The sequence below is a fragment of the Sorex araneus genome, chromosome 6 (assembly GCF_027595985.1).
Source record: "Sorex araneus isolate mSorAra2 chromosome 6, mSorAra2.pri, whole genome shotgun sequence".
In the NCBI taxonomy this organism is placed as follows: Eukaryota; Metazoa; Chordata; class Mammalia; order Eulipotyphla; family Soricidae; genus Sorex; species Sorex araneus.
In genome coordinates this window covers 78,847,014-78,915,805 of record NC_073307.1, presented here as the reverse complement: position 1 = coordinate 78,915,805, position 68,792 = coordinate 78,847,014, and the positions used below count along the sequence as shown (strand labels likewise).

Sequence of the window (68,792 nt, the reverse complement as noted above, 5' to 3'; positions counted from 1 at the left end):
TGGTAGATGGCTTAACTATATTGAGGAAAGTTTGCCTAATTCTCATTTTGCTGATCTAAGACACTTTAGAATTCTTTTACATGCTCATATCCATAAAGAAAACCCCTCTCCCCAAGGTTTACTTCATACTATGATCTTTGGATTTTCAGTGGGCAGAGTAGTATTGGTAAGGGTATTTGGTTGTACCACAAAAAAATGGAGCCAGCAGAATAACTCTAAAATTTTAAAAAATGAGGTTTTAAGTTTTTGATACGAAGAACCAATTATTTTTTAAAATATCTGCTATCCTCATTTCTTAAAAATAATAATCAATAAAGATTGTCCCCAGAGATTGGAGGGTATATGGGAAGGTTTGATTTTTCGCTTTTTCAGGGGGCGGCGGTCACACCCAGCGATGCTCAGGGGTTACTCCTGGCTCATGCACTCACTCAGGAATTACTCCTGTGTGGTGCTTGGGGGACTATATGGGATGCCGGGGATCGAACCCGGGTCGACCGCATGCAAGGCAAACGCCCTACCTGCTGTGCTATCGCTCCGGCCCCTAGAAGGGTTGATTTTTCTGGTTCAATAATGGTATGCCACAGCAGAGCCTGGAAAGCTACCCATGGCACATTCAATATGCCAAAAACAGTAACAACAAGTCTCACAATTGAGACGTTACTGGTGCCCGCTAGAGCAAATTGATGAACAATGGGATGATAGCACTGCAGTGGTACAATAATAGTCTGCAATATACTAGTTGTCAATTGCAGTCATCAATAACATACTTGAGATATGTGATTATACTATAAGTTCATATTACATTAAAAGTTGAACATATGCTAAGATTTATTTTGTAACTTTTATGGCAAATCATTTAAGAGTTAGTTTGCTTTGATATATGAACTTTCTTTGGAATTGAGAAAAAATATATGGGAAGATGGAGAGATATTTGATAAAACATAAAAGGCAACAATTATAAAAACTGGTAGATGTTTGCGGATTCATTGTGCAATTTGTTCAACTTTTCTGTATTTTTTTTCTCATAACAAACTTTTGAGAAAAATAACAATATCTGTTTTACGATTACAAATTCAGTACTTAGCACAATATCTGGGACATAACAAAACGGCAGTGATTGTTATTATTGATAACTATGTAGTAACAAAATGGAGGTGGAAAGAGCACTTTATCTTTTGAAATCATTCAGGCAGTTATAATCAAGGCCTAACATGAAATATTTGTAGAAGGAACAAATGTAGAGAAAATATTTCAGAGATAGAGCTACACTTAATGACCAGGGAAAACTGATATTGCAAGAAGGATGTCCAGTATTATGTCCCAAATTCCAGTTTGGGTAGTGGCTGGAAGGGTGATTCTGAGTGAAGAAAAATAGGCTTTAGAATGTTCTAGGATCCAAAACAGCTTTACTGCAAAGGAACTCTAGCAGCCCTGCCTCTTTGATAGATCAGCTGCTCTTCCCAGTTTTCCCCTTCTATAAAGCATTGCAAAATATGTAACATTTTGCTCTGGTCAGAGAGAAGAAACCATTAATACTATAAGACACTCCCTAGGAAGATGCTCCAGAGGACACTCCTTAAAGCACTCCAGATTTTTACAGAAATGATACACTTTATTGTAGGATATCATTGGGTTTGTCCTTTCAGCCTTGCCACAGTGAACTTAGTTTACCTTAAAGCAATGTCCTTTCTGTATGGACACAGGAAGACAGTTAATATTATGCTTTATAACTTGGGAGCTGATTGACTCCAATAATATTTACTCCTGGGCATCTGCTTTCTCAACTCAGTTGCCCTTAGTTCCTAGCACCCCCAAAGCAGGGTCCCAAGAGGGACGGAATGGACCCAGGGCAAGCTATGAGCTATGAGCTGGCCTCGAAATGGGCCAGGCCAAAGTGCCACAATACTCAACTATAAGTTGAGAGTATGGTCATAGACAAATGCTGTCATGATCCAAAAGTAACGAGAAGACTAGGATCCTGCTGGGGTTAGGAGGACTAAGCTAATCTGAGGACTGTGTCTAGAGTATATAGTGAGATGTCTTTAGGAAGAACCAAACTTTAAATTTGATATATCTCTTACTGGGGCTGGAGTGATAGCACAGTGGTAGGGCGTTTGCCTTGCATGCAGCCGACCCGGGTTCAATTCCTCTGCCCCTCTCGGAGAGCCAGGCAAGCTACCAAGAGTATCTCACCTGCACAGCAGAGCCTGGCAATCTACCCGTGGTGTATTCAATATGCCAAAAACAGTAACAACAAGTCTCACAATGGAGACATTACTGGTGCCTGCTCGAACAAATCTACGAGCAATGGGATGATAGTGATAGTGAAATCTCTTACTGTGCTCATACAGAATGACATTGCTAGAAATATTAGAAGTAGATTTACTACTACAAATTAAGTGAATTACAAGCTGAGGAAGGAAGAAAGCGACACATCCTTGTTTGGATCCCACCCTTGAGCGGATCTCCTAGTAATCTGGAGTAATCTCCTTAGACTAGATTTTGTTAATCTCCTGGAGAAGTGGTCTTACCCCTCTTTGTTGATTTGTTAATGTTCAACCCCACTTTGTGTTACTGCTCTATGTGATTGCTATATAAACTAAGACTGTAACAGAAGTAGAGAGAAGACACAGAAGAGGGAGAAGACACACAAGAAGGGAGAAGACACAGAACTGGGAGAAGACGCACAAGAAGAAAGAAGACACAAAAGCAAGAGAGAAGACACAGAAGCAAGGAGAAGACTCAGAAGCAAAGAGAAGACACAGAAGCAAAGGAGAAGGCACAGAAGCAAAGAGAAGGCACAGAAGCAGAGCACAGAGCAAAAGAGAATCATCGGAGTCAGAAGTAGGGGAAAGAAAGAGCACAAATCGAGTGAGAATCAGAGTCAGAGTCAGAAATGAGAGCAAGTGGGGCTCCAGAGACTGAAGCAGAAGGACTCCAGAGAGAGATTGGAAGAAGAGAGATCGGAAGAGACCAGAGGAGAGACGATGGAGACAGAGAGAGTTTGGAAGAGACCAGAGGAGAGACCACAGGCATAGAGACAGAGATAGACAGATAAAAGAGAGCACAGTGGCACACACAGAAGTGGACCACAAAGGAGGAGCCATTCCTATCCGGTCCATACACAGCAGCTGGAGAGCACCGAATGCGAAGAGAGAGAGAGAGAGAGAGAGAGAGAAAGAGAGAGAGAGAGAGAGAGCACCACCCCAAGAGCCCTCGAACAACAACACACATCACATTACCTCCTCTCCACGTCCGCACGCGTTTTTATATTTTTTACACATTATGTTCTTGGTATTTGCATTCTGTTACTTAACTGATGGTTCAATAGAGGGAAAGAGCTTCATAGTGTAGGGTACATTGTTCTGCTGGTCGGAGTGCTGTTCCTGGATTCCACCTTCCACACTCAGCAGACTATCACCAGATATTCTTGCACCAGTGTTTAAAGTAGGGCTGGCACTCAGATAAGGTTACTCTCAAGGCTGTGGTCCACAGATAGTCCTAAAGCAATATTTTCTAGGACATTTCTTTTGCTTAGACAATACATTGTTAAATGTTGAGAGTTAATATTTTTGTTTTCATCACCCTTCCCTTCTCAAGTTAGAAATGTGTCCAGCATAAAGTTTTCTCATTATTTGATTTTTTTCAGAGGTCTTTAATTGGAAACTGAAGAAAGGACATTGAATTAATCGTCAAGGAAAAATTTTAGTAGTTAGACTCATATCACGGATGAGAGTTGATGGACTTAGGCCAGAGGCTATGTGAATCATAGCTAAAGCCTTTATCCTCTTTGCAGCAATGTTACTCAGAGGTTGGTCTACACCTGGTACCAGTACCAGCTCATAAGCTGTTACAAAGATCCATGATATAAGTGTAGAATTATAGTAGAGTTTATATACACTTAAGCAATTTTATGTTGCATGAGAGGCTGGAGCGATAGCAAAGGGGGTAGGGCATTTGCCTTGCACACGGCCAAACTGGGTTCGATTCCTCCATTCCTCTCGGAGAGCCTGGTAAGCTACCAAGAGTATCTCGCCCACATGGCAGAGCCTGGCAAACTACCCATGGCGTATTCAATATTCCAAAAAAAAGTAACAATATATCTCATAATGGAGATGTTACTGGTGCCTGCTCGAGGAAATTGATGAGCAACGGGATGACAGTGATACAGTGATGTTGCATGATATCCAATCTCATGATCAATCTACTGATATCTCCATCAGTCTAGCATATTTCTCTAGTAGGATCATATGCTGAATTAGATTAAAGACTATGATGGTTGAGAAATTAAGAAAAGAAATAATCAGGGTTCTTTAGTGCGCCAGTGCACTCCAGAATTTCACAGAACTCTTTAAAGAACCATAGATCTCTCCACAGAAACATGAAACTCAGATTTCTGGGAGTCTCCTTAGAGACAATATACCCTGAGAATCTTGTCAGTCTCTCTGTCTTATTATTCCCCTCTCTCAAAGAATCAGCCAAGTCCACTCTTAAGGTAAATTTTTCAGACCTCAGAAAACCAGAGTAAAGTCAATTTTCCTCTGCAGACTCCATTACCACTGACCTCATATGAAGTCCTACCTCTAAATAGAATGTATTTTGTATTTAACCCCAACTTAAGGATTGTTACTATATCATTTAACATTTGTGTGTAACAATCATCCCCCACCAAACACTCTTAGGAAACACAGAGTATTCCATTGTGATAGTCATTGGTTTTATAATTCTGACCCTTGTGTCTAGGACTGTAGCTGTGGAGATTTGGAATGACTGGAGTCATTCTCCATGTCATCTCTCAATATCCACTAGACTTTCCTGGGCTTGTCAGATGAAACACAGCAGTAAGAGGACAAACCACAGTGAGCAACAGCTCTTTAAGCTTTTTTTAAAGCACATGCCTTTACTGCTAAAGTCTTATTGGCTGAAGTGGGTCACATGACCAGGAACAGATTTAACTTTTTGTTGGAAGGAATAGAAAGACCACACTGCAAAGAAGCATGCAGGTAGATTACTGCTGTTTTTACATTGCAGTGAAGATTGAAGAGACTATGTGCTGTTTGCTACTAACCCACAGCAGCTGTTCAATAAATTAAGTGAATATTGCTTTAAGAGGCCTTTGGTTTTCCTCCCTCATGTGCTTTTCCAGGAATCTGGTTCTGATGGTGGACAGTCTTAGATGCCACAAACATTTAGTCATCTTCTGTTTACTTTCTCCTCATGGAAGAGGCCTAGTGAGATCAGTAAATGGAATTCAAAGTCTTTGTTTCCTTTCAATAAGCCAAAACTGATGTAGACCTAGAAATAATACATTTTTTGTTCAATTGTTATATTATTCCAGTCAGTTTAAGCTCTGCTCAGATATTGACACATGACTTTGTTTGTATAAGGATCAAGGACTAATGATCAGCCACTCAAACTGTTAGGTGCAAACGATTCTGTCTGTTCCCTGAGGAGTTAACCCTGTGGCACACTGAATGGGCTCTCAGAGGCTGTCGGCAGGGTCTTGTGCAGATTCATACACCACGTTGCTATCTTCCTGTGCTCCATTGTTAAGCAATACTTGTATTCAGACTTATAGCACATCTTCAACTTGATAGTGTGTTCATATTCGGAAGTTCTTCCAACCAGGAGTCTGTAACTGACTACTCGTGCTACTACTCCCCCCTGGATTCTCTGTAGCAAACTCTTCAGCTGGGTTATTTGAGGAATCTCCGAGGGCTCTTGTGATGATACCACCAGGATGTCACCAGGATGCGTCTGTTTCTCTGGAGGACATCCTGCCCTTCTTTGTATGCATAAATCCCAGGGGCGTGGATGGGTTTCTGTGTACCAGAGCTAGTATTAATCTAAGTCTCACCTCTCTCCATTTGTATGTAGGCTTAATTTGAGAGTCTTTGGCGATGGATCTAGGGGAATGATAGGAACACAAAAGGCAATAACAAATAACAAACTTTATTAGGTGGTGCTTGTACAGGGTTGCATGAGAAGGGATGTTCCTCATAGCATGAACTTGTCTAGGTACTACAGACTATGGTGGGCACAAGTAATACCAACCAGATATGAAGGGGAGAAAGAATTCCAGGGAGAATTCTGAAAGGGAAAACTTCAATGCCTAGTTGATGTTGCTCAGTTGTGTAGAGGACAGGGTCTGAGTCTAAGAACCCTGAAGGGCAGTAGCAGCTGCATATCATAAGCATCAGTTTTACCTTATCAGTCATCAGCAAGTGTCTTTGGATATGTAAAGCAGACCAATAGAATATGCTTGTTTGGACTATTTTAAAAACAAATTAATATGCAAATATTAACTTACATATTAATATACTAGATGTCAAATATTAGATATTAGATGTTAAATAAGATTTATATTAGATATCTGTTGGCTTTAGCATTAGCAGATTTCTGTCTACAGTGAAGGAAGTAGATATTAAATAAGAAGTACAGCATAGTGCCTAATAAGTGCACAATGAATTATAGATACAGTATTTTATCATTTCCTCACAAAAATTGCTAATTTTCTTCATGTCTTTCTTATTTTTTGGGGGGTTGCTTTTTAATTTTGGGGTCACACAAACTCAGAACTTACTCCTAGCTCTACTTTCATGACCACTCCTGGCTGGCTTCCGGGACAATATAGAGTGTTGGGGATGGAACCCGGGCCAGCTGCACACCAGAAAAGTGCCTGCCTGCTGTGCTATCATTTCAGCTCAGCCCCCTCCTCATTATTTTTAGTGCTTACAGACCATTTCATTTTGTTTATTTATTTATTTATTTTAAATATCTATTAAGACACCATTATTTAAAAGTTGTACATAATAGAGTTGCTTCAGGAATACAATGTTCCAACATCAATCCCACCTCTAATGCACCCCTTTTTTCACAAATGTCCCCAGATTCCCTCCCATATCCTGGCCTGCCCCCTTAGCAATTATATGACAAATTAATGTCATATTACCTGCTCTAACAATACTTAAGGAATGCTAAATGGAATTATCAGATAATAAATCAATAAAAGTCAAATGTGTAATGATTTATTATTCAGTGATTATTAACCAATATAAATAAGACATACATCCATTATTGAAAAGTATAAAATCCCTTAGCAAGCTAGAGTAAACATATCTTTATTAATATCATAAGGGGAAACCATATACACTGTTAGTATCAATCTCAGTACTACATGTTGGAAAGTTTCTCCTGTCCTTGTTTTTGTTGACTACCTGTGCTATCATTTTTAAACTTGTTGGACATCCTCATCATGGCATCATTAAAGACATTGTCTAAGGATTTACTAGTGTTATTTATGTCTTTGATCATATTGTTTTTGTTTTTACTTATTGAACGTGGTGGGTTTCTAAGTGTTTTTCCCATTGGTTTCCTAGTGCTCTTACCGTGCTGGGGTGAGTCATCACAGTAAAACCTCCTGGAAGATGCTGATGGATTAGGACGGGGTTTCTCTATTCCTTCTCTGTCCACTTTCACCAAATGGTAAGAAAAATAAGTGTAATGGTGAAGTAGCAAACAGAAGGTCAGGAGCTGTTGTGTAGGCCCATTTATATGGCACAGGTGGTGTAGAGAGAGCAGGGAGCTCCCAAGAAAGAAGGGTTCTGCTCCCAGTTCCAGATAAGCCTGGTGATGCCAGCTGAGGTGAGCCTCTCCTGGTATGGAGCAGGAAGCAGAAGAACATTTCATTTTATGAGTGTACCAAATTTACACACTCATTGTCCAATTCTTTGAAGTTTAGGATGTTCAGTCCCTCCCATTACATTTTTATACTTAAATGTTTGTCTATTCATGACTATTTGAAGTTATATTTCTATAATATTAATTTTTGAATCAAACTACTAGGACCACATTAAGACCCAGAGACCACTGAAGTCCCCATAATTATATATCTCCTGTCCTTAACACTGAACAGTAAAATGCTTGAAGTCTTTCACAGTGTTCCACTGAACTCACCAAATGATCTACCTCTTTTTCTATAAACTTCACTGACTTGCACTGAGGTTTCACACTTGATAGGTGGTTCAAGGACTCTGGGATGAAGAAGATATCTGCTCTCTAGTTCATTTAAGTGTGACTATGATTCCTCCAGCTCAGATATTTGCACAGACAATGCACATAGACAAAGTGCATTATGAAGATTGATCCCCAAGGTTGTATGTTCCTCACTCTTCTTTCTAGAGACAATAGAATGGCCTCAGTTCCCTGAATCGAGCATGCCCTAAATGTAGTGTTGCTTTGCAAAACTCCTCCCTTAGTAAAAACAGCCTCAGACTTCAATGCCAGTCTTCTTTTAATGGCGTTATTGGGTCTGGCTTGTAGGGGGTCTAATTCATCCATTCTTGACCCATTCTATCCAATGTTGTGTCGAAAACGCTCCCTCCCCCCATACACCTATGATCAGAGCAAAAATTTCATTTGGGAGGAGTCTTAGAAAAGTTTCTGAGTTTTAAATCTCAAATACAAACCATTTCTGGACCCTCTCTTGCTTCACTGCTCCTGACTCTATTCTCTAGCAGCTCATGATATTTTAGAGGGAGACAATTTTTCTCTTACCATTTGTATCAATGAATTATGGCTTTCGTAAGCAACAGTGCATTTGGGAACAAAGAATACTTTGTACTTTCTGTCATTCCAATGGCGCAATATATTTATTCCATTTGGTTCTCTCCCTCTTTCTCTTTCTCACACACACATACATACACACATGCACACATACAAAGAAACTAAAGATACAATTTATACAAAGATAAGTTCATAAATTTAAAGATGTAATAAAGATCCTGTGCCATCTTGAGTTTGTATGTCTTTAGTCTGCTTTCTAAAGGCTTCTGTGTTGTTCATAGAGAACACTTAAAGTTTACCAGATAAAAGAATTTTAAATTCCTATTTCAGGCAGAATCTACTCACAAAAATCAAGCTGGCTCCTTCAACATTCCTTTCCTCTTCTCTCCTCTACCTTCATCCCTTCTGTTCTCTTTTCCTCCCCTAATTTCCTCTCCTTTCACTTTTTCTCTCCTTCATCCCCTTATCTCCTTCCTCCCTCCCTCCCTCTCTCCTTCCTTCCTTCCTTCCTTCCTTCCTTCCTTCCTTCCTTCCTTCCTTCCTTCCTTCCTTCCTTCCTTCCTTCCTCCCTCCCTCCCTCCCTCCCTCCCTCCCTCCCTCCCTCCCTCCCTCCCTCTCTCCTTCCTTCCTTCCTTCCTTCCTTCCTTCCTTCCTTCCTTCCTTCCTTCCTTCCTTCCTTCCTTCCTTCCTTCCTTCCTTCCTTCCTTCCTCCCTCCCTCCCTCCCTCCCTCCCTCCCTCCCTCCCTCCCTCCCTCCCTCCCTTCCTTCCTTCCTTCCTTCCTTCCTTCCTTCCTTCCTTCCTTCCTTCCTTCCTTCCTTCCTTCCTTCCTTCCTTGTCTTCCTTCCTTCTTTACCTCCCTCCCTCGTTCCCTCCCTCCCTCCTTCCTTCCTTCCTTCCTTCCTTCCTTCCTTCCTTCCTTCCTTCCTTCCTTCCTTCCTTCCTTCCTTCCTTCCTTCCTTCCTTCCTTCCATCCTTCTTTTTTCTCCCCTCCTTCTCTCCTTCCTTTCTTCCTCATTTCCCCCTGCTTCCTCTTTCAATAGTAAGTTACCCTCACCAGAGGTCAGAAGGTTCTAAATGAGTCTAAATGTAGCAGGAACCTAACTTTTGCAAACCCTTTTAGACCATCTGTGTGTGCTGATCTTGCCAAGAACACCCACGCTGGCTGTTGACTGCAATTAAAAGGAAAGGTTCCATTTGTATTGAAAACACTTTTCAGATATTCACCAAATGCCAGCTGAGACAGAAGCTCTAATGACAGCCTTATTGAATGGATGAGCCCAGTGGAGTCTCACCTCAGCTTTTTCTTTGGGCAGTCTGTGTAATGGAAAAAATGCAGGTTTGGAAATAGGGGGCTGGTTTCAAGTCCCAGTCCTGGCGTTTTCTCACTAGTTCTTCAAGGGAACATTGCCACTTCTCCAAGCCTCAATTTCTTCACATGAAAAATGGTCACAATGTCTTCCTTTCAAATAAAGATACTGATGAAATGATATTTTAGTGGCAACGGTGAGGAAAGAAAGAACTGCCTCCTGCTTCCAAAGGCTGCTTGGATTCCGTGCCTTGAGGACAGCAGCAGCAAGGGCGCCATGGAACCTAACTGCTAGTTCTGTGCAGTTTCTGTGTGGGTGAGGACGCAGCCCTCTCTGGCAGAACACTAGAAAGAACTCATATGACTCACACAATTAGTATCGATTGTTAGACATTTTATTTCTTCCCATTTTAATGAAACAATGAATGTGGGTGAGTAAATGGGTATAACATGTCAGTATCTTCGATGAGATAAAGAAACATACAGTCTGTGGAGCACCATAACAAAGAGGTGTCATAATCAAGGTCCTGGCAGGATGTCCATGAGCAGAGGGAACAAAGTGTGAATGCTTTGGCTAGAATATCGAATGCAAATCCATCTCCTCTCATTTCTTTGTTTCTTATTGTGCCTTAGTTTTCCCTTCTATAGAAGAGGATGACAGCGATACTTAGTTCATAAAATTCTTGTATATACAAAATGTTCACAATGGTGTCTAGCACATGATTACCACCAAGTAAATATTTTTACTGTTAATTTTTTTTGCTTTTTGGATTTTGAGCCACACCCAGGAGTACTCAGGGATTTTTTCCTGGCTCTGTGCTCAGGGAGCACTTCTGACAGGATCTTGGAAACCATATGTGGTGCTGGAGATCAAATCCATGTCAAACGCATGCAAGGCACATGCCCTGGCCATTATGCTAGCACTTCAGCCCCATACTGTTAATATGGTGAGTTGTGAGTTTTTACCAAGGGGCTGTGGTTGAATGGAGCAGCATGAAAACATGGGTGTTGAAATCAGTCTGATGTGATTTAACCATTGTCTTTGGAATTCTGCCTTACTCTTTTTGCCTGTCTATAAAATGAGGGGATGTAAAATGTGATTTGGCTAATATTCTGTACATGACTATGGCAAGTGGCTCAATGAGATGTTCCCTGTTTCTCTAAGGATACACTTTCCAACACAAATGCATGGAGAAGGAGTCTCATTTGGCTGAGAAGTGGCCTAAAATGTGGACATAAAAGGTCAGGATGCTATTTTCCTCCTTCACTGTGCGAAGGCTGAGGGAGTGGAAATAAGTGTAGAAGAACCTGCTGGATAGAGCCAGTAGGTGCATCAGTGACCTACTCAGAACATTAGAGTTTCATGGCTCACAGTCATAGTCAAAGCTAGTAGCTCCTCAGGACTTGGTTGCATGGGATTAGGGGTATGTGAGTAAAAGGGGACACATGGCCAGGAGAGCAGGTCCCAAACATGGAGCCTATGGAGCCCCTAAGGGCAAAATAAGAAAGATTGATATCCTTTCCACACCCATTCTGCCCCACTCATTAAAGATAATCTCAGATGTCTGCAGGTTTCTGGGCTGAGGAAGAGCAGCCTCTGCAATACAGCCTTCAGAGTCTGAGCATGGTGGATGTCAAGAACGCAATAAGGCATTTTCTGTCTGGGACAATAGAAAACCATGCTCATAGCAGCCCCGTTCCATGCCATGGGAAGACTGAGGGATTGCCCACCCACCCTCCCCATCTGCTCTGTGTCTCTGCTGCACCGTACCCCACACTCTCTTACACATACACCTGCTTTGTCTGGCCAATTGAAGCATAAATTTGATAACCATATATCCTGTACATGGCATCACCTGGATTGGAGAATGCAGCTGAAAGGAAACCAACTACCATACCTGAGCACTATCCAGGACGATTGCACCCAACCTGGCCCCTTGCCAGAAAGCTAGGATGATTTTTTTTTCTGGAAAAAAATTAAATAATCTCAACAAAGAAAGACTAAATTGCTTCATTGGGACTGTAAAGATACTGTCTTGGAGCAGTAGAGGGAAAGGAACATTGAATACCTTTTGGAATGGGGATTCCCACGAAAGTGTCTGGCAGAGAGGACTACCGATTGGGACACAGATATAAAGGAATTTCCAGAACCCCAAACCCCTGCTTTGGGAGCTTCCTTCCTTCCAGGAGAACTAGCTAGGAATAGAAGTCTCTTTTTGAGAGCATGAAGAGAGCCTAAAGAATGTCATGCTTGTATTAGTCTACCTCTCCATACCTCTGATTGTTCTTCTCCTATCTGACATGTTTGAATTTCTAAAAACAACTTTTTTTTTTGCCTGAACTGAGTCAACTTGTAAATGTCAATGTTTAGTAAGAATTAATTAAAGGCACTTAAAAAAGGTGGAGAGCCAGTTCCCGGGATTTTATTCTAATATCTTAATCTGTATGGGCTGGAGAGATAGTACAGCAGGTAGGGCATTTGCCTTGCACGTGACGGATCCAGGTTCGATTCTTCCGCCCCTCTTGGAGAGCCTCGCAAGCTACCGAGAGTATCTCACCCGCACGGCAGAGTCTGGCAAGCTACCCGTGGTGTATTCGATATGACAAAAACAGTAACAGATGTCTCACATGGGGATGTTACTGGTACCCGCTCAAGCAAATCGATGAGCAATGGGATGACAGTGATACAGTGATTCTAATCTGTAAAGAGGTCAAGACAGAGCGCAGGGAGCAGAGACCCTTCCCAGATACAAATTAGAGCAAAGTCATTTTAGTTTGGTGACTGAAAGACATGTTGGTCTACGAGGGTGATCCTGTAAATGATGCTCTCTGCCATGTTTGAGCTTCTTAGAATGATGTTCTTCAGCCTAGGGATGTGACTCAGCAGCCTGCCTTGCAGCCTGCCTTGCATGTATGAGTCCTGAGAATGATTTCCACAGAAGTGCAAAAAATGCTGTTGCTGATTACAAATGAAACCTATATGTACACATAAATTACTGTCCCATAAGTCTGTAACACAGTATACTTCATTTTTGTAGGATACACTGGGTGTGGGGTGGGCAAGGGGACTGTGGACCAGAAAACTACTATTCCTCAGGAGAGCATTTGTAATGCAAACAGCACCTGAGTCCAGCATCAGAGGATTTGGGAATTAGGGCAATAGGGAAGACGCAAAGATTCTCTCCCTATGGAACAAAAAAATCCAGGTTCTCTATGTTATAAAAGTCTTCTTGGAATTACTGTGTTCTGGAAAAGGCATAAAGCTGAGTGCTATCACTTTAAATAATGGAGGCTGAGAAGCTCTCAGGCCACCATGACATATCCCAGCATTGGACCAGCCCCTGAATAAACTGGAAGGATGCCTGGTCTGGTTTCAGTTGCCCGGAGCACCACCAGGGAACATCTTGAGGAGCCCGATTGGAAATAGCAGCACTTTGAGACAGCCAGACACTGGGCTCACTGTTGCCCTCTGGAAAGAGCTTTCCCTTTGCATCCCTTGCATTTGATTGCAGAGAACGCTGCTTGGAAGAAGGGGTTACACTGTTTGGCCTGGTGAGTTTTCTGGGAAACTGTGCCTCTGGGTGGTATATTCTTATGCCTTAATGAGAACTGCCCAATTCCCCACCTCCTGCAAACCACAAATGGAAAGCATTGCGATGGAGACTATATTTATGTTGGGAATGACCAGAGAATGAGGGGCTTGTTAAAATCCTCTTTAAAAGCTGGATGTATGTTCCCTTCTGAGAGCATCTAGAAACCCCGGGATATCCAGTATATCCAGACCAGAAGGGAATGAATCCAAGATTATCTTTGCTTCTTGGAGTGAAGTTAGATCGGTTAGGAGTATCTTCCACCTGTAGAGGAGCCAAAGCTGCCTTGGGTGTGGTCAGTCTTTTGTTTTTCACCACTGGGTGTCAGCAGAAAGGAAATAGGCAGAGCAGCCAGAGGCGGAGGGTTCATATGCTCACAGTGTAATCTGTGCATCGATTAAAGTATTAGATTCCAAAGACAGGAAGAAATAAGTTGTGCTTCACTGCATATTCTATCTATCTATCTATCTATCTATCTATCTATCTATCTATCTATCTACCATTTATCTATCTATTCTTTGAAAGTTTATTTGGGTAAACTTTTGCTGTTAAATATATCGATATTTGTGAATTGCTTACATTACTACCAGGTATATAGTGACCACATAAATACTGGCTGAATAAATCAAAGGAAAGTCTGAAAGGCTTTAAGTAAGACAGTTCCTAGGGCAAACCTAACCTACAAAATGACCATGGCAGGAGATAATATACCTCTCTTCTTTGTGTTAGTTATTATACCTACATATACATTTTTAACCTATGAGAATTTTAGGTTTTAGAATTTAGCTATTCTAGATTAGAGTGGTCAGGGTTGAAGGATTGTTGTGAGGACTAAAGGTGGTATAACAATAACTAGTATAGGCACTGCTCCCCTTCTTATTATGTTACAGATATGATTTAATGTTTCACATTCTCACTTTCTCTCACTTTCTCACTTTCTCTCACTTTCTCACTTTCTCTCTCCCCTTTTTCTTTCTTGGCCATACCCAGCAGTGTTCAGGGTGTACTCCTGGGCTCTGCGTTCAGGAATCACTCCTGACCAAGCTCTTGGGGTCATATAGGATTAGAAAGTGGGACAATCTGGGTTTAAACTCTGGTACCTATGGGGACCTCTGACCCCCCCAGGAGTAATCCCTGAGCACAGAGCTTGGAGTAAGACCTGAGCATCTGAGCATCCAAAATGTAGCTCCCCTCCCCCTAAAAGAATCCACGTTGGTATCATGCAGGGTTGTCTCTCCAGCCCCATTTTGCCTCCTTTAATAATTACAACCATTTAAAATAGGCTTTCCACTTTTAAAATTTTCAAATAAGAAATTCAGAGTTCAGTGGACTTGAGCTAGTTTTCCGAATTCACATCCCAGAATCATAAGGTAATCAGATTTACGTAGCCAAAAGGCCCAGTGCTAAGCATTTACACATACAATCTCTCACAGACCAGCAGTAACAAGTATTCTTTTAAGTTTTGATAATAAGGTTTTAAAAACTATTGCTGGAAAAAACTTTGAAATATTTTAATTAAAATATATTCATATGCTATAGACAATATATGAAGCAGTTCCTTTCAAATAGTCTAACAATGTGGAGTTACAGTGCAGTAGTAGGACAAAGGGCGTGTCCGTGTGCATGTGCACACGAATACCTTTTACGTGAGTGGACAAGAGTCATTTGATCTCGACATTCTGGCTGAGTGTCCATGAATCAGAGCCCAGCCCGTGTCTCCTCTGGGTGCACCTGCACCGCCTGAAAGGCTACCCTCCCTTCCAGTGACACTGGGCAGAGCATGGCCAGGCAGCGAAGAATTAGCTGATTTCCGGGCTGCTCTTCCTCCACCATAAACGGCCAACACCCACCCGTGGGTCAAGGATGCCAGACTAGAGTGGGAGTCAAGCCAAGCCAAAGCCCGGCGCTCTCCGGGCTGCCCCGCTCGGGCTACGAAGGAGCCAGCCCGTAAGGCACCGTGCGCCTGCTAATCTCCATCCTCAGCCTTCATCACCGCCCAAGCAGCGACGGCACGACCAGTCCTAGTCTCCAGGGAATCCGCACAGACCGAGCGCCGGGAGGGCGGGGAGTGGGGCCCGGGGTGGGGTGCAGCAGTCCCCAGCTGAGGCGCCAGGGCGGGCTCGGGAATCCTTGGCCCGGGAAGAGGGGAGAGGGGGGACGTCTCCTGCCGCAGCTCCGTCCTGCAGGGCTAAAAGGGGTTCCACCTAAGTGGGTGCAGTTCGCGCGCCGATCCCCCGAAGGCGACCTCCGCCAGGCTGTTCCCCTGGGGTCTAAGGAGGCGGAGCGGCCAGCTGACCGGCCAGCACTCGGGGTCCACAAGCCCTGCGGAGCCGGGGCGGGCGGGAGCGCTGCCCGGGAGACGCCGCCGCGGCTTCTCCGGGGCCGCCTTTCACCCGAAGCGCGTTCCGGGCTGCGGGGTTATCTCTGGGCCCCCCTCCCTCCGTCCTCTCCTGGGGAGTCCCGCCTCCTAGCACCGCTGACCCGGGACACACCCTACTGCCGCGACGCAGACGGGGCGTAGTTCCCGTTAAAGGAGAAGGCCGGCCCCCGCCCCGCTCCGACTCCGCGCAGCCCAGAGTCGCAGCTGTGGGGGCTCAGCACCCTGGGAGCCGCGCCGGCCTCTTGCCTGTGGCCCTTCCGACGACCCCGGACCGTTATCCCGTGGGCTGTAAGTGCTTCGGACTGTAAAGTGGAGACGATGCAGCGGAAACGTGGGCATTTTCCTGGATGGTGCCAGAAAGCGCTGGGCAGGCGCGGGCTTTGGGTTGGCCAGGTCTCGGACCCTTGGTCCCCAGCACAGTTGACAGCGGATCTCAGTCTGTTTGCAGCCGCTGCCCCTGGGCACGAAGCGACCAGGATGAACTGCATGCCTATGGGTTGCAGACCCTAAGAGAAGCGGGTGGTGGGGTCTGAATACAGGGCTGGGCGGAGCCAGTTTTGCTTAGTTTGGAGAGGTGCTAAACAGGGGCCCTCATTGGTAACCAGGACCTGTGGTGGCAACCCGGGACACTGGACTCTGGTGGTCTCGCGGTTCTGGCCAGTTATCCGACATTCTCTTGCTCCTTCCTGGCTCTGACTTGGTTTAAGTTAACTTGGTTTAACTTGGCTTAAGTTAAACGTCATGGGAGACGCATGAAAACGTTGCTTTGGTCTCCCTGAGTAGTTGCTAGAATTCGTTGCTCCGGAGAGAAATGGGGATTGGATACTTTCAAACTGTGCTATTCAAACTTTGTCCTGCTGGGCCAAGGCTCTCCTGTGCTGTGGCGGTCTTTCATGGAGGGGCGTACATATCATCTAGCCAAGTCACCGGGCCTCCAGTTCCCTAAGATGGGAAGTTAAGGCACGCAAGTTGGACCAGAGGGCGTCCTGGGGCCAACAGGCTACAGCGCATCCGGCGTTCGACCGCCCCCCCTCCCTCTACTGCTCCCCTAGACTCGGGCATCTGGGGCCCTGTTGTGGAGATCGAGACTGGGAGCATATGGACCCTTTTATAACCGGGCACGCGAGGGTCCGAAGGCGATTTATCGGGGCTATTCGGGGTCCTCGGGGCTGCCTGAGGAGGCGAGCAGAGGGCGGGGAGGGTACGGCCGGCCAAGTCTCCCGGTCCTTCCCGGCCCCGCTACGCTGGCCTGCGGTGGGTTCCGGGGGTCCCTGGCAGGCGGGGCGGGGCCCGGAGGGCGCCCCTTCGAGGGGTCGGCGCGCGGGCCCCCGCGGGAGACTTGTCTGAGCCCGCGAACGTGCCCGCGCTCCCCCCGCGGCCCGGGCGGTCACTCCGGAGACTTCCCCGAGTCCGGCGGGCTGGACGGCCGCCTGCTGCCCTCTCCCGGCTGCCGCGGGCAGGCGCGGGGCCCGGCAGGGGCGGGCGGGTCCTCGCACCCCAGCCCGCCCGCCGTCCAGCTGCGCGCTCTCCCCGCAGGCAGAAGCCCGCCGCCGCCAGAATGCTGCTCCTGCTGCTGAGCATCATCGTCCTGCACGTCGCGGTCCTGGTGCTGCTGTTCGTCTCCACCATCGTCAGCGTGAGTCCGCGGGGCAGGGCCGGGGAGGGCGGGGGCCAGCTGCCCGCGAGCCCCTGCTAGGGGGGGACGAGCAGCCCCGGCCCCGGGCCTGCAGTCCCGGCGGCCTGCCGCCTCTCGGTTCCCAGCAAAGCAGACCGGGCTGGGGGAGCCGGGCTGGGCCTCTCCCGAGCAAGGCGACAGCCATTTGTTGAGTGCTTCGCATTTTCCTTAAAGCAACTTCTTGAAGGAAGGAAATGGAGTATTTATGAAAGTTCGTCTCCCCCCGCCAAATGTCATAGGTCAGATGGGCGCTTGGTTCATAAAACACTCCTAGGACTTGAAACCGGAAGGTTAAATTCGGCTTTTCCGGAACATATAAACTTTTCCGGAGTTTATAGTCCTCGATCTGCTTTTGGGGGCTGGAAACAGCACCTTTGTTGTCCGTTAACTAATATGAGCAGCTCATAAAATACCTTTTTTTTTTTGGTTATAAAACCATGACACATCCAGCACATTTAATGTTAAACTTACTTTCTTAACTACAATGATTTCACCTTCTTAATATAAAGCAAGTCACAGCCATAATGTTCTTGTGTTTCAAAGACTGATACAGAATGATTCCTCGGGGAGTTTGTGAACTGGTTTACCGTTGGAAAGCTAACATTACAACATCCTAGTTGTGCCTGGGGCAATCTTGCCAGACTGGCAGGGATTAAAAATCAGAAAATGGGCTCATATAGGTGGTGGTCACCCAAGATGAGGACAGATTGCTTTCAAGCAGGGGCCGGGTGTCAGGGTGGGTCCTACCCACTTCTACTCCTGTGCACACCTCTACTTTTCTGTGTGCGGTTACTCTCCATTTACAAAGTTCTTTCCTTTTCCTCTCCCTGCTTGACTGTAGCCTCTGACTGTGCAACTTTTGGCAGCCAGGGCTAGGCCAGCTGGACAGTTGAATGAGCTGCCTTTGTCTTCCCTTGGTCTTCTCTCAGTGCTCCTTCACTAATTAAGTATGTCTGCTTCTTTCCAGCATTGGATGGAGGGAAATGACCATGCCACCGACCTTTGGCAGAACTGTAGTAGCATATCCACAAAAGCTATCTACCACTGTTTCTCGACATCAACAAACGGTGAGACTGATGTTTTGCCCCCAATCCGGTTCTTATTTCTGTGTATCATGTTTCTTATAGGAGGTAGATAATTGTTGCTGGAATGTGACAGAGGCTCATGAATTCTGGATGAAAGGAGGGAGAAGATGTTTCACTGACCAAACTCGGATTTTGTTTGTCTTTGTACAGACTGATGCCACTAAGCTTCCACTTAGAGATTTTTATCTTTACATTGGTATAGCACAGCAGGTAGGCATTAGCCTTGCACATGGCCGACCCGGGTCTGATTTCTCCTTCCTTCTCGGAGAGCCCGGCAAGCTACCGAGAGTATTCCGCCCTCACGGCAGAATCTGGCAAGCTACCTGTGGCATATTCGATATGCCCAAAATAGTAACAAGTCTCACAATGGAGATGTTAATGGTGCCCGCTGGAGCAAATGGATGAACAATGGGACGACAGTGCTATAGTGCTACATTGGTGACAAAGTGATTAGCTTCAGTAGAATCTGTTCCTGGATTCTGAGCTTTTTCAGGCTGGCAGTATGTAATACTTTCGATGCTGGCCAGAGACAGCATCAAGGAGCAATGAGTCAGTCATGCCATTATAGGAGTAAATCACTTCTACCATCCTTTTTATTTTTCAGAAGAAAATTGCTGGCCCTCCCTGTCACTTTAACACCTCTCTCATCCGGCAATTAAATATTGTTCAAATGATTCAAGCATTTGCCCAGCTAAGAGGGCTTTCAGCTGTGTATCATAAGAGTATGAACCAAAACAACCATTGTTTTTCACTTTCAGCACAGTATTCACTAAATTACAGAAGATATTCCATTCTTTATTATAAAATAGACTTTGTGGGAGATGATTTCATGTACTATAGGCTAATGTAAGTTTCCTGAGCATGTTCAAGGTGGTCTAGGCTATGTTTGCTATATATTTTAAGTGCATTTTAAAATTTAAGATATTTTCAACTTACAAATGTACATTGGAACTAATACTGTCATCAGTTGGGGAAGTTGGAATTTATTTACCAGGAGAAATGTCTTGGAGTGGCATCTTTAGCACATTTATTATAATACTTTATTTTTTTGTTAAAAATCTTGTACACATAAGCAATAAAGTGGTATTATGACTAAAACTTAGGCAGATCCCATGGGGACTTTTGATCTATTTGGCAGTGATGTTTGGTGGCAGTGTCTGGACATTTCCAGAAATGTCCTTCTTCCTACTTTTCAGGAAGGGGTGGTAGGTATAAGAGGGCTTTCTGGACATTCTTAGTTTTGAAGTCCAATAAACCCAGCTTTCAATATTTCTGTAGCTACTTACAAATAAAATCTTCCCATTGAAGATGTTATTTCTGAGAGAAATGAATTTATACCCACTTCACTAAAGCAGTCAGTGAAATAATCTTACTTCAGGCTATACAAACCAGTTTCCTCACTCAATTTTCCTTCCCAGATGTCCCTCACCAAGATTGCCCAATAATTTAAAAACAAAGATAACATATATACATGTACATATATAACTATGCTTAAAATAGCAATGTAGTAACTAATATGGGGAGAATTGTCGAAGAATGGAGAATACTGCTTACCTGGGTAAAACATAATAAAGACCAGTCCCCTAATCTTTTCCTTGAGTATGTAAAGGATAATGAATGAAAAAATCATCCTGGAGGTTTCATTACATATGGCCCAAAAGTCCCGAGTGCTGAGAATGTGCCTAGAACACTGCTAATTCCCAAATCTCAGATAGCACTGGGTCTCCCACTTGGGGTCTGAAATTCCCTGGTGCTTCTTTTTTGCTGTTGACACCTGGTGGTCACATGTGGTAATAGTCCCACGGTGGCCTTTCCATGAGGTCTGTGGCTTGCTTAGAAGAATGTTCACGAGTGGCATTTGACCTTATTGGCTACTATGGAATTCTAGACTCAGGCTTGGAAGGGAGCAGATTTGGTGAGAGCTCTGAAACCTGCCAGGATTTCAACAGAACTGAGACTAATTTGTGCTCATACTGTCTCATGAAGGAAGGCAATATTTGATTCAGAGGTACCCCCTGTATTCTGTCCTTCTGTGGTAGTGGATAGCTGTTATGCCACATGAACAGCAGATCTCAAAGAGACACAAGTATTATTTTAACCATCTCACAACTGACTATTTGGTTAGACTCAGCTTCTTGGGTTCACTTGCAATGACTGGGATCTTTAGCATAAATTCCAAATCTACATGCTTATTTTCCATGGGGATACCATGTAATGTGTTTATGCTCACACTACTTTCCCAGATATTACAGTAAGGGTATTTTGAGGAAATCTGGGCATGCCTATAAGCAACCTAGACATGCTTGCACTTAAGTTTTTTCTTAGATGTTTCCATTTCCCCAGTAGTAGTTATTCCTTCTGACATCTAACTTAGATGTCAGAAGATGTCAGATGTCAGAGAAATCATGTTGCAACTTTGGCTCTGACTGGGGTGAAGTCTCTGACCCACTCTTCTTCCTTCCTTCCTTCCTTCCTTCCTTCCTTCCTTCCTTCCTTCCTTCCTTCCTTCCTTCCTTCCTTCCTTCCTTCCTTCCTTCCTTCCTTCCTTCCTTCCTTCCTTCCTTCCTTCCTTCCTTCCTTCCTATCTTTTCCTTCTCACACCCACTGTACTCAGGGCTTACTCCTGGCTCCTGTGTTCAAGGATCATTCCTAGCAGGATTCAGGAACCATATGCCTTCCTGGGGATAAGACCTGGTTTTGTCTCATGAAAGTCAAATGGAAAAACGGCGTACTGTATCTCCAAACCTTTCCTCTGCTTTCTCTTTAGATTTAATAATTATTGTGGCAAGCAGTAAGTTAAGTATATATATATATCTATATATGCAGGTATATATTTATAATTTTTAAGTAATTATTGTGGAAAACAGTAAGTTGGAATAAATATACATATACATATACATATATACTTATAATTAAAAAATTACAATACCTTAAATCAGTCAGGTTTGTTGCAAATCTTTTACCTTTGTCTTGTCTGTAGTTGATTTTAAAATATTTGAAATATGATTTTTATTTAGATAGTAAAAAGTAACTGCTGTTGATATCAATTTGTGAAGAAGATATTGGCAGTGTGTCATGTGAGAATGCACTAGTTTATATGACCAACAATTTTTTTCTGAAAGTGCACATTTTTCAGGTTTATTTTTAGGCCACACCCAGTGGTGCTCAGGGCTTACTCCTGACTCTGGGATGAGGGATCACTCCTGGTGCACTCAGGGGACCATATATGGTTCTGGAGATCAAACCTGGTTCAGATACATCCCAGGCAAACCCCATACCTGCTATTATCTCTTCAGCCTCTGAAGGTGCATGTTTCGGTTCATATAGGGGTATGGAACTGTCTGGCTCCAAGGGTTGCCTTCATGTAATTTTCTACTAATGTTTTCCCTTACTACATTAACCACAAAGTGGTTTGTATCTACAGTATAGTTTAAAGGTGGTATCAGCAGATTCATGATATTACAAGTAGATTTAGATTATTTGCAAATCTTTCTCAGCTCTTTTTGCCTCCCTAAGTAAATAAATTTAGTTACATACTGTTTACTTCCATTCTGATCCTTGCTGCAGGTGATGATGACAGAGGCTTATGGGATCTTTTTCCTCATGAGCTTTCACAGAATGTCTCTCTAGCCTAGGAATGAGAACCTTGACCCTCAGGAGATAAGTGTGTAGGGATAACTCACTTTGAGGGCAGAGTAGGCCAAGTGACCAAGGAGTGGGGTAGGTAGCCAGCACCAGAGTTCAGTGGAGGAAGTGCAGGGAGAGTATCATGTGGGAGGTGGAATTTGATTCATCTTTCAACGGATGGTCAGGATTGAAATAAAAACAGGCAGAGATATTGTGCTCGATCAAAGCAATGATGTGACCTGAGTCAAGGGGACAGTGATGCAGGAAACTTACCGGTCCAGTGATCCAGTTAGGATGAGGATTGCCTGCATGATACTGAACAAATTTAAATAGGAACAACATAAATAAGAAGGTTTTTTCTTTTAAAAATAAGTCTAGAAGTAGGTACTCCAAGAATGATATAACAGTTCCATGAAATTGTCAGAGATTCTGGCACTTTCGAGCTCATTTCTCTGTCATCTCTTCAGTTTGGTCCTCCTCTTCATGGACCAGAAAACTGCAAGAGCTTTACTTTCCTCATAGGGTGTTGAAAGGATGTTAAGAATGTGCATGTTACCCTGTCTTTTGGTGAAATAGTTTCAGATAAACTACATACTTCTGTTTCTGGTACTGGAAATTAGTCATAGCCGTATCTCGTTACAAGGGAAAGTAAATGTGTAATCACTTAGCATAGTGGAAACGTGGCTTCTGAATTCATAGACTTGCCCCCTTCAAAAAGAATCCATTAGATTCTTTTTCAGTAGAAGTTTTAGAGAAGGGCCTAATTTTTTTTTTTTTTTAGGAATCTTCATATTTCCATCACTTTAGCACCCTGGGTTCCCTTGGTACTATCACTATTATTACAGTTATCCTCCTAAGAAACAATAGAACCCTTAGATTTCTGTCTCTCTCCTCCCATTAACAAATTCTCTGGACGTCTATTGAGTCTGTTTTATTCCTGCCTTGATATCTCTCTTGAACTTCATATCAAGTTACCAACCAAGTAATTCAAGGGAAGTCTCAGAATCACCCCCAAGCTAGTCCACCTTTAGCTTCTTAAACTAAATCTACTCTACTGACAGTTTCCAGAGTTTTAGTGACTACCAGCCAGCGTTGCTAAGCATCTGGAACCTCCCTTAACCTGTCCTGCCTCCTCTTCCATCTGTGGGGTTATCATAGGTCCCACTAGCTGCGGGCCATTCCCACATCTGTTGTCACATTTACAGCCATGTATCAGATCCATAGTGGATGCAATCTTTTGTCTCATCACTTGTCTTACTCTTTTGTGACTCAGTTTGTATATTCAACCCAATATTTTAAAAATGCAAATCTAATTCTATTACTACTGATTTCGGAGCTTTCAGAGATCATCACTGGCTTTAATATTCAGATAAAAATCTTTCTTAGGCCAGACAGAAAGTTCAATATAACTCAGTAGAACTCATGCTTTGCAGGAGATTCAATACCCAGAACCATATGGTCCCCTGAGCACCACTAGGACTGACCCTTGAGCACTGAGCTTGGAATTTTCCCTGAGAACTGACAGGTGTGACCACAAAACAAACAAGAGACTGTCCTAAGGCCCAGAGAAGTCTACCCAAATGATCTGTCTTATTTATTATGAAATATCACCTCCCATCTCTCTCTGCCCTTTCTTAGCATTTTGACTGTCTCTTCATTTCTTTAACATGAAGATTCCACCTTAGTATTTCTTCCAACACTCTCCCTTTTCCCTTTTCCTCTGTCATTTTCTTTTTCATCTATTCATTGAACACCTTCCAGATACCAGATATCATTGTAGGCCCTGAGGATTTAAGATAATCAGGAGCTTAACAATTTTATTATTTTTTTAAATTTAGAAACCTTATTTTCCTGGGAAAAAGTCAATGAAGATGAATAATTTGGGGGCAGCAAGAGAAATATTGGGTTGGGAAGGAGAGGCAGCTATGTGGAGTGATCTCTGAAGGCTGACTAGAGGCACCCTGGGAACCTCTTGGAATGCAGGAGACTGTGTGGGGTATATCTTGCAACATTTTGGCTCTATGGGAAGGGCTGGCTAAGTGGAGAAATAATGCAGACTGAAGTGGGGGCGTGGGAATAGGGAGCGAAAAGAGTGAGGGGCAGACAATGAAGCTATCTAATAGTCTTTTTAGACACCCTAGGAGTTCCACATAGAAGCATTTATAACCATTATGATTTAACTTAGAGCTGGTTGGTCCTAGTTGTCATTTTTAATAAAAATTAAAATAATAGTCCAGAGCACTTACAAAGAGAAAGAATCAGAAATCTTACAAATGAATTACTGACTTATCTTTATTAATTTCATGGCATTACTGTTTTAGCAAGGGCAGCAGGCCATTTTTCTCATCTCTGGCACAGCTTTTTATCAGCTTTCAGGAAACACAGGCAGCCTTCTGTTTTATGGGTTTATGTTTTGCATTTTTAAATTGTCATGGCTCCCTGGGCCAGCCCACAGCTTCTACCTACGTTATGATTCCTGATTTTGTAGGCTCTCGTGGGATGCCTTGACAGCGAAAAAGGCACATCGAATGGATTCTAGTGTCATAAACTGATGCTTCAATCCTGAAAGTTTCTTATCAGATACCACTACCCAGGACTTAATTTGAAATGCTTATTTGAACTAGTATTTGCCCCATGTGACTGTCAAAAACTCATTATTTGCATTTAAAAATGTTTAAATTGTACGTCTAGAATTTTATCATTGAAGAATGCTTTCTTTGTTGGGCTCAGGGATTTGTCCTAATGTAGCCTGAGATTGTAGATGTGTTTTTTGATGGTTGAGAGAAGACTGTCTAGTATGGAGCCTTCTAAGTGTGCAAACAAAGTGTTCTAAGTGTGTTGATGGGGAGGAAATGGAATCCATCTCAACCCTCATGCACCTAGTTTGTCTCCTCTAAATACACTCAATATGCCCACCATATGCTCATCCTAGCAGTGAAGCATTCCTCATTGCCTTTAAGAGAGCCACTTTTGTTTTTCAGGGAGAAAACAATGAAGTCCATTGATTTACTTTAAATATATTATGTACATCCTAAGTATAATACTAGGCACTGATCCAGAAACTGGGCTCATAGAACTGAACAACAAAGACCAAATCCTTGTTCATGAGGAGGAACAGAGAATAGGCAATAAATAAATAAATAAATGGGTAGTGGAAAGTGTTCTGCTGCAGACAAACAGAAAGTTGCCACTGGGGAGGAAAGAGCTGGTCAGGGAAAGCCTCCTCCTTCCTTAGTCATGTGCATTTGAGACTTAAAAGATGGGAGGGACCAGTCATGTGGATAAGCTAACAAAAAAAATTCCAGGAAGAAAGGGTCAAAGGCCTGGTATGGGAAAGAGTTTGGTGTGCCCGATCTTCACAGCTATAGGTGAGGCTGAGCGCACTTTTTGGAGAGAAGGTTTTGACATTAGAATGAAGGAATTAGGGGCCAGATTGCTAGGATATCCAAGGCTGTGGCGGTGGAAAAGACAAAGGGGATATCCTTCGTAGGAGTTGCTGGTCCATAGAATGTGAGGAGTTAGGGAAAGAAGTATTAGGGAAGATTTCTGGGTTTGAGACTTGAGCAACTGAGTGTGCACTGGGATAGGGGAATGGAAGAGGAGAGCAACAAGAAGATTTGGGAAAGGAATGGAAATTACTATTTATGCTTAGCTCTCAAGGATATCAGCACAGTACTTAGATTTAGGAATGTGTTATTCAGGAAAGAAGTCTGGGCTACAGATTTAAGTCTGAGAGTCATTAGTCTCTATGGGAGGGTACTTACTGTCATGGCGCCAAATGAAAGCACTCATGGAGGACAATGGAACTAGACCACAGCTGGGTCTCAGGACATCCCCCTGGCCCATGGGGACACAGGAAAGAATTGGCAGAAGAGATGGGAAGGATAGATGTTGGACAGACATGAGATACTGTCACTAAGAAAATAATAAAATTAAAGAATTTTAATTAAATTAAAAAATTATAATTCTAAAATTGAAAACTTAAAGCAAATTTTGGCCCCTTCTTTGTCAGTTATTTCTGGTTGTATTTATACATTCTTGATGCTTTTAACTTGGGTTTTATCAGATTACAGAATTGTCCTAAAGGAGTATAAATTTCTGGAGTGTTACTGGATAGCCCAATGGTGACTATATTCTCCCCCACATGACCACTCTTTAAATACAATGTTATATTCTGGGATAGATGATAGCAGACTGGTGACCAGAGAAGAGAGGAAACTCTTTTTCATACCACTTTTTCTCCTCCCATGCCATCTTTTAAATCTTAAGAAAGGCAGGCAATAGGATAGTTTAACTCACTGTGGTTTTAGCATATTATTGAACTTCTGAGCAGCCTCACTGATATGTAGTGGAAAACCCAGAAAATGTTGTATCAGAAGCTCCTGCTTTACTCACTGGCTCTTCCTCTAATGAACTGGGTGGTCATGAGTCGGTTCTCTTAATACATCAAAGTAGGAGCATCACAATTGGTGTGTCCTTGGCTTCTGTTCACATTTGGGTATAGTTAGAAAGGAGGGAGTCATGGGACTTTGCTTTGGAAATTTGACACACATCTATATTAAAGTGAGAAGAAAGGGTTTTTCACTTGGAGGAGGGCAAGAGTGTCACTGTTACTGGTGGGATGTGGTAGGTTTGAGTCCAGCTCTTAATTGCCATGTCAAAGAAAGTCAGGGGAGGTTCTGTTCATATGGACCCAGATATGAAAGAAACCTAATAATTTCCACTGGAATGCCCATGATCAGCCAATTAAAATGCCTTTCTGCCCTCTACTATCAATATTTATGGCCAAAGCTGGCATTTACAATTAAGCTCTTCTAATTTCAAAGGAGAGGGAAAAAAAGACTGCCTGATAATTCATTTTGAAAAACACAAAACCACAAAATTTTAGAAATACACAACCTAACCTGACCACTTGTCAAGAGAATTTTCCAGTAAATACTATTTTCATGTAACCTTTATTATCTCAGTGATGCTATTAAATCAAATAGCAATTAAATTAAATGACCAATTAGCAGACCAAGACTACTGGTGTCAAATAAGAATTATAAATTACTTTGGAAACTACTATGCTTGTAACGACCTTTCTTGTTCTTACCATATAGCCTCTCAAATAGGAGTTCAGCTAAATTGAATCAGTGTATCAGGTTTAGTTGGAATAACTTTCCATGAAGATTCTTCTACTTACTGTGCATTTATTTATTAGCTAAAATCCATAGGTTTTCATATGTCTCTTGGTTGTGAGCTCCAGGCCAATGCCTAATGTATGAATGTATTTCCCCCCTTGGGACTACATTCTACCAGGGCCACGGACAGAGTCACCTGAGACCTGGACTCCATTTCAAAGTGACCAACTGATCTGGAGGGGAAAGAAGATGAAACTGGATCAGGACCCACACTGAGCCTTGTACATGCTTCGGCTGGTGGGCGAAATCTAAGTGTAAAGGCCACATTGTTTGGGATGGAGGCCTTTTGGAGAGTCAGCTATTTCTGGAATGACATTCATACTGTGAAGTTAGGAAAATGGCAATTTATGTGATGGCAGTGGGTTGGGCGGCCTGAGGGTAGGAATCTGTGCCTTTTGAGTCATGTGCTTTTGAAAACAATCCAACATGATGCAAATGTGAGCTACTACTTCTTGCAGTTTTGAATCATCCTTTCTTATAACCACTTTTCTCTTGAACTTTTTCACTCCTTCACTCTCTTATAGCTGTTCTTCCTTTCACTTAAAAAAAATCTGTTCTCTAATTAAATGAAAATTATTTCATGATTTGCACAGAGTAGGACTTAAGATGAGAGGTTGTGACTTCACTTGGATAATGACACAGATGAACTGGCTCATTTAAAAATGGTTTATCGTTTCTAAACTGACTCATAAGACTGTGGCCCTGGGCTAAGAATACAGCTGAGGGGGCAGATGTATTTCCTTCATTGCTTAGCTGTAGCCGGAATCTGACTTTGCAGCCAGCTTTGATCATGTGCAACTCAAGCTTCTCTCCTTGTCAGCTGAGGGAGCTGTGTTGCTTGTTGCTACCAACCACGTCACAATGCTAGCAGCAGCCCTTTACCTGGCCCTCATTAGAGTGGTAGGTTAGTGAAGAGCTTTAGGCCTTTCAATTCTTGTGCTCAGCAACCAGAGTTGAAGATTGGTTAAAATATTGCCACTGGGAATTCCACAAATGTTTACCAGGCAATGTTTACCTTGAGCCAAGCTTTGAGCAAGGCCTGAAAAATGACAGTGGGAAGAATAATAAATGGGGTAATAACCATTTTGCTAATGGTTATTAACTTGCCATTTTGGAGAAAAGACCTTCCCTGCACTACAGGGCTTGGGCCAATGTTCATATTTGCCAACTGGAAAGCTGGCCTCACATTAGGTTCATTCTTTATAAAATGGCAACTTTTAGAAATAAGTTTTAAATAATTGGCTGCTTTTTATTTTTATCAGGTTTCTCTTTTGCACATCTACATTATTTTAATTTAACTTTATTTATTTATTTGACTATAGCAGAGGTTGGCAAACAGAGCCTGTAGTCAAAATCTGGCCTGTAGCCTGGTAGCTAAATAAGATTTTATTGGATGGATGAACCATATATCTTATTTATTTGTTGACTCAAATTTGATTTTGCACTAGAGTGGCAAAGCTACATAACTGCTATAGAGACCCTATAACCTGCAAAACCCAGAATATTTACAATTTGAGTCTTTATATATAATTTGTTGACCTCTGTGCTGAAGTCTAAAAGTTTTGTCAAAAAAATGCTCCTTAGGAGTTCTAGTGATTTACCCTACTGACATAGTTTTTATAACACTGTGGTCCCACTTTATCTTTACTTGGTGTGACCCAGATAGAATTTATAGAGATTTGTAGAGAAAATTATACCCTGATACAGTATGTACATGTTATTTGTCCTGCCCTTCAATGTTGGACTTTCAACTGGTGTTACTTATATCATCACTTAATAGTGCTTTTATTTTACTTTTTAAATGAAGGCACTATTATTTTAAAAGTTATTCAGTTGAGTTTCAGGTATACACTGGTCTAGTACCAGTCCCACCATCAGTGTCAACTTCTCTCCTCGAGTTCCCTCCCCTCCCCAGCCTGTCTGTCTCCTTGACAGACGTGTTTTTTAAGTTTGGTTGTTGTAGTATGTATCTAATGTACTCAGTGGTGGTGGCTTTGTGGTTTAGATATATGATGCCTTTACACCGATCATGTGTTCAAGGCCCCTGATTTTTATCCCTATTACTTCCCACTTTAATTTCTTTCTTTCCCTGTCTTTCTCCTTCCTATATATTAGTTACAAGGATGATCTATGTATCCATCCCCTGCACTTAATACCTTCCCTCCCATTGTCCTTTTATTCTGTATATCACAGATAAGTCAGATCATCCTATCATTCTACACTTATTCTTCTGACTGACTACACTTAACATCCAGTTCCATACATGTTATAATGAATTGTGTGATTTCATTGTTTCTTAGAATTGCATAGTATTCCATGGTGTGTGTGTATATATATGTACATATGTACAATAACAATGATGGGTCTCCTTCCCCTGACCCTGAAAAAGCCTCCAGTGCAGCACCATTGGGAAGGACAAGTAAAGAGAGGCTGCTAAAATCTCAGGGCTAGAATGAATGGAGACGTTACTGGCACCCACTTGAGCAGATCAATGAACAACAAGATGACAGTGATACAGTGATATAGGCCACACGCTCATAATCCACTCATCATTGGACACTTAGGTAGATCCTATAACCTAGCTATTGTGCTAATGTTACAATGAATACTGGTGAACACATTTTCTTTTGAATGAATGCTTGTGTCCTGGGTGTAGATACTCAAAAGTGAAATTGCTAGATTGTATGTCAGATCAAGTCTGAAAAAATTTTTGAGAAATCTCCATACTTTTAACAGTGCTTTTATACTAGCTCTTTTGTTTGGTCTTTGCAACAAGCCAATGAGGTAGGTTAATCCCTTGCTAGAGAGGAGGATTCAAAATAAATGGACTTGCCTCACATTTTATATGACAAGTCGAGCAGGCGGGTGGTGACACAGGGTGACAGTCAGTCCACTGGGATGTTCTAACATTAAATGTGTGCCTGACTTCTCAGGTACCCTCAGAGTTGACCAAACACCTGGCCATTCTTAGAGCTGGGGAAGTGGGTCAGCTCTCCATTACCACCTGCTATTGGTGTAATGATTATGGCTTTAGGGCCCTGCACTGACATATGCACTTCAAAATCTCTTCGGGGTCTGTATGGACATCCACTGAGTACCACCAGCAGGCTTTGCAGCTCACACTCAGTCCTAAGGGGCTGGAATGAAAGCTGCTTCCTCTAATGTGGCTTTATCATACCCACCCCTGCACACCTAATCTTGGAAACATTTGAGGAAATGACAAATGTTACATAAAATGTCCCTTTCCTATCTGTCCAGGCAGTTTCGTGCAACCAGTATGTCAGCAGCTGTTGGAACTCTAACATTATTGATGGTCATGTAATCTTTAAATTGGCTTTAAGTTTTTCAAATGTTACATGTATCATATAAAATATCTCCTTATGAAAAGGAAACTAAGTCATAGATCAACTCATTGGTCAAGCCTTTTTGATCAAACTCTTCTTCTTCTTCTTCTTCCACCTCAAGTTCTGAGCATAATTTACCATTCATGTTTGTCGGGGACATTAAATTTTTTAAATTTTAATTTATTTGGCTTTGGGGTCAATCCCAGCAGTGCTCAAGGGTAATATTTGTGTTTGCTCAGGGGTCATTCATGGTAGTGCTTGGCTGTGTATCATAGTTGCCCTGTGCAAAGCAATCTTGCCTCAATCCCTATGCTATGTTTCTGCCCCATCAGTTTAGCACACTTTTTAGCTCTTTTCTCAATGAAAAGACTTGCATTACTTATATGTGTGTATGTATATATATATATATATATCCACATATGTAGTTGAGTTTTCTTTGTTTATTTATACATTGATATTATAATATGTGTTTCTTACTCTGCTCATTTTCTTAGAGATCTTTTTCCTCTTCATTCTTGACAATGACAATTTTTTAACTTCTGCAAAATATTCCATTGCGTAGGTATCTCCAGATTTTTGTACATTCATGGGATTTTTTTCCACACCTGCTGCACTAAATAACCTAATTCATTTCTCTTAGAGTTTACATTTTAGTTTTTACCGAGTGTCACTGTAACACTGTCATCCCGTTGTTCATCAATTTACTCGAATAACGTCTCTATTACACTCAGCCCTGAGATTTTAGCAGCCTCTCATTGTTCATCTTTCCCAACGATTGGAAGATCTTTCAGGGTCAGGGGAATGAGATGTATCGTTACTGTTTTTGGCATATCGAATACGCCACAGGTAGCTTGCCAGGCTCTGCCCTGTGGGTGGGATACTCTGGGTAGCTTGCCAGGCTCTCCGAGAGGTATGTATATATCTTTTACTGTATTTGGGATCTGAAAACATCATGAGAAGCTTGCAAGACACTCCCGTGTAAGCGATAGATTCTTGGTAACTTGTCAGGTTCTCCAAGAGGGAGAACAAGGCTATTAGATGTCTCGAGGCTGCAATGCAGCCACGTGCTTCCAGGAGCTTGGTTTTATAGTCTCTAGATGTTGGCCGTTTGTGGGATTACACGGCACCAGGGGAAGTTTGTGGGTGTGGCTGCAAGGCTACTGGAAAATGGGGGGTCTAGGTAAAGGAGGCCCAGTCCCAATCCAAGCAGGCTTGGAGATCTCAGCCCGGGTCCTGCACACCTGGGTTCTAGTTACTACCGGTCCCTTCATGTGTGAATCTCATCTGAACGTGTGGAGAGTGGCCTTGAGCTGTGGCTGGGTTCTGGAGCTCTTCAACTGTCAAGGACCTGCTAGGGGTGGGGAGGGAAAGGCAACCTGTCCCCTCCAAGGGCCCCAGTGAAGACAGCCAGGTGCGGGGGCAAGAGACTGCATTGCTTTCTTCCAGGAACTTAGTCATATTTACCCAGTATATAGTGATCAAATTGTTAGATCATTGTGTTTAAAATTGTATCTGTATTCTGTCAAATTGCTTTAACAAATGGGTTATTATACCATCATTCCTGTGAATAATATTTACAGGTATTTATCACACATATACTCTTGATGTCATCAATCTTTGATTTTTGCCAATTCGATGGATAAGTAATGGCTTCACATTACTCATAGATTTTATTTGCTTTTTCATGGTTATTCAAGAGGTTGAAGTTGAACACATTTTTGTTCCTCAATTTTAAAAACATAACGAAATGAATTCTTTATTCTAAATTTAGGTCTTTAATGCTGCTGGATTGGATTGTGTGAATACGTTAAGTTAGATATTCGACATCAATTAGTATCTTAATGTATTGTGTTCTTTCCCTGTAGATTGTTAGATTGTGTTTTTGTTATAAACGAAGTTGTCATGTAAACTTACTTTCAAAGTCTTATTTATTTCTCTTCCCCTTTTTTGTCTTGTTTTGTTTTGTTTTGAGGGCATACCTAGCAATGCTCAGGAGCTACTCCTGGCTCTGCATGCAGGAATCACTGCTGGTTGTGCTCAAGGAACCATATGGGATGCCAGAGATCAAATCCTAACCAGCTGTGTACAAGGCAAACATACCTTTCTGCAGGAATATCTCTCCAGTCCCACTTTTTGCTTTTGGTTCGTGCTTAATATACCATTGTTTGAATTGCTAAGATTTCATAACCTAAGTGCAATATAAATTTTGTACATTTTTGTATTTTACATCTTCCTGCTTTGTTAGTTTTGTTTATGTTTTGTTTTTTGTATTTGGCTTAAATGTTTTCTTGGGCATTATTGTTCATTGTCTTTTAGATGAATTTTTGAAACTTTTTTCCTGTTTTTTAATGAAGCAAAACCAATTTTTATTGAAAGAAATTTAGGAAAGTGTGAGCGGAGATAAAGAGAGAAATGCACATACAAGACAGAATCTAGACTTCTCTAGAAGGAGAATAACACGGAGAATGGCTTTTAGGAGGTCATATACAATTTCTCCTAATCGTGTTGGCCTTGAATCCTGTGTATATAAAAGTCAACCTGGTTGTTGTCACAGGGGAAGCCTTGCATGATTTTTTTCGTGTGCTTGCTTTTGGAGATTTTTGTGCTGTTTGGGGCAACACCTGGTGTTGTGTGTGGACTTACTTTTGGCTCTGGGGCTGAGGGCACACAGGGGTTGTGAAGATTGGCAGCACTATGGCTCTGGCTCCAGCCTGACGCTCTTGATAGGCCTTTCGGATCCTTCAGAGGGTCGTTAGGTTCTCCTTTAGCTTCTCCTTTTCTGCGGGGTTTCACCCTTCCTGGGGTTTGCCTCCACTTCTCCATCTCCAAAGAACTCAGTATTTCCATCACAAAGGGATGTGTTCCGTATCTTTTGGGTACTTTAGGCTTAAGCAATTTCTTGGTTTTATGATTTCCTGAAACTTCATTACCTGCTCCCCACATCTATCTGCCTGCAACATTCCCCCATAGAGATTTCATCCCCTAAAATCTTTAAGGTGTACTTAGTGAAAGTCCACTTTCTTTTCTCTCTTTTTTTTTTTTATTTCAAAAATAATCTGCTGTGGTCTCCTTTTTTTTTTCAACTTTTTAAAATTTTTACATGAATCACCGTAAGGTACAGCTACAGACTTACAAACTTTCGTGCGTATGTTTCAGTCATACACTGATCGAGTACCTATCCCTCCACCAGTGCCCATTCTCCACCACCAATGATCCCAGTATCCCACCCACCACCCTTCCCCGCATCCCACCCCACCTCTGTGGCAGGGCATTCCCTTTTGCTCTCTCTCTCTCTCTCTCCTTTTGGGTGTTGTGGTCTGCAATACAGGTATTAAGTGGCCATCATGTTCGGTCTATAGTCTACTTTCAGCTGGCATCTCCCATCAAGCGGACCCTCCAAGCATCCTTTACTTGGTGGTCCCTTCTCTACCTGAGCTGTTTTTTTCCCCCAGCATGTGAGCCTGGCTTCAAGCCGTAGAGCAATCCTCCTGGTACACATCTCTACTATTCTTAGGTGTAAGTCTCGCATTGTTACTTTATTTATATTCCATAGATGAGTGCAATCTTTCGATGTCTGTCCCTCTCTTTCTGACTCATTAATAAAGGTCCATTTTCTGTAACTGCTTCCTGCTGTCAGGTGACATGGACCTGCCTATGTTCGAGAGTGAAAACTCATGCCAACAATACATTAATGGGGCCCAGGCAAGGATTTATTTGGTTTAAGAGTTTTTAATCTGAAAGAATCATATAGATTAGAAAATAATTTTTTAAAAATATCAGGTCCTTGGGGAGGAAAGCTTTCCCTAGCTTAGGGAAGGCAGAGTAGTGCTTAAGGAAACAGGAAAATGATGGCCATAGAATAAGCTCATGTTCCTCTTTTGCATTGGAGGAGTCTCCTGTGAAAGATATCGTTAACTTTCTGCTTTTACTGACAACCTGGAAAGACTTGTTCAGAGTTAACAGACATAACCCAGCCAGCCTTTAGTGTTGAATTTTCTTAAGAGAACTTTCAAGCTCTTAGTGGCTTCACAGCAGCAGTAATTGGATTCACTCACGGCAATAGTTTTTTTTTTTTTTTTTTATTGAATCACCAAGTGGAGGGTTACAAAGTTCTCAGGATTATGTCAGTTATACAATATTCAAACACCCCTCCCTTCACCAGTGCCCATCTTCCACCCCCAACCCCCCCAGTATATCTGCCGCCCCCTCCCACCTCCCTAGTCCCCACCCTTGTACGTGATAAGTTTCACTTCATTTGCGCTTATCTCGATTACATTCCATGTTTCAACACACAACTCACTACCGTTGCTGGGGTTTCCCCCCAAATAGAAAAAGACAGTCCTATTGCCAATGAGGCATTTGATAATTCTCCATTACTAAGCATATAGAGATATTAAGTCCTGCTGTTTGTTACATAACTTTTCTTTTTCCCCCTTGCCCCGCGCCACCGAGTTCACGCCTGTTTAGTAATCGCCACGCTGTCTGACAAAGGGAAAAAAACCGAAGAGGATGGTTATTTCCCGTCATCAGCCGGCGTGGGGCTCTGGCTTAGTTGATAGTCTAGTAGAGTGTCTGCAAGCACTCACGGCAATAGTTTTGATTGACTCTCAAGTCAGCTTGCTGATGACATAGATGGAGCTGATTTTATATAAAGAGATGAATCTACCTAAAAGTCCACTAAGTTTAGAAGCAGTGGAAGTGCTTAAGATAACTTCAAGTAAGGTCACAGCCATTTAGGCAATAGTTGTTGAGAAGGGGGTCCAGTTTTCCAGGATTTTATTAAGAATTAAACACCAGGCTGAATTTTGGTTGAGGTTAATTCTCTATTTGGATGAGGCAAAAATAGTATTTTCAATTGCCTGCTCCACCTGCCATAAATTAATAACATAGTTATCTTTAAATTCTCTGAGTCCAATAAGAAGCTTGCCAATAAAAAGGGCCTACTATATAATAGCTTAAAGAGAATAAGCTGAAACTTTGCTTTAGGAGCTTTTCTGTACTTGAGAAGGGCTATAGGCAAAACTAAGTGAGAACTTAGACTCAGAAGTTTATTGAGGTAATGTCCCTAGTATCATTTTTTTCAGGGTGTGATTAAATTCATCCTCTTTTTCCTGATGATTCTTTGAAACATTTTGTTAAGTTCCCGATGGGATATTAATTAGCAAAGCATTGAGTGTGCAAATTACTTTGGAGAAAAATGGCATCGTTGCAACACTAAGTGCTTTGATATAGGACAATATACATTTCTGTTTCCTTAATGATGTCTCGTATGTGTTAGCAAACTTTGTCTCCTTTGTTGGTTTTCCTACAAAAAACCCATAGTATTTAATTATATTTGTCATTTTTAAAATTTCACTAGGCTATCTTCATTGATATTAAGTACACTCATTTTTTAATTTATTTGATAACTTTTAGCTTTTTAAAATAAATTTTAGTTTATTATTCTTTAGTATTTTCATTTCTAGAAAATTCTCTTAATGGCATACTTTTTTAAAACTAACACTGTTTGGGCCATAACTTTGACATGTAATACTGTCATTATCATTCTTTCATTTGCTTCAGTTATGCCTAAATGATGAAGACTTTCTTTGAGACTTATGGAGATGTTCTTGTTGCCTAATAGCATAGTTTGTCAGACTTCTCCTGATTTGAAAATAATTTTTGATGCCCATTATATAGGCAAAATTTAATTTTTATGTATTAAATTGAATGAATCAATTCTATTATAGAAATAGGTACTTTAATTTAGCTTATTTTTATTAATTAATTTATTAATTCTGAGAAATATGATAAAGTCTTACACTATGATCATGATATTATTAATTTATTCTGCTTCATTTGTTTTATTGCTTTAATCTTTCATAGTCCATTTTATATGCATAAAATTTATTATTGGGGCTGGAGTGATAGCACAGCAGGTAGGGCGTTTGCCTTGCATGCGGTCGACCCGGGTTCAATTCCCGGCATCCCATATGGTTCCCCAGCACCGCCAGGAGTAATTCCTGAGTGCAGAGTCAGGAGTAATCCCTGTGCACTGCGGGGTGTGATCCAAAAAGCCCCCCAAAAATATTATTGTTACTACTTTATGGTCTACTGGGCACTCCTTCAGTATGACATATTCTTTAGCCACGTAAGCCTTTTAAATTAAATTTCTTTTTTGTCTGATGCTATCATTACCATAATACTGGCTTTCTTTTCATTAATATTTACTTGATGCCTTAAAAATATTTAGATTTTATTCTATTGTTGTTTTAGATTTCTTTTGTATCCAACTGTAGATGAGTATTAAAATAACTCAATATGTGATTCTACATTTTTATAGTGAGTGACTTGAATTCATTCCCATTTCTTATGATTGATGATACAGTTTGATTTATTCTTTTCATGTATGTACTATATTTTTGGCTGAAATCCTTCTTCAACCAGAACCTTGATTCAAAATGAAAAGTGTTCTACAAATATTTCTGGAATTAAGTTGATTTCCTAGATCCCTAAATTATTATCTGATTTGAGAAATAGTATGTGAAAAATAATTCAGTTGTAGTGGGTTGGGACTAAAGTTTAAATCATTGGTACAATAATTTTCAAGAAGGATTTAGCTATATAACTAAGTTCTGGAGGCCTTTCCTATTCATGTTGATTTCATATACAGGAATTTGAGTGTTTTCTAAGCTTTCTTCCTGATAAGTACTGCCTGCTGTTCGTGATAGTACAGACTAGGGCTCAGGTGAGATCTCAAAACCAGAGCAGGAAATCTGGAATGCAGTCTTCATCAGCCATGCTCCTGAAGAGGAGCACATGACACTGAAAGACATTTCCCAGAAGAGGTAAATTTGTTTATGTTTTAGTCCCATATTTGGGCCTCAGATTTCTTTGAGTTTCTAGATTCACTTCTAAGTGTGCTAGATAATTGATTTATTTTTAAAAAATAACATTATGGCTGCATTAGTTTTATTGCAGACTGCTTTTCCAGAGAATGATTGTGATGGATAAAGAAGGAGATCTAATTATGGATATTATAGAAACAAAGTCATCATGGCTCACAATCTATTACTCATCATGCTTTTATCTTAATTGACAAAGAAATGGAAAAAATTAAAGGAACAGGTATTCTACTGTTTTAGTAGGAATCAAGAGCAACAAAACATTTGGAAATCTCTTTCAGTTCAGAGGAGCCTGAATTAATTGATTTACCACATTTTCTCCTCTAGCTTTAAAATTCTTCCAGTCTGTGTTTGGAAAAATCTTATGTGAAACCTATGAATAGTTCTCCAACAAGTACCTTAAAAGTACATCCATGAGCTACTTGTAGCTTAAACTGATTTAGTTGTTATGAACAATTGATTTCTTATAGCTTTAATCTGCATTAAACATTGTTGTATGCTTTTTAAAACTTTTTACACTAGTCAGTTACTATGCAGACAGGAGCAGTTCCTATCCCACTAAGTGGGCACTAAGCAGATGGTGGAAATGGCCAGTTACAGCTCTTCGAGAAGGGCACTGTAGAGTTCCCTGTGTAGAGGCCAGATTTTCCCTTTCTTATGGAAGTGACACTAATTTTCAGAACATTTTGTGAACTATAGAATTTTCTTCCTTGCCTGAGTTTCACTTGGAACCGTGTCTAAAGTTGGAGGTTTCACAAATATGCGAATCATATATGCATTGTAACCCTACCTCGAGATTTGACTGAGTTCTAACTGCTTTGTGTTAAGGCTAAAGACCAAGATGGGAAAAGATACAGCTTAGCATACAAATGGGTTTTCATAGTTTCAAAATTTTCATAGTTATGTAAATAATACTGTTTTCCATCAACATTTCCCTCCCTTTTCTACCAATTTTAGAACTAATATCATTTACTTCTTTCAGTCATCTCATAATTTATTTCCTAAGAGAATTTAAACTAGTCTCAGAATATCATGGTTTCAGTATGTCATTTAGAAACCCGAGGGAAAGAAGAAGGAAGGCAGTGGAAAGGGTTCAAACATTCTTTAAAACATACACATGTGTCTGAATAGTAAATTTTGGCAAGAAATTACGATCATGAAATCCCGTTAATCATTGATTTCTCGAGCGGGTTCAGTAACCTCTCCACTCGTCCTTTCCCTGAGATCTTAGAAGTCTCTCTCGACTCGGCCCTCCCAAGGATGTCGCACTGGAGGCTCTTTCAGGGTCAGGGGAATGAGATCCAGCTTGTTACTGGATTTAGCGTATGAATACAGCATGGGAAGCTTGCAAGGCTGTCTCATATGGGCAGGAAGCTCTCACAAGCTTGCCAGTTTCTCCCAGAGGGAGAAGTAGGCTACAAGATATCACGCTCCTGCTTTGCGGCCGAGTGCTTCTGGGAGCTTGCTTTTAAGTCTCTGGATGTTGGCCGTTGATGGGATTACACACACCTGGGTTCCTCTGCGGGTACCTTCATGCTTGAGACTTGTCCAAACGTGTGGAGAGGGGCCTCGAGCATGGCTGTAGCTAGGTTCCGGAGGTCTTCGGCCGCCGGGAGCTCTGCTGGGGGTGGGGAGGGAAGCTGGAGCCCAAGACAGCCAGGCGTGCGGGCAAGAGACTCTCTGCCTGGCAAAAAATACCAGGATCAAATTCAGAATCTTTTATCTTCAAAGTCTTAGTAAATAATTTCTTATAACATTTTCTTAAAACTGTTTCTTAAAATGTTCACAATTTAGCATGCATTATAAATATACACATATGTATGTACATGTCCAAAATAAATCATAAATAAATTCAAAATAAATGATGTGTTTTACATATATGAACATATAGACACAGACATTTCCAAAAGAACTGAATAATGTTAAAATGATAAAAGAATGCAAAAGTGAATAGTTTGACTTCTGTTCTCAGATCTTTACTAATTCAATATCTCCTCCAACCAGAATGGCTGCAGTCTGTCCAGGCCACCATGATCCTGTCAATCGTCTTCAGTGTTCTGTCTCTGTTCCTGTTTTTCTGCCAACTTTTCACCCTTACCAAGGGGGGACGATTTTACATCACTGGAATCTTCCAAGTCCTCGCAGGTAAGTTGGTGACAATAAAATCTAGTTAGTCGATGAATTAGTAAATCTATAGTAGAAGGCTGTGTCCCCAGAGTGATTTAAGTTCTTGTGTCAGTCCACTGGATATGTTTTATTTAATAGAGGAAGTAGACTCTGTGTGTGTGTGTGTGTGTGTGTGTGTGTGTACAAATAGCTGAGAAACTGGAAAGTCTTCATTTTTTAATGGAATGAAGTAATTGGGTATTAGGCTTAGAGACTCTGGAAAGAAGTCCCTAATTAAATCAGACCTATCACTACTCCCCCCTCCCCAATTAGTTAGTTTGGACTCATAGTCATAGATGAATGTCATTAAAGAAAAGGCCATTCTCACAGGCAGATTCCTATAGATTATGTTATATCCCAAGAAATTGTCTCTATTTCAGCATTGGAGATAATCTGATGTGCTTCTATTGCTGCTGTTCTATTCAGATAAGAGACTGCTATGTTTCTGGTCTCCCAGTACTAACTAGTTATAAGTAACACTGACAAATTCTTCTCTTTTCATCCAACACCGAGATCCCGATGTGCTTCAACTTTCTGTTGTCATCCTCTTCTCCATTTTGTAACTTTTATGCAACATGCCATCATTTCCAAACATGGGACCATGATAACACATAAGTGTCTCCTTTATTGTTTGCCTAAATTGCTTTTATACTCCCTAATCTGGCAGATTATTTTTTTACACATTATAGAGTTAGAAATTTCTGCTGCAGAGGGTGACATATTTTCTTTTCCTCTAGAATATGGGTAATGTCTTTGTAACTTTGATGGGTCTTTCCATTGACTGTTAGTTGACTGAGTCAACAGGGCATTGGAGATAAGAGAAAGTTGTGGTGGTGAACCGTATCATTCAAGTTAAGAATTTACAAATTCCTTGTATATCAGAGTTATATGGAACTTATTCTGGATGCTCTTTCTCTGAGTAGACAAAGAAAAAGACCTCAGTATCTCTAATTTAAGTTGGGTGTCAGAACATACATTGCTCTGAATAACCACCCTGCACGCAGGAGCAGTGTTGAAAAGAGTCCGTATGTCTTTAAAGGATATATATGACAGAAGTAATGGAATACTTAGAGATTACATGACAAGAAATCTGAGGTTGAGTGTTGATGACCTTCTTGTTGGAAAAATGAAGCAAACTGGAGAGCTATTTCTAACTAAATGTTTGCATATATTTCAACATTGATGGTCTTAGTATTTAAAACTGAACTAGAGCTTTGGTGCTTTCAAAATTTTATTGTACAAAACCAACCTCCAGAATTATTTCTAACTTTCTTAAACCTCTACTCATAATGGAAGATACTATTTATAGGTATATGAGAACCAGAGTTATATTAACTCCATTTCCGGAAATAATAATCAACTGGAATGTTTTCTGGAAATTGTTTTTGGCTCCCAGTTTAATATAGTTTCAAAGACTTATTATATTCCTGTATCAATGAATGACCTCTTAAAATAAAGACACACAGACTTAGGGAATCAGAACTTTCATAAACATTTTACATTTGACCAATTAAACTTAATCTATTAAACTTACTTACAAACAAATGGACCTAAGGTAATGGAATGTTTAGACTCTCATAAACTGAAATATAGTTGGTATCTACTTATATTTAGAAATAAAGAATATGCTTATGTTTTTAAGATATAAAAATTAAAGAAAAAACTCAGTATTTATACTATCTTTTATTGAACCTGATATATGCAATGGATGCTCAGTGAGAATTTGCACCAATTGCTATTTCTACATTCTCAAGAATCTGTGATAAGTAAGAACCTGCACTTTCAGAACTAAACTAAAAATACTCGTCTGAGAAGAACTCATTGACTACTAAAGAGACTTCTCATGACAGAAGACATCTTAATTTTTTTACATCAAGGAATTTCAACTTTAAATTAACTCTTTTTAGGAATATAAAGTTCAGTGAAAAACTCAAAGCCCTTGCATAAGACTCATTAAGATTTCATTTCAGCCAAAAACTCTTAGTCACCTAAGTTCCAAAGTTTATTTATTAATTCATACTCATTTCACTCTTTTGAATCTCCTCCAAACTCAGTACAAGCCTTTTAGGACTTGCTTATTAAAAACTTTGAACTTATGCATTGCTTTTCTTTTATCTTTACTGCATCTAGCTGCTGATCTCTCACAAGACCTAATTTTTGGTTTGTCAGTTTAGCAGTCTCTTATCTGAATAGAATGTTATCTGTAATGGGAATTTTTTTTTCTTTTTGGGTCATACCCAGCGATGCTCAGGGGTTACTCCTGGTTCTGCACTTAGGAATCACTCCTGGCAGTTCTTGGGGGACCATATGGGATGCTGGGAATCAAACCCGGGTCAGCCACGTGCAAGGCAAACTCCCTAACTGCTGTGCTATCGCTCTGGCCCTGTATTAGGAATTTTGAGACAAGACCACAGTTGTAATGTAGAAGTCCTAAGAATGTTTTATTCTAATTGTTAACTCTAGTCACAATTATTTGGTAGTATTTGAGGACCCTAATTTCCCTAAAATGTTGCATCTGAACTTGCTATGAAGTCTTGCCACTGAAGAAAGCTACAAGTTAGAACTGCACTTGGATATTTCTTGACTCTAGTAGTATCTGGTAATTCTAAGCCAACTTCAGTTGTGTTTACTAACTCATGATCTATTTAGAAGTCAGTAACTAATGAGAAAATGCAGATAGAGTTCATGGAGATGAGAAATGTAACAGCTTGACATTCTGCAGCTTATCATCAAGAAACAAGTAAGAAAAGTTAGATCAATCAAAAATCAACAAGCAGAAAGAAAAGGAAAGAGGAAGAGAGGAAGGAAATGAAAGTAGATCCAAATTGTGGTCTGTAAAATTAAAAGTGTGCTGACACAGTAGCTCAGTTCCACGCAGGGAAGATGCATCTTCAAAATCCTGGATTTTCACAGATATTCCCTAAAAGGATATCACAGGATGGATTTTCTCTCATAGCTTTCCCTTGTATCACCCAAAAGAGATATAGATCATACATGTACAGAAAATGCATTATAAAGTATGTGGAGATGTGAGGGGCATTGGAGATTTTGGGTTTTGCTGTCTCTGCCCTATCTTAGATTAAAGCTTTGTCTGTGGTTAGAGATTTGCCTGTCTTGCTGGATCATCCCTTATCCATTTTGTAATGAGTCTTAGGTCTCACATTTAAGCATTATCTTTCCTTGATTACATACTTATGGCAGCTTCCTGAAAAGGTATCAAGAGGAACCTTCTAATTCAGTGCTTCTCAAAGTAAGCTTCACACTAGAATCAGCTCTTTTTAGGAGGCAGTGATTTACTGGCTTTTATTTCAGTTTGTTTGGGGCCATCCCTGGTGATACTCAGAAGTTACTCCTTACTCTGTGATCAGAAATCACTCTTAGTGGTGCTCAGGGGACTGTATGTGATGCTGGGGATCGAATTTGGATTAGTTGCATGCAAATCAAGTAGTAAATCATGCTTTACTATCTCTTTGGCCCCCAAGAAGCAGTTTTTTTAAAATAAATGACAGTGCTCACTTTTCATCCCTAGAAACACCCAAAGAACTCTTGGGTAAGACCATTTCTGGGTTGACTTGATGCTTATCCATTAAACTCTCCTCCCCAGAAGGAGGCACTTTCACCTGACTGTGATCTTTACAGTAGTCATCAAAGTACACATTTTTTTTTTTATTGAATCACCATGTGGAAATTTACAAAGCTTTCAGTTTTAAGTCTAAGTTATACAATGCTCAAACACCCTCCCTTCACCAGTGCACATATTCCACCACCAAGAATCACAGTATAACTCCCTCCCACCCCCTACCTCCCAAGCCCCCCACACCGCCTGTGTAACTGATAAATTTCACTTTACTTTCACTTTACTTTGATTACATTCAATATTTAATCTGGAAAAAACCAGAGTGCCCAATATCAGATGACTTGTTAAAGAAAATTTGGTGCATCTACACAATGCAATACTATGCAGCTGTCAGAAAACATGAAGTCATGAAATTTGCATATAAGTGGTTCAACATGGAAAGTATCATGTTGAGTGAAATGAGTCAGAAAGAGACAGACATAGAAAGATTGTACTCAAAGTACACATCTAACTCATTTGCTGAATCACCCTACTCCTTTCAGTATTTTAAACTACTTTCTTGAAACTGTCTAGCTTCAAGAAACATCACAGCTTCCAAAACATCACAGTTTTCTTTGTTACCTGAGTTAATGAATCAGGCAGAATCATGTTAGCTTTCTTCTACCCATCATTCCATATCCAGTTCATTATTCAGTGCACATGCACTCAAGTATTGTGTCCATTTCTTTTCTTTTATTTGCTTTCTGTTTTAGGCTTTTGAGTCACACCCAGTGTTTCCCAGGGCTTATTCCTCATTCTGTACTCCAGATCATTCCTGGAGGTGCTCAGTGGGCTATGTGTGTGTGTGGGGGGGGGATGAAACACAGGTTGACTATGTACAAAGCAAGTGCCCTATCCACTATACTCTCTCTAGCCCCTCGTGCACGTTTCGTGCATGTTTTTCTTTTTTTTCTTTTGACCTAATACCTTGCAAGTATGCACATTAACTCATGCATCTTCTTGCTCTGTCTTGTTTCCACCTCTAAATCAATTTCCTTTACTAATGTTAGAGTGTGTTTTCCAAACATGTCTGATCATGTGTTAAATGTCATGTGTTTCCTACCACAGCTCCATCAAGTCAAACACTCTCTCCTGATTTTTGGTGAGCTCTCTAGCTCTATCTGACACTGCCCTCTCATGGACTTCTTATGCCTTTGTGGTTTCCATGAAGCTCTCAGTCATCCTTGCCTTGCTTATGTTTTTCCACCTTGAAGAATTGCTTTCCCACCTGTCTCCACCTGGCTGCGTCTCATGCATTATTTAAACCCAATCCTAAGCCATCAGGCTTCTTCAGGTACTCAATTTGAACCCAGCACCCATCCATATTACTTGTGCATCTAGTTACTTTCTCTCCCTCTGTTGAGCTCAGATCAGTCTTTCTAAACCATCTGTTTCAGGAGGAGCACTCATCCTTTGAAGACAGGAGCACTAACTCATTGTCTCAGTTTCCTCAGCCTCCAGAAGAGTGGTTGTATATATCAGTGATATATATGTATATATATATATAGATTGATAGATAGTATACATGCACCAGAAGTGTATATAGACAGCTGTCGCATGTGCCTATATACACTTACTACCCAGTCAAGTGAAATGGAGGTAAAGACTTGAAGGATTTTAATTTGTCCTATGATATTTCACCCTAGTTGTTTCTAGAAGTTCTGGACTCTAAGCGCTTACCTGTGGCAACTACCACTATGAAAGGAGGTGTGAATGTCTCCCCCTTCAAAAACTCTTAGGGAGAATTTTCAAATTTTCTCAGACTCAGTCATCTTATGTCAGAAAAAACTCTTGTGAGTTCTTGAGTGGCCAGCACCATTCCATTGTCTGGACAGGATCCTTGCAGTCAAAGATGGGATACCCTTCCAACTTAGGCACCCCAGGAGTCTCCTGCTCTGCTGACACATAGGCTGATCATCTTTGTGGAGTAGGACACCCATCAGTCTCAGTACTCCCCCTGGTGCACCTTCAGAGGTGCATCTTTAGCTCCTGCTGCTGGAAAACCAAGTCACATGTCTAACTTTAGGGACAATTCTATGACATTATCTGTTCTTACCTGGGCAGCAGATATAGGTTTCCAGGCACGGAGTCATTCTCTTTTGTTATTGTTTCTGAGCCATACCTGGCAGTGCTCTGTTTTTACTCCTATCTGTGAGCTCAGGGTTCACTCCTGGCCATGATCAGGGGACCATATAAGGTTTCCAGGCTAGAACCCCTGTTAGCTGTGTACAAGTCCAATACCACATTATACTATCGCTCAACCCCCAAGAGTCATATTCCCCCTTTATTCCAAGACCTATCTATTGCTTTAAGGACAGCCTTGTAATATATGTTCCCTAAAACATCACTCTGCTGAGAATTCTAATTATAAAGTGTATATCTCCTCTTTGACTTTGTAAGTAATCTAAACTATTTGCTTCCTTGAACTTATTTACTTCTAAGATTCTAATATAGCAAGTGTCTTAAAAATTAAGCTATGTGGGTAGTGTCTACATTTGTGAATCCATTTCATTCCCTTCCTCTTGGTCATAAATTGTATGTTTCCTCTGTGTCTGTGAAATCTAATCATAGTTATTCTGCATGAGTCCCATGATATTTTTTTATCCCACTATTGATTAGAGACCCTCTTCATTATTCTCCCCTTCCAGCACTGTTTATATTCACTCTTTCTCTTGTTTTGTTTTTTCCTTCTTCAAAAAAAATGAACACTGACATTAGATTCCACTTAGAGACAACTTTAATTTTTTTGGGGGGGATCACACCCGATGATGCACAGGGGTTACTCCTGGATCTGCACTCAGGAATTACTCCTGGCGGTGCTCAGGGGACCATATGGGATACTGGGAATTGAACCCGGGTCGGCTACATGCAAGGCAAACACCTACCCACTACACTATCACTCCAGCCCCCAACTTTAATATTTTTTAAAGAAAAGAATTAGCACTGCATAGAGTTGAGCCATGGAACTTTAGGGGAAGACAATTGAAGATTACAAATTTCAAGGCAGAAATTGAAAACTGCTATTTTCCTCAAAGGACAATCACCAGCCAATGGTTTTTCTTCTGACACACACAATCTTTGCTATCTCCTGAACTTTCAGTAGGTTCTGGATCTAATCCCTCCTGTAGTTATAAGACTGTTGAGCTACTTTCTCCATGGTGTGTGTGGGGTGGGGAGGGGTTTGTTGGGGGTGGGAGAGAGTGAAGTAGGAGTCTTCTGCTCTGACTTGCAGAAACAATTTTATTGGGGTGGTGAATATGACATTTCCACTTCTTCACTTTGTTCAAACAAAGTTGCAGTGTCCAGCAGAATAGTCATCCAAATAGCACTGAGGTTAGATGTAGGTGGTCCAGGGCATTGGGAGCTTTGGGACTGCTGGAATCCCACACGGAGTGTTGGATTTATAATGGAGTCACTCAGAGCCTTTCAAAGACCTTGTTTTTAGGGGGAAACAGAACAGGCTTTGTGCAGGACAGGCTGGGGTGCTGACATCACTGGACCTTTCTTATAGGGGATGCTGATGGGCTTGGACCATCACTCTTAAATTTGCCTGCTTTATGAGACCCAAGGTGTTTCTTCTTCTCCTTTCCACACAATAGGATTCATTGGTGGTAAGGGAGGAGTAGCTTGACCTCTGAGCTTCTGATAGCTTTCACCTCCATTTTGGGCTTTTCCTCAGATCCAACCTTAGGGGGCATCCAGAGCTGTTGAAAGGGGCAAGGTGAAATGGAACTTGCTCCTAATAGCCCCACTCTTTGCGCTTCACTTTTTACTGATATTCCATCCTTCTCCCCTCCTGGTTTCCCTTTATCCTCTTTGACCCTCCATGTATCCCTTTGTATCCCTAGCACTGCTTACAGGCTTCAGTTACTTCATCTCTCTTTGGGTGAACATGCAATTCTGCCCCTGTGTTTTCCATGGAGCTTAAGTTTGACCAGAAGATGATTCAGGACATAGTAAAAGGATAAGAACTGCATGCTGAAAGTAGCTAAAGGACCAAACATAATAATCTCTCAGTCCCTGTATTGCAAACCATTAATGCCAAAAGGAGGGAGGGGGAGAGAGAGAGAGAGAGAGAGAGAGAGAGAGAGAGAGAGAGAGAGAGAGAGAGAGAGAGAGAGAGAGTGGAGGGGTATTGTGGTCTGAAACTGGGGTCTTGTGCTGGATGAAAAACTGTACTAGGAGTGCTGTAGAAACTCTTCCCCCCGTCATGACATCTCTCTGACCCAGCCCGTTCCTTTCCTCCCCAGGTCTGTGTGTCATGACTGGAGCAGTGATCTACACGGTGAAGCACTCAGAATGGCATTTCAACACTGAAAACAATAACTATGGATTTTCCTACATACTCGCCTGGGTGGCCTTACCCCTGTCCCTTATCAGTGGCCTCATCTATGTGATCTTGCGGAAGCGTGAATGAGGTGCCCAGACAGTCTCTCTGTGGCTCTCAGCTTACACAGGGAGGAGAGGAAGGAAACCAGAAAAAAAAATGAAAAAGAAACAAAGGAGGTAGCCACAAATCCCACACTCAAAACCAAACAGAAAGCAGTTAAGGGGGGTGGTTAGCATTGACTGAAGATGTATATAATATCTATGGTTTATGAAACCTATTTATAACACTTTTACATACATGTACATAGTACTGTTTGCTTTTTATGTTGACTATCAGCCTTGTGTTCAACCTTGTGTTGAAGTAGCTAAGGAACTTCACATTCTAACTATAATCAAGCTCATTTTATTTTTTGTTGGTTTGTTTCATTTTCCATTGTTTTGCTTAGAAATGAAATAACTCCATCTCACTCCTTTTCATCTGAAAAAAAAATACCTCCCTTCTATGCCACCTCTTTTAGAAAACCAAAGTGTGGATTGTAATCCTGAATGGCCCAAAACTCTTCCATCATGGGTAACCTAGTGCAGTACACAGAGGCAGGCACTGCCCACACCTCTGCATGAAGCCTAATGCATGCACAGATGAAACCCTTCAACTGGACCCCTTGGCAAAAACATGTCTTGTGGCCTGGGAATACTTGCCCTGCAAGGTAGAAATCCTGGTCATGTATCTCGAGCAAATATCAATGATGATAGACCTATGAAATGGTGCTATGTATTTACCATTCCTTATTATCATTAATCATCTAAGCTACTCACTGGAAATTCAATTAACACTTTTACAAGGTAAAGTAGAAAAGAGAGCTGAATAATTCCCTCTGATATAAATGGTTTATAACCTCTTTTATATCTAGCTAGGCTGCTCTTATTACTATGATAAATAAATAACAAATAGCCTTTAATCACTTCCCCATTTTTCATATGGTCAGAGCATCAGGACAAACCTCTAGACCCCATGGAACTGAATTCCCAGGGCTTAGCTGGGTCTAGACTGTTCTCTGCTTCTAAGGACTGTCTGGCAATGACATGTATTGGCCACCACGTTAGGTGTATATTTGGTGCCGTCTGATGCTAAGACTCCAGGCCTTTTATTATTATTTTTTGTTGCTTTTTCTGATTTTATACCAACTGTATGGACTAAGATGCATAAAAATAAATATAATAGTAACACATATCTCTCTTGGAATTTTGTGGGGACCTGGTGTGTGTGTGTATGAGGTGGGTGTCAGGTCAGAATGAAGAGTGGAAGTGGAAACCCAGATTGAGCTGAGGATCTGGTTGTAGTTTAGGATTAAGAGAACAAAACATCTTAAACTAACTCTGGATAACATGCTGCCTTCTGTAAGCCTGTGGAAATGTCTGCTATTTACAGAGGACCAGGAGTTACAACAGAAATGGACTATAAAGGACACTAGTGTTCATTTAGCTCAAATCTTTCTCTCATGCTTTGTTTTCTGGTAACTTATATGAAGACAACAGAAGCATGTATGAACCTAATGTATAGAGATGTTGGCACAAGCAGCCCATATTCCTAAATTTTAGAAAGGAGAGAAATAATATGGTAAAAAGTCTGTAGGATAGTGTCTGAAGACCAATAATTTAAATAAAATATTAATTGACACCAACTGAGCTCCTAACATTCTGCAGAAGGAGTCAAGCAACTCTGTTAGTCAAATCCATACTTCTAGACTATGTCTCACTCTTGCTTATTACCCCCATCAACCTTTTACTATATATCTGTAGCATGTCATGTTAGTGATTCACTCAGTTGTCTTCAGTGTGTATTGAACTGGACATCAGAGATCATAAAAGATGTTATAAATCTTAATCTAAAATATCATTTTAGTTAGAAACACAGGCAGACAAGGACTGTGTTATAATGAAGAGCACATACATTAAGCATGCTGGCTTTTTTTAAAATTTATTTTATTGAATCACCATGTGGAAATTTACAAAGTTCTCAGGCTTATGTCTCAGTTATACAATGCTCAAACACCCGTCCTTTCACCAGTGCCCATATTCTACCACCAAAAAAAAAAACAGTATACATCCCACCCCCCACTCCCCAACCACCCCCCCTTACATAACTGATAAATTTCACTTGCTTTTCTCTTTACCTTGATTACATTCCATATTTCAACACAAAACTCACTATTGTTGTTGAAGTTTCAACACAGAACTCACTATTCTTGTTGGAATTTATCCCCCAAGAATACGGCCCTATTGACAGGGAAATATTTGATAATTAGTTTTCCACTGATGAGAATGAAGAGATGTAAAGTCGCGCGGCCGCGGTAGTGGCCGCGTGGTTTAGGATTTCTGTATTTTAGTAATTAAGTCCAGGGAGATTTAAGTTGGAAATTAAATCATTTCCCTTCCTGGAGCAGCATGGAGCAAAAGCTTAGTTCACAGTCTGGACACATGGCTGCAAGCACTTGCTGGGACCCCAAGTAATATAGCTGGCTCTGGATCCTGCTGGTTCAGCAGCAAAGCGGCTGTGCAAAGCACGGCCACCCGGGTCGAATCTCGGCGGAGCTCAAGCCGGCACTGGCCCCAGCCTGAGACTGCCGCATCCTGGCTTTAAGTATTTTATTTACTATTTACCGACTGCAATGACGTTGAACAAGTAAGTTACTTAAATTGTAGGATTTCATCTCATTTCCTCATCTAGAATAGGACAATACCAATACCACATTTATGAGATTGCAGTGATTAAGAAGGATTATATATATAGGATTATATATATATACATACATATATAAACACATATATAATACTTAGTGACTAGAAGGTAAAAAGTTATCTAAAAATTAGTGCTATTGAAAATTTTATCATAGAGGTGTGTTCTTAAATGAGTTCTTAAAACCAGAATTCACATAAAAATGTTCTATGTGGGGGCCCATGCTCTGCCTTAACAGTTTTCTAGAACCTTATTAAGTCTGATGATAGTATCTTGTTAGGTCTTGTTAGGTCAGATTATAGTGTACAACAAGGAGTGAAAGTCTTTGAACTAGTCCAGTGGTTGGCTAGTTCAGACTTCGAAGATTTTTAAAAACTCATTTTGCAATCTAATAAATAGAGTTTTGGCTTCACACTCTTCTATACCGTGTCATTTCCATGTAGTAAAATAATTGTAAAGGTCTCTATATCAGCAAATACTTCATTCTTGCTCATGTGATCTGTTTTATTCTTTACAAATTCTGCATTGTGGGCCAGAGAGATACCACAGAGTTAAGATGCTTGTCGTGCATATGGCTAACCCTGGATTGGTCCCTGACACTACAGATGGATAGTTCCTTGAGCACAACCACGAGTGATACCTAAGCAGAATGCCTGAAGTCAGTCCCAAGCACCACCATATCTGGTGCCAAACTAAAATAAATAAATAAATAAATAAATAAATATTTTACACAGTATTCTTATTGTGCATAATATAGGTATTTATCAATCTCTCATTGACTGGTACCTTGACTGTAACCAGGTTTTCATCATTATGTGAAGATAGACAAATTTACTTGAAAATAGTAAATAGTATAGAAATTGAATTATAGAAAAGAAAGAATGAGTAAAAACAAAGGAGTCTAAAGTAAGTATGAGTCCCCTTTAGGTACACCAACATACATGCTGTAGAAACACCAGAAGAGAAAAGAGAAAAAGCAACAGAAATAAAATGTATTAGTCTGGGGAGATAACTCAAAGGACAAGCAGGCATGCTGCAGGTTCAGTGACCTGCATTCAATCCCTTGCACTTTATGATCCTCTGACTGACCCTGAGCACTCTGCCTAAGCAACACAGTGTGAACTTTAGGTTACACACAGAGAATAAAATTTGTACAGAAAATATTTGAAAACCTCCAAAATTTACTGAAAAACAAACTGCACATTCAGGAAGCTCAGTTAATTCCATATACATTCAACACAAGTTCATATTTACTTCATTGCGCTACATCATTTTATTGAAAGTAGCAAAAGAAAATGACTCCCCACCAGCAAGAAAAATCTACTAAGATTATCAGATGACTTATGAATCAAAACAATGGGAAAAGATGATGGAATAACAAATCAAAAGTTCTCAGGGAAGGTCTGTCAACCAAAAACCTTTTTATCCAGCAAAGCTATCTTTTAAAGATGAAAGCAAATAATTGAAAATGGAAGGTATTTTTTTCTGCAAACCAACTTTACAAGAACTACTAAGGTTAGTAGTTAGTCAGTTCAGAATCTGAAGGTGATCATTCAGATTCTACATTAAAAAAAGACAAAAAAGAGCTGCCTTTTCCCCCAGCATGTGAGGCCAGTTTCCAAGCTGTGGGGCAGACCTCCTAATCCTTATCTCTACAACTCTTGGGTGTTAGTCTACCACTATGTTATTTTATAGAGAAGGGAACACCAAGTAGAGAATGTCGGGAGGACTCATTCAGGTTGGATGATGCGAGCTGAAAGTAGACTATAGACCAAACATGATGGCCACTCAATCCCTCTATTGCAAACTACAACACCCAAAAGGAGAGAGAACAAAGGGGAATTCCCTGCCACAGAGGCAGGGTGGGGTGGTGGGGGATGGGGTAGAGGTGGTGAGACGGATACTGGGATCATTGGTGGAGGTGAATGGGCACTGGTGGAGGGATCACTGTATGAGTAAAATGCAAACACAAAAGTTCATAAGTGGGGCTGGAGCGATAGCACAGCGGGTAGGGCGTTTGCCTTGCACGCAGCCGACCAGGGTTCTAATCCCAGCATCCCATATGGTCCCCTGAGCACTGCCAGGGGTAATTCCTGAGTGAAGAGCCAGGAATAACCCCTGTGCATCGTCGGGTGTGACCCAAAAACAAAAACAAAAACAAAACAAAAAAAAGTTCATAAGTTTGTAACTGTACATCACAGTGATTCTCTAATAAAAATTTTTTAAAAAAGAAAAGATGAGAGAAGAAATCTGATTAGAATAAAGAATATGATTTATTAGGAGTCTTTTTATTCAGCCATGAAGCATAAACCTTATAAAGATTTACCTTTGTGTGTATATATTTGTGTGTATGTGTAACAGATATGAGGCTTTCCTCTATAATCCCTCTTAAATACATACTAAAAGCATTAAACAATCTCTCAGTAACCTGCATGTTTAAAAAAAAGATAAAAAACCCAAAGAATTCTGGTAACGCTATTATGTAATTATAAAGTAAAGGATATGATATATTTACTTCCCATCTCCTTATTTAAAAATTTTGATTATGGAAAAAAAACGGAAGGGAGATCGCTTAATGGACTGAAGCACTTACTTTGCATCTACAAGTTCAGTTCCTGACACAGAGTGGTCCCCTGAACATTATTGGGAGTGACCCCTGAATACCAATCCAAGAATACCCCCTACGACCCATGAACTAAATAAAAAGTCAATTTTGTAAAGTAATATGTATATTATGTACTGTTAAAGCTTTAATGTATGAGTAATACAAGTAATATAGGTACAATAGGTATGTAGGTACTAATAGGAGCAGAAAGGAGGTTGGTGAGAGCAAAGTGGTCCTAAGCTAAGGAAATGATTACATATGAAAAAATAATAACTCGAACATTCTACTTTGATGTTTGTCTAAATATATGCAATATATAATAATAATAATAATAATAATATAAAAACATAAAAAAATAATTCAAGCAGTTACTTAAACATTAGCTGAAAAGATAAGTCTAAGCCCAGATGGCTTTACTTGCAGATATATAAAGAATTAACACCAATTCTCTATAAACTCTTCTAAAAATAGAAGAAGAAATTAGCATTTTTAAGCTCTATGAAAGCACTGTAATCCACATACCAAAGCCAAAAAAAGACATCAGAAAATTACGGGACAATTTATCCTATGACTATGGACTAAAACTTTCTCAAAAAAATACTAGCAAACCCATCCAGTTACATAAAAAAATTTTGTGTACACAACAATCAAGTGGAATTTGTCCTAGAAATTTAGGCTAGTTCAACATCTGAAAATCTACAAATATCATATCATCAAATAGAAAAGAATCATATTACTTTCAATGATAATAAATATTCTGATTTTGCGACAATATTCCATACTCTTATAAAAAGCATTTAAACATTTTAAAATTTAAAAGGGAGTGTTACAACATAACAAAGGGCATCTAATGAAAAATTCACACATAATATCGTACACATATTTGGTGAGATACTGCGTACTTCCCAAAATTGAAATATATGATTAGGATTGAGACAAGGACGTTTGCCTTGAGCACCTTTATTTAACACTGTAGCAGAAAAAGAGGAACTGACGATATCGACAGATAAGGTGCTTGCCTTGCATGTGGATGATCCAGGTTCCATACCTGGCACCACATATGGACTGCTAAATGCCAGGATTGATCCTTGAGTATAGAGCCAGGAATAATTTCTGATACAGCCAAGTGTTGTTCCCAAACAAGATAAAACAAAACCTAGTACAGTGGAACGTTTTAGCCAAATAAATCAGGCAAAGTAAAATAGAAGGCATTAAAATTGAAATCACATAAAGCTGTCTCTATATTGACAACATAATCCTGTACAGAAAATTCTATGAAACACACAAAACTATTAGAATTATAAATAAATCTGTTAAAATAGCATATCACAATATAAAAAGCCAATTGCATTTTATATTTTGAATAAATATTCAAAAATCAAATAAATAATTTCATTTACAATAGTGTCAAAAGAATAGAATTCTTAGGAATAAAAGCACAAAAGAATAGAAAGCATTGTTTAAGACAATAATATCAGATCTAAATTTTTTTTTTAATTTTATTGAATCATCATGAGATAGTTACAAGCTTTCATGTTTGGATTACAATCTCACAATGATCAAACACCCATCCCTCCACCAGTGCACTTTCCCCACCACCAATATGCCGGGCATATACCCCCTTTCCCACCCTTCCCCTGCCTCTAAGGCAGACAATATTCCCCATACTCTCTCTCTACTTTTGGGCATTATAGCTTGCAACACAGACACTGATAAGTCATCATGTTTGGTCCATTATCTACTTTCAGGATGCATCTCCCATCCCAACTGGTTCCTCCAGCCATCATTTTCTTAGTAGATCTAAATAATTTTTAAAATACCCCATGTTCATGGATTGCAAGATGAAGTATCATATGTACGGTAATATTTGTAAACTATTCTACAGATTCAAAGGAATCCACATTTGAATCTTAGATGGTTCTTAAATAGAAATTGTCAAGCTGATTGTCAAGCTGATTAAAAGGTTCAAGTAGAATTACAAGGAATCCAAAATAATCAAACACACTTGAAAAGGGTCAAGACAGGAAACTCAAACTACCTAGTTTCAAAACTTATCACAAATCAATGGCAATCATGACATTGCTTCTGGTACAGTAGACATAGATGTAAGCTAAATTGGAAATTCAGGATAAAATACTCACATATTTTGGCCAAATAATCTTTAATCCAGGTATACAGATAATTGAATAGAGAAACAAATAGTCTTTTAAAATAAAACAAACAAAATGTTATGGGAAATATTCATATGTAATAGTTGGATTCTACCTAACACAGTATCACTTGTATCACTTTCCATCCCGATGTTCATTGATTCAGTCAGTAACAGGTCTAGTCCAGTGGTTGTCTCTAAATCGCATTCTATGTCTGGCCTATCTGATTTTTGATGCCTTGGCAAATGATACAGCGTCCCTGATTTTTATTTTTTATTAGTGAATCACCATGGGGTACCATTACAGACTTACAAACTTTCATGCTTGCGTTTCCATCAAATAATGATCGGGTACCCATCCCTCCACCAGTGCCCATTTTCCACAACCAATGGTCCCAGCATCTCTCCCACCACCCCCACCTCACTTACCCCCACCCCCGCCTCTGTGACAGGGCATTCTCTTTTGCCCTCTCTCTTCTTTTGGGTGTTGTGGTTTGCAGTAGAGGTATTAAGATAGAAATAAACATGCACAGACTGCTGGTGGGAATGCCGAATGGCTCAGTCCTTTTGGAAAATAGTATGGACGCTTCTCAAAAAATTAGAAATTTAGATCCCAATTTGACCCAGCAATACTACTTCTAGGAATAGATCCCGGAGATGCAAAAAAGTATAGTAGAAATGACATCTGCACTTATATGTTCATTGTAGCACTATTTACAATAGACAATCTGGAAAAAACTCGAGTGCCCAAGAACAGAAGGCTGGCTAAAGAACCTTTGGTACATCTACACAATTGAATACTATGCAGCTGTTAGAAAAGATGAAGTCATGAAATTTGCGTATAGGTGGAGCAACATGGAAAGTATCATGTTAAGTGAAATGGGTCATAAAGAGAGGGACAAACATAGAAAGACTGCACTCATTTGTGGAATATAAAGTAACAGAATGGGAGACTAACATCCAAGAACAGCAGAGAGAAGGACCAGAAGGATTATTACACAGCTTAGAAGCTGGCCTCCCATGCTAGGGGAAAAGGCAGATCAGAGAGAGAGAATGAACCACCAAGTAAAGGGTGCTAGGAGGGCATGATTGGGATGGGAGAGACAGGCTGAAAGTAGACTATAGACAGCGTCCTTTATTCTTGATCATCAATGGAGGTCAGAACTCCAGATTCCTTCTCTCACTTGAGTGAAACGTGACATTCCAAGCATAGCTCTTTCAATTCCTCCTTGGGAGACCTGAATAGTGTTCTCATTCTGTTTTTGTAGGGTCCAGGTCTCTGAGATGTATGTTAGAGCAGGAAGAACAGTGGAGTTGAAAAGATGTGCCCGGAGCTGGAGGTTCTTTGTCCTCTTAACCACTTCTTCGATGCTTTTGAAGGCCTCTCCCTTCCTCCCGTGCAGTTAAGGTGCCAGGTCGTTCATCAAGTTGAGTTCTCGACCTAGGTACACATAGCTGCTGCATTCGAAGATGTTTGTTCCATTGAGAGCAAATGGAACATCAGGGACTAGTTCGTTTTTCATGAACATTGTCTTGATGAGTTTCAGCTGCAGTCCGACCTTTACACACTCATAGTCATGTTCGGCCAGCATTTGTACCACTTGGCTAATGTTTGGTGTTATTAGAATGATGTCATCAGTGAAGCAGAGGTGGTGTAGTTGCTGACCATCTATCTTCACTCCCATTCATTCCAGTGTTTGCATGACGTTCTCAAGGGTGGCACTGAAAAGTTTCAGTGAAATAGTATCACCCTGCCGAATCCCTCTTTACATCAATGATCACTTCCTTGTAGAATGGTGAGATCCTGGTGGTGAATCTGTAATACAGCTCACGGAGGATCCTGATGTACTGAGTTTGAACACTCTGTTTGCCTAGGGCTTCAATGACTGCTTCAGTCTTTATTTTTTCTTTTTGGGTCACACCTGGTGATGCACAAGGGTTACTCCTGGCTTTGCACTCAGGAATCACCCCTGGTGGTGCTCAGGGGACTATATGGGATGCTGGGAATTGAACCTGGGTTGGCCTCGTGCAAGGCAGACACCCTATCTGCTGTGCTATCACTCTAGCCCCAGACTGCTTCAGTCTTAACAGAATCGAAGACCTAACAAAAAACTAAAATATCTTAAATGAACCAAAGATGTAAAAGCATATGACTATAACATTTTTCAGAGAAAACTTAGATTATATTTTCATGTATCTTGATTTGGCATAGGGTATAACACCAAAGGGCTAATAGACACAATTTTAAAAAATTAATAAATAAAACTTCATCAAAATTAAGTACTATTGTGCTTCAAAGGAAATTGTAAGAAAGTGAAAAACAGCCTATTTGCATATAAGAAGTTTATGTAATTCACAAATCTAATAAATAATTGTATCCAGAGAAAATATATGAGAAATTTTACTTGTATAATTTTTTGCACTCAATAATTGAATATATAAACCAACTAAGTCACTGAGAAAGGACTGAATACACATTTGTCCAAGGATTATATACAAACATACAGTAAGCAACTGAAAACGTGTTCAATATGTTCAGTCAGTAGAGATAGAAACTATAATTGACAACAGAATTGAGGTTACCAAGCATGGAAGTGGGATAAGAGGTGGATACTGGTCCAGGAAAAAGAAATTTTCCGAACAATTGGCATTTGAATGGTGGGAGTGGTATGGTAATATCACATACGTAAAATATAAATATTAACATTCTTGTAAACTATTTCTACCTCAATAATTTTTTTTAACTTTTTATTGAATCACCATGTGGAAAGTTACAAAGTTCTCAGATTTTTGTCTCAGTTATACAATATTCAAACACCCATCCCTTCACCAGTGCCCATATTCCACCACCAAAAACCCCAGTATACCCCCCGCCCCCACCCCCCCGACCCCTGACTGCATAACTGATGAATTTCACTTCATTTTCTCTTTACCTTGATTACATTCCATATTTCAACACAAAACTCACTGTTGTTGTTGGAGTTTCCACCCAAGAAAGACAGCCCTACTACCACGGAAGCATTTGATAATTAGTTTTCCATTGCTGAGAATGAAGAGATATGTAACCCCACTGCTCCAAGTACATAACTCTTTTTTTCCTTTTCTTTTTTTTTCCCCCTCATCCCCCTTACCGTGCCTCATAATATGGTGTACGCCACACCGCGTTTCTCCCTGAAAATGGGAAACAACCTGGAAAGAGGGATATTTCCTCTTCTCGGCTGGCGTGGGGCTTTTGCTTAGTTCACAGTCCAGAGAAGTGGCTGCTACATTAATAACCTTCAATATTTCAACAAAAACTCACTGCTATTATTTGGAGTTCCCCCCCCCCAAGTCAGACCTGTTCAAAAGGAACCGTTTCACATTGCTGACAATTATAGATGTTAAGTCGGTTTTGGATTTCTGTATAAAGTCCAGGGAAAATTCTGCCAGAAATTGCATAGCCCAGCTCACAGTCCCAGTGCATTGCTGTAAGAAGTCTCTGGAATCAAAGTCTTTAGGCACAGAGGGTCCGTTTCACTCTCAGCAGCTCTGAATTTATCTGAGCCGAGGGCCTGCTGGTTACACCCACTTACCATGATTCCCTAGGAGCCCCAAGTGTAAAAATTGAATACCTTTGAGTTAGGAGTCTTAGAAGATGGCGCCTGCCATGTGGACGCTGCCGCCGCCGCCGTTTTCCGTGCAGGAAGACAGGGTGGGGAGGAAAGATCCACCCCCGGGCAGCACAGAGTTGCAGCTGAGTTCTCAGTCCCAGTGCATTGCTATTAGAAGCTGCACTGCATGCCCAAATGTGTTAGGTCTCTGGAATCAAAGTCTTTAGGCGCAGAGGGTCCCTACCTCAATAATTTTTTAATAGAAAAAGCAGAAAACCATAAAGCAGAGTGAAAGAGAATACAGGATAAAAGACACTTACCTTGCCTATGGGGGTCTCTGGGTCACGTTTGCCACTGCATGGTACCCTGAACATTGCTGAGAATGACCCAGAGCATAGAGCTGGAAGTAGACTTTGAGCACTGCTGGGTACAGCCCACCCCTCTTCCCTCAAATAACAAAAATGTAGTTATCATACATCTCAGCGATTCTCCTAAAACTCTATATTCAAAAGACATAAACTCATATAGCCATACAAATTTGTATTTATAAGAGCTTTTTAGTAATGACCGAAAGATAGAAACAGCCTTATATTTTTGTCAACTGCTAAATGGATAAACACAAATGTAATACTTCCACATGCTTTAATAATTGTTCATAAAAGAATGACTTACTGCTATAGGGATGAACTTTGAGAACCTTATAATAAATGAAAATAGTCACAAAAAACTACAAATTATATGGTTCAGTTTCTTAGAAAGTCTAGAACAGGAAAATTTGTGGAAGCAGACAATAGGTTGCTGATTCTTAGACCTAGAGAAGGGAGAGGGGATGGGAACATTGACTAATAGGTATGATGTTTCCTTTTGAGGTGATCAAAGTGGACTGAAGTGATATTACATATCTTCTCATAGATATGTGTGTATAAAAACCATGAACTTTAAACAAACTGCTAAGAAGAATAAATCACTGCTACAGCTGTTTCTAATTCTTTTAGTTCATTCTTGCTTTCAGTTCATCTTGAAAAATAGTAAATTGTTTACTTTTTTGTGAAATAAGATTTTTATTCCTTCTTAACAATATAAAGTATCAAAGAGGATATTGGAGTTGACTAGTTAATATATTTATTCTCTAACAGACTGGAAGATTTTTCTCAGAGTACTTTTTTCAATGAGGTATATTTTACATCCTTGAACTCTTCTAAAATTTTTCAGTCTTAGGAATTTATAGAAATGGAGCTTTGCTTATAAACCTCCCCCTTAGCAGATACTTTCAGCCTTGCCTTTATACTCAAGGGAATGTGCTGTTTACAAAAATGGCAAAAGCATACAGAGGACAACAGATCAGGGTGTCAAATTTGCTCCTCTTTATTTCTCATCTCTCTAGCATTTTTTACCCTTCAAGTTTTAGTAATATTCAACTCCAATTTTATCTCCCCAACAATTTGAGGTGCTGAAAAGCTGTTTAGATTTTCTGCCCTGGAAGCTGTGCATTAGGAAAGATTTTCAATCTGTCTGTGTGCTACCTCTTAATTGGCAAATTCCTTAAGTGGGAATTCAGAAAAAAACATTGAGCTAACCTTTCTCTTTAATATGATTTTTCAAGGCTTGGATAACCTTGGATCTCTTAAGGCTTTCAAATGTTTTATTTGGGGGCATGTGCATATTTTAATTTTATATTTAGACACCATGATTTATACTGTTGTTGGCATATCGAATATGCAACGGGTATCTTGCTAGGCTCTGCCATGCGGACGGGATACTCTTGGTAGCTTGCCGGGGTCTCCGAGAGGGACAGAGGCTTTTAGGGCAGCCTCTAATCGTCCTTAGAGGTGTTACCATGGTTCACACCAAATTTGAGCCCTATCAAATATGGTGCGGGAATAATGGGTATTAAGTGTCTTATGGTGTCTGGAGAGCAGCCTGGAGCATGGTGGTGGTGGGGTAGTGGATGTAGTTGGGGCCGGCCAGTGAGGTATTTATCCTGCTTGGGTAGGGTGGGGCGTCTGGGTTTGACCCTTCCCTCAGATGCTGGAGACTGGAGGAGGCAGACAGAGGATCTTGTTTCCAGGTCTCGTTGAACCTAGAGTTCAAGGTAACAAAGTTCTGCTTACCTGGTTTTGCGGGGCTTCACTCGTGCGTGAGGTTCAGCCCAAGTGTCCAGAGAGTGGCCTGGAGCATGGTGGTGGTAGCCTAGCAAGCTACCCATCGGGTATTCGGTATGCCAACAACAGTAACAACAGTTGGCCTCATTCACCTGTCACCAAAAGAGCCCCCAATATGTCAGCGTTAAGAAAGATGAGCAAAGAGAGGCTGAAAAAATCTTGGGGACGAACTAGACTGCCAAAAGGAAGAAAGAAAATGATTGTCTGTACTTTCAATGCATGGACGCTGGCATCAGAAGCATCCATCGAGGACCTGATGGTGCAAGCGCAGAAGATCAAGTACGACATCATTGGTCTGACCGAAAAGAGGAGACATCAATCACATCACGACATTTTTGACACTGGAGAAGAATTGTTCCTCGGAACATGCAACAACAGAAGCGTTGGTGGCGTTGGTATCCTTGTCAACATGAACTTGGCTCCTCCAATCTCTGGCATCAGAGGGAGGGGTAAAACCCAGACGCCCCACCCTACCCAAGCTAGATAAATACTTCACTGGCCGACCCCCACTACATCCACTACCCACTCACTGCCACGCTCCAGGCTGCTCTCTGGACAATTGGACACATCTTTTCAATTCCACCGTTCTTCCTGCACCAACATATGCCTCAGAGACCTGGGTCCTATGAAAGGTATCCCAAAGAGGAATAGAAAGAGCTATACTAGGAGTATCATGTCTCACTCAAGTGAGAGAAGGAATCCGGAATTATGACCTCCATCAACGGTCAAGAATCAGGGATGCTGTCTCGTTTGCCAAGGCATCAAAAATCAGATGGGCCGGTCATGTAATGCGATTCAGAGATGACCGCTGGACTAGAGCTGTTACCGACTGGATTCCACGGGACGTCAGAAGACCTCGTGGCCGCCCACCAACTAGATGGTCAGATTTCTTCGTCAAATCCCTGAATGAATGATTTGAGGCTCTTCTTGTTCCTGGAGCAAGCAGATATCATTGGGCTGCACTAACACGCGACAGGGACAAATGCAGATGTTACTGGCGCCCGCTCGAGCAAATCAAAGATCAATGGGACTACAAGTGATACAAGTGAAGTGATTTATACTACTGTCAACAATAAAGTTTCAAACATAGAATATGTCAATAATTACAACCAGAGTGTTAGGGTCTGAGTCCTCTTTAATGGTTTTTTAAAAATGTATTTTAACATGAAGATTTATTAAGTTGTTTCTAATAGACTTGTTTCAGACATTAAGTATTCCAACACCTGTCCCACCACCAGTGTGTCCTTGCCTCCACCAATGTTACCAGTTTCCCATCCCCATCCTAACCTGCCCCCTTAGAAGGTACAAACAATTTTGCTTCATATTGTTTTCTTAATATATATCTTTATAAATAGTAGGCACTTAATAAATGTTATATCTGAAGAAATAAAGAGAAAAATATTTTAACACAGATATCAATGAATTTTTTAGTACTGTATATAAAATGCCATGCCAATCATCTTTTCCTCTATTATAATTTAATAAGTGCACTCCAAAATTTAACCCTGCAAACTTGTTTTCTTTACTACATGATGTGGGACTTTCTAGTTCTCTGTTGTCATTATGTGTCTAGTGTAAATAGTTTCATGAATAACTGTTTAGCCAATAATTATTTATTACAATATTCTGTAGTCTTTCAGGAAATGCTAATTTGGCTTCCTAAGCAGTAAGGAGGCTTTTGAGACATTTTTTCTTACTCCATATAAATGCATGGTGTCTTTGCAATGCTAACATAAGGAAGATCTCAGCCAACATGAAATATCAAAGTTACTCTTAGCTAAAGTATTTCTTCATAGTTCTCCAAAGCAGCTAAACAGGAATAATAAGATAAATATAGATCTGCCGTGGTTGAAAATTGTGAGCTTCCTTATACATGACAACCTCATAGAAATAGAAAAAAAATCCCTGTGGAAAATATTTGGTATAATGAATAATACTGGGTGATACATATTCTGCTAAGAACACAAATGTATTATTCCATCTTCATGTAGTAAAAATTATACTTGTACAATGTTTTGTACTTGTATTTCATGATATTAAAACAGTGAAATTTAAAAAAAAACAAAATTTAACCCTGCAAATATACATTTTTATATTTATTTTATATACTGATCCCACAATCGGGTTTTTATCATTTGAATGCCTAACAACCCAAATCAGACGATTACGATGTGGCTCACTGCTGGCAGTTTCTATCTTTGTCGTCTATGTACCAACATCCAACTATGATGAAGAAGAAATTGATAAGTTCTACAATGAGCTAGAGAAATTCTATAAAGAAGACCACACCTTCTACAAGATTTTAATGCCAAGATAAGACAAGAAGGTTGCCTGAAGAACTCCACATTGGGATCCATGGCCTAGAATGGAACAAACAGGGTGAGAGACTGTCTGAGTTCATCATGTCAACCAAGACAATCCATGGTAACTCAAGTTCCGAAAGGCCAAATCTAAACGTTGGACATGGGAGTCTCCCGGTAGACAGTTCCACAATGAAATTGACCACATCATATTCAATTGACGGTTTTGCCTGACTGATGTTGTTGTTGTCCCAAAACTCCAAACGGGATCGAACCACCGTCTCCTTCATGCAAAATTTTACTTCACAGAGCAGGGGAAAAGAACTAAAAAGTTTAAGTTTAGGAAGAGAAGTCCCAGAATGACCATGAACTGGGAGCTCTTTGGCGCTATTGCAGCAATGTGGGAAGATGCTGTCGTTGACAACATTCACAAGGAATACGATAGACTGGTTCAGCACCTCCGTGACTGCTCGAGGTATGCTGAGAGTGAAAAAGCCACAAACAGATGCCTGTCTTCCGAAACTCTCGAGCTCATTTGCCAACATGGTATGGCACAAGTTTCAGGCAATCACAAGCTGACGTCTGAGCTCGCAAAGCTGTGCAGAGAAGCGATAAAGACCTCAAAGAGAGAAGAGCAGCAGTGTTGGCCAGTGCAGCAGAAACGGGGAGAAATATTTACAATACTCGCCTGTCCTTCGCCAACTACAAGACCAAGATGACTGCCCCCTGACATCCTGATGGATCTATCACATCTTTCAGAAAGGCAATGGAGAGGATTATTTATGACTTCTACTCAGATCTCTTCAACAGCCATGTCCACCTGCCCACATACCAAATTCCGCAGGATGGATATGTCATTCTCAATGTCCTACCTTCTGAAATCTGACACACCATTTCGTTGGTAAAGACACGTACAGCACCCGGTCCAGACAAGGTCAGCCAGAATACCTAAAGAATCTGCCACCAGTACTTGTCAATACATTGGCTCAGCTCTTCACACGCAACCTCTCTGTATGGCAAGGTTCTGTTCCAGTGGAAAACCAGCAGAACCGTTCTGTTGTACAAGAAGGGAGACATCCACAACATCAGCAGCTATCGCCCAATCTGCCTGCTATCTGTCATCTACAAGTTGTTCACTGGAGTCATCCTGAATGGAATAGGCAGAATACCAGACGAAGGACAACCATGTGAGCAGGTTGGGTTCTGAAAAGGATTCAGCATGATCAACCATATTCACACAGTGACCAAGCTCATTGAAGTTCCATGAGAGTTCAAGATGCCGCTCTGTATAATGTTCATCGATTAAAAGAAGGCCTTTGATTCTGTTGAGACTGAAGTAGTAATCGAAGCCCTAGCCAAACAGGGCATTCAAACTCAGTACATCAAGGTCCTCCGTGAGCTGTATTATGGATTCACCACCAGGATCTCACCATTCTACAAGGAAGTTATCATTAACATAAAGAGAGGGGTTCAGCAGGGTGATACCATTTCACTGACTCTTCAGTGCCACCCTCGAGAATGTCATGCAACGACTGGAATGGGAAGGAATGGAAGTGAAGATACATGGTTGCAAGTACACCACCTCTGCTTCGCTGATGACATTGTTCTAATAACATGAAACATTAACCAAGAGGCACAAATGCTGGCTGACTTTGACCTCAAGTGTGGAAAAGTCCAACTGCAGCTGAATTTCACCAAAACAATGTCCATCAAAACTAGTCCCTGACATCCCATTTGATCTCAATGGAACGAGCATCTCCAAATGCAGCAGCTAAGTGTACCTGGGTTGAGAACTCAACATGAGTTAAGAACATCAACAAGTGGACTCAAGCCAGAATGCACAGGAGGAAGAGAGCAGCATGGAATGCCTTCAAGAGCATTGAATAAGTGGTTAACAGGACAAAGAACCTCTGTCTCTGGGCACATCTTTTCGATTCCACTGTTCTTCCTGCATACTCCTCAAAGACCTGGGCCCTATGAAAAAAGGATGAGAATGCTATTTGGGTATCCCAAAGAGGAATTGAAAGAGCTATGCTTGGAGTATCACTTTTCACTCAAGTGAGAGAAGGAAGGAATCCGGAGTTCCAATCTCCATCAACGATCAAGAATCAGGGATGCTGTCTTATTTGCCAAGGCATCAAAAGTCAGATGGGCCGGATAAATAATGCAATTTATTTATTTATTTATTTATTGCTTTTTGGGTCACACCTGGCGATGCTCAGGGGTTACTCCTGGCTCTGCACTCAGGAATCACCCCCGGCAGTGCTTAGGGGACCATATGGGATGCTGGGAATCAAACCCAGGTCAGCTGCATGCAAGGCAAACGCCCTACATGCTGTGCTATCGCTCCAGCCCCCCATAATGCAATTTAGAGACGACCACTGGAGTAGAGCTGTAACTGACTGGATTCCATGGGACATCAAAAGACCGCATAACCACCCACCTATGGGTGGTATTTGACTTCTTCGTCAAAACCCTGAACGAATGGTTCCAGGCTTTTCGTGTTCCTGGAGCGAGCAGAAACCACTGGGCTACACTAGCACGTGACAGGAACGAATGGAGACGTTACTGGCGCCCTCTCAAGCAAATCAATGATCAAGGGAATGACAAGTGATACATACTGATCCTCCATTTTCCAGTAGCTAGGCAGTCACATCCTGAAACTTCCCCCAAGCCATGTAAGTGTAATCTCATCAATGGTCAACATCTAGAGACTATAAAACCAAGCTCCCGGAAGAGAGCAATGCAGTCTCTTGCCCCCACACCTGGTTGTCTTCACCGGGGCCCCTCAAAGGGGACGGGTTGCCTTTCCCTCACCACCCCGAGTAGAGCCTCGACAGTTGAAGACCTCCAGAACCCAACCACAGCCATGCTCAAGGCCACTATCCACACGTTCAGACGAGCCTCGCTCATGAAAGAACTGGCAGTGGAACCCAGGTGTGTGGGACCCGGGGCCGAGATCTCTAAGGCTGCTCCGATCAGGACTGGGCCTCTTCCACCCTGATCCCCCATTTTCCAGTAGCTAGGCAGTCACACCCAGAAACTGCCCCCTGCGCCATGTAATACCATCAACGGCCAACATCCAGAGACTATAAAACCAAGCTCCCACATTGTAGCCGCGCAACATCTAATAGCCTAGTTCTTCCTCTTGGAGAACCTGACAAGCTACTGAGAGTCTATTGCTTGCTCTGGAGAGCCTGGCAAGCTTCTCGTGGCATATTTAATCTGCCAAAAATAGTAACGATCAGTCTCATTCTCCTGACTCTCAAAGAGCCTCCAATCATTGGGAAAGATGAATAAAGAGAGGCTGCTAAAATATCAGGGCTGAGTGTAGTGGAGATGTTACTGGTGTCCGCTCGAATAAATCGATGAACAATGGGATGACAGTGGTACAGTGATATTTATTTTATATAAAATGTACATCAAACATTTTATATGGAATGTACATCAAAACAAAGAGTGAAATTAAGATATTTGTTGTTATTTTGGGTCACACCCGCTGTGCTCAGGCTTACTCCTTGCTCTTTAGTCAGGAACCATTCCTGGTAGTCTTGGAGGACCATATGGAGTGCAGAGGATTGAACCTGTGTCAGATGTGTGAAAGGCAACCATCCAACCTGTTGAACTATATCTCCAGCACAGAAATTAAGATTATAAAATGCCCAAATTAGGAGCTGGGAAAGTAGTACAGTGGTCAGGGTACTTGCTTTGCATGCTGCTGATATGATTCAATCCCCTTCACACATATGATTCCCTGAATCCTACCAGGAGAAATCCTTAAATGTAAAGTCTTGAACACCACCCTTAAATGTAGATCCCTGAACACTCTGCATGACAAAGTTAGAATACAAAATCTTGAATGTACAAGCTTATATGGGCTAGACATATAGGTTTAAATGTATGATAATCACCAGTTCTGCCTACAGCATTGGATAGGACCTAAGTCTTTCAGATATTTAAAATGAGTTCACATCAAGAGGGATTGCAACCATGAGATATTTCAGAATCATCAATCAGGATGTTGAGGAGAAAAAAAATCATTCCCTTCATTCTTTTGACTCTTTTAGGTGCTATTATGTATTTATTTGATGATAGCTTTATTACTTTGCCAAATTGATAATAACAAAAATATTCTCTAGGATGATTTATACCATTTTTCTGTATTAATCATAGTCTAATATTCACTTTGTTTCAACAATTCAGTAAATTAGCTTTAAAGGTATTGGAAAGTTTTTTCTTTGCTTAACGCAGACATGTGATATTAGTCTTGAAAGTTTAAATTATGACTATTTTTATTGTTCTACTATCAAATAGTTAGTTAATTAGAATACTCGATGACAGAGTTTCAGAATAGATGGTTAGTAAAGGGAGCACCTGCTTGGATAGTTAGACTGGAAGGACCATTTTATTCCTTGTTGCTCCTGGTTAAAATCTACAGATCAAAGATTTCATAGAGAGTTCAAGAAAATTCTTTCCTCACATATTTGTAAAATAAGTAAAAATAATTGTTTTTGGCTATAATAAGCCAGATTAATGCTTTTGTCACTGACCCAGGTCAGAAGTCTTCCAGAGTTCAGGTTATTCAGTTTGGCTCCTAGAAAGTGACTAAGGGTTACTTAACAGTGTTTGGAAACTCTTCCATCCTGGGATCTTGCTGGTTTTATTGCACTTAAATTTTTTTTTATTATCGGAAATAAAACTTTTATTTATTTATTTGGCTTTTTGGGTTACACTCAGTGTTTCTCAGGGTTTCCTCCTGACTCTGCACTCAGGAATTACTCCTGGTGGTGCTTGGGGGATCATATGGGATGACAGGGATTGAATCTGGGTCAGCCATGTGCAAGCAATGTCCTACACACTATACTACCTCTCCGGCCCCTGCACTTATATTTTAAAAATTTTATTTATTAAAAGTTGTTCATGGGGGCTTGGAGCGATAGCAAAGCAGGGAGGGCATTTGCTTTGCATGTGGCCAACCCAGATTCAATCCCTGGCATCCCATATGATCCCCCAAGCACCGGCAGGAGTAGTTTCTGAGTGCAGTAACCCCTGAGCATCTCTGGGTGTGACCAAAAAGAAAAAAAAGTTGTTCATGATTATTTATTATATTCAATATTCCAACACCAATTCTGCCAACATTACACTTTCTCATCACCACTATGTCCAACTTTCCTAACCACCACCAAAACCTGACCCAATAGCAGGCCCTAAATAATGTATTTTGTATAGTTTATTATGAATAATTTGCTAAAAATGATCAAAAATGTTTTCCTTAGAAGTATGTGATGATTGTTGTATGTTACCTCGGAGCAATTAAGCCCTTGTATGAGAGATTACTAACCTGTTGTTACAGCTTAAGCCTGTGTGTTAATATTTTCTTAATTAAGATTGGTTGCCTTCTACTTTACATCCTACCCAATGTGGTGTGCTCCTGGTATAACAGTGGTGTAGAATATGAGAAATTGTTCCAGAAATCCTGAAATTTTAAATGGGGTGAT

General features: G+C 40.8%; 1 protein-coding gene across 2 annotated transcripts; it reads left to right on the top strand.

Annotated features, from left to right (window-relative positions):
• The first annotated feature begins 13,275 nt into the window (after positions 1–13,275).
• Positions 13,276–48,980, top strand: PMP22 (peripheral myelin protein 22). Of its 2 annotated transcripts, none has more exons than XM_055141237.1 (5): positions 13,276–13,424; positions 17,379–17,478; positions 18,485–18,584; positions 39,645–39,785; positions 47,673–48,980. In XM_055141237.1, exons 2-5 carry the CDS (start codon positions 17,401–17,403, stop codon positions 47,837–47,839), a joined length of 486 nt encoding a protein of 161 aa, XP_054997212.1. In that variant the 5' UTR covers positions 13,276–13,424; positions 17,379–17,400; the 3' UTR covers positions 47,840–48,980. The 2 variants fall into 2 exon arrangements, with proteins under 2 accessions (XP_054997212.1, XP_004603945.1); XM_004603888.2 differs by lacking the exon at positions 13,276–13,424 and adding an exon at positions 15,635–16,130.
• Positions 48,981–68,792: the final 19,812 nt, after the last annotated feature.

Excerpts from the sequence above, each read along its gene's own strand:
- PMP22 (XM_055141237.1), top strand. The coding sequence starts at position 17,401 with ATGCTGCTCCTGCTGCTGAGCATCATCGTCCTGCACGTCGCGGTCCTG. Across the intron at positions 17,479-18,484 it reads TCGTCTCCACCATCGTCAGC|CATTGGATGGAGGGAAATGA; the intron begins GTGAGTCCGCGG and ends GCTTCTTTCCAG. Across the intron at positions 39,786-47,672 it reads AATCTTCCAAGTCCTCGCAG|GTCTGTGTGTCATGACTGGA; the intron begins GTAAGTTGGTGA and ends TTTCCTCCCCAG.